The sequence below is a fragment of the Ranitomeya variabilis genome, chromosome 1, assembly GCF_051348905.1.
Source record: "Ranitomeya variabilis isolate aRanVar5 chromosome 1, aRanVar5.hap1, whole genome shotgun sequence".
Taxonomy (NCBI): Eukaryota; Metazoa; Chordata; class Amphibia; order Anura; family Dendrobatidae; genus Ranitomeya; species Ranitomeya variabilis.
In genome coordinates this window covers 228,053,004-228,125,092 of record NC_135232.1, presented here as the reverse complement: position 1 = coordinate 228,125,092, position 72,089 = coordinate 228,053,004, and the positions used below count along the sequence as shown (strand labels likewise).

General features: G+C 45.2%; 1 protein-coding gene across 2 annotated transcripts; it reads right to left on the bottom strand.

The window, feature by feature from the left end:
* Positions 1–12,457: 12,457 nt before the first annotated feature.
* Positions 12,458–69,613, bottom strand: TCTN2 (tectonic family member 2). Of its 2 annotated transcripts, none has more exons than XM_077293226.1 (18): positions 69,440–69,613; positions 69,007–69,111; positions 68,794–68,882; positions 66,779–66,974; positions 65,049–65,149; positions 61,024–61,223; positions 56,574–56,706; positions 45,201–45,345; positions 44,910–44,966; positions 40,238–40,369; positions 39,018–39,092; positions 33,474–33,554; positions 19,312–19,420; positions 17,954–18,060; positions 16,124–16,277; positions 14,819–14,929; positions 13,654–13,742; positions 12,458–13,230 (listed from the first exon to the last, which is right to left on the bottom strand). In XM_077293226.1, exons 1-18 carry the CDS (start codon positions 69,558–69,560, stop codon positions 13,109–13,111), a joined length of 2,127 nt encoding a protein of 708 aa, XP_077149341.1. In that variant the 5' UTR covers positions 69,561–69,613; the 3' UTR covers positions 12,458–13,108. The 2 variants fall into 2 exon arrangements, with proteins under 2 accessions (XP_077149341.1, XP_077149342.1); XM_077293227.1 differs by lacking the exon at positions 69,440–69,613 and adding an exon at positions 69,230–69,354.
* Positions 69,614–72,089: the final 2,476 nt, after the last annotated feature.

Sequence of the window (72,089 nt, the reverse complement as noted above, 5' to 3'; positions counted from 1 at the left end):
GGTGGTACTCAGCCCCTGCCTCCACAATGTTCACCCAGTGTGCCGTCAGAAAAAAGTAGCATCCCTGGCCACAAGAGCTTGTCCAAGTGTCGGTCCTTAAGTGTACAATCTCTAACTGCGTGGGTAAGGCCACGAGTGATGTTCCTAGACACGTGCTGGTATAAGGCAGGGACACCACACTGGGAATAGTGTTGGCAGGGGACCGAGTACCAATAGACGGCTACTGCAATGAGTTGGCGGAAATCCTCTGTGTTTACAAGCCTAAATATAAACATTTCCACAGCAAGCAGCCTGGAAGTGTGCCCGTTTAGCATTTGAACCAGTGGATGATTGGCTGGGAACTTTCTTTTTTGTTCCAAGGCCTTGGGTAGTGTGATATATGTGATGCAGTAACCCCTGTGACAGGTAGGGGGCGCTGCATGATCTCCCCAGTATGCTCTTGGAGGCGTGATGGTGTAGAGAGAAAGTTTGGCAGAATTGTAAATGGCCAATATGTGTGTTGCAGAGGAGGTTACTCTGCACTGTCAATCTGAATGTAAGTTGGTCTGCTGGGACCTGTAGTCCCTCAAGAGTTTGTGTTATGTGTATAGTTCTCATGGGAGATTGGCAGGGCTAGTCATGAGAGATGGGAGGGTCAGACTAGCCACACACACACTCCCACCCAGGGGAGTGGTTACCAGTATGTAACGTGACCAGGGTGTGGGTCAGTGTTGGTTGTGAGCTCCCTGTGTGTGGAGCTGAGAGGTGTGTCCGGTAGGTCCTGTGTGGTTCCTGTGTATGGACCTGACCGGTGAAGGTGCTGGATTGTCCTAGGAATGACTAGGGTCCTGCAAGCACCTGAGATGGTCGGTGCTGGATTGTCCTAGGAATGACTAGGGTCCTGCAAGCACCTGAGACCGTGAGACTTGGCTTCGGGTGGCCTGGGTATTGGACGTTCCCGGCTGGGGAAGGACGTCCTGAAGAGTACCCGGACTAGGCCACCAGGCGGGGTCCCGGCTACCTGGGTGTTGGGAGGTCCTGCGAGGTGGACCGGATCCCTGAATAGCACGATGTGAGGACCGGGATCTGCGGAGCCAGGGACAGTTACTGTGTGGGGAAGCTGGAGTCCTTCGGTGAGGTCTGGACTGACTACTGTGTGCCGGACAGGCAAGTTGGGGATCCCCGTTAGGCAGCTTACCCAGAAGAGTGTTAACGGAGTGTGGGGAAGCTGGAGTCCTTCGGTGAGGTCTGGACTGACTACTGTGTATTGACCAGGCAAGTTGGTGATCCCCGTTAGGCAGCTTACCCAGAAGACTGTTAAAGGAGTCGGCAGGTGGAGCAGGAGCTCCCGTCAGGTACCAAAGAGACTGTTGGTGCCTGTTGTGTTTTATGTAATATAAGTAATGAACTTTGCATAACCCGGTTTATGGCATTTTTAATAAACCGCATGGACTGTTTTGTTTGAAAGTTGTGCCTGGCTACAATTAATCCCGCGCCAAGCGAGTGTCCCCCAATACACTCAGTAAGAGAAATCTTACATGTGGTGGAGAATTTTGGCATCGATCCAGGTGACACACGTGGAGTTAATTGCTGTGGCAGAGCCACGAAGGTGACAAGCGTCTAGCTGTAACTCGGCGGGGTTACGAAGGTGACAAGCGTCTGCTGTGACTCGGCGGGGTCACGAAGGTGACAAGCGGCAGCGGTGGAACCGTGCAGAGCTATGTGGAGAGTAGCCGCGGTTGCAGCGAGAGGTTCCGTAGCAACCAGAGCGGCAGTGGCAGCAGCGGTGACTTGTGGTTTGCTGCCGGTTATGTGTGACTGCAGCGTGAGCTGTGGCAGTGCCAGCAGGTGCTGGTGAGGAGTCGGAAAAAAAAAAAAAGGGACATTTTTTTTTCTGTTTGCAGACTCTTAAAGGGCCAGAGTCACATTAGTGTACTGTGTGAACTGGGATCTGAGTATCGTGGGGAAGTCCACGGGGTGTATCCCAGGGAAGGGACTATCCCAAATTGTGAGCGGTGTCCCAAACGGAGATGGTTGTCCAAAAAGGGGCGGAGTCCCAAAAAGGGGCGGTAACCCGAATAGGGGTAGTAGCCCAAAAAGGGGTGGAATCTCAAGAGGGGGCTATATCCCGAACAGGGGTGGTGTCAAAAAGCAGAGCACTTGTCCAAAAAGGGGGCGGAGCCAAAAAAGGGGCGGCAATCAGTGAAGAGTCACGACTGTGTCCTTTTTGGCTGAATGGAGAGCGTGTGCAGGGGTTGTTAGACCCGGGGAGAGAAGCGTCTTTGCTGAGAACCCTTCCAGGAAGTTCTGTATCACCTGGGGACACTAAATGTCTTCAGGCAGCCACTCTCTCCGTTACCGCAGCTGATGTTTCCACATACCATGAGGTGGTTGTAGTCCCGAGCTTGCCGTGTCCTATGGTAATAGGACAAGATTTGGTAACACTGTGGGACTGGTGGAAAAAGGGTGAAGTGTTTGTGGATGTTATGTGGATGGGTGGTAGTATTAGTGAGAATGCGCCCCCTAGAGTTGACAGTCCTAAGGTGGGCGTGACCAGAGAAAATGATAAACGTGCCCAACTTACGGACATGCCACCTGAAGTGTGCCACAGTGTGACTGGTAGTGGTCTGGTGGATAAAATAAGTGGAGCTGACACCCAGACAGAGAGGGACGGCTGGTTCCTGGATGACAGATCGGGTGGTGGTGACTCCCATTCAGACGGTGACGAAGGCGGAAAAGAGCGCAGTAAGACTGACTCTGGTATAAGTAGCAAAACTTCCTCCCGTCGCCGAAGACATAAAAAAGGCAAAGGGGCTGAACCAGTTGCACCTTGTGAAGATTTGATAGGAGATACGGAAGACCTGGAGTGTGTGAAGTACTCTGAAGTCCCTGTGAATCAGGACGAGGCTAAGGTTGTCACCACTGAAGCCCTAGAGAGGGTTGAACCTCTTAGTGAGGAGATAGGAAGATCTCTGAAGAGGCAGAGTGTGGGTGAGCAAACTGGCCCATCTGAAATAGAGCTGATTAAAGAGACAGTGAAAGAACATGTCGAACGAGAAAGGGTCCTGAGACAAGAGGCTGAGCACAGGGTGAATGAGCTGGAGAAGGAAGTCTCGGAGCTCAGAGGTCACCTGTTAACCTGGCAAGGTGTGAACAAAGCTTTAAGGGAAGATGTGAAAGGGCTCAGAGAAGCATTAAGTGGTCTTCTACAAGAGAAGAAGATGCTGGTCGAAGACTCACATCTGCTAATGCCCATCTTGACCAGGGGTCTGGAAGAGGGTAAAGCTGAAGAAGAGTGGGCGTTAAGAGCCGAACAAGATAGTCACCCGGTTGTGGCAGATGTCTTGTTGGAAAGGTCGATGGCAAAACAGGGGCCATCCGTTCCTGAAGAAAGTGAGAATCCACTCTTCAAGTGTGTGATAGATGTACCCGAAGAGGCGCAAGATGCATGTACCGGTGAGGGTGTGCATGAAGCCTTTAAAAAGGCAGTAGAAGCGTGTAGTGTGCATTGGGCACTAGAGACGAAACAGTTGGTGATACTGTTGACTAAGGAAGTCACAGTGAAGCGGGTAGCTGTCCTGAAGGATATGCATCTACAGTGCCTCCGCACAAAACAGATGATCCTGTTGAGGAATAATGAAGCCACTCGACGTTTGGAGCAAGCCAGGAAAGGTCAAAGTCGTCTGGGCTTGGTGGAAGACACAGTGCGAGTACCCAGAAATCTGGTGGGGAAGATCATTGGTAGATTTGGGAAAGTGATGCAGGAGATGGTGAATATATCCGGTGTAAAGAGGCTGAGGATTCCGGCTGATGATGAGGCCCAGATGGCTGAAGATGGGATGGTTCCATTCCTTGTTGTCGGGTCCAAGGAGAGTCTAAGGAATATCAGGATGCTCCTAGGGTATCGCGTGACATACCTGAAAGAAATAGAGCAGCTAAGACTGTACAGACAGCGGGTCAATAAACAGCTGCAAAACACAGGATGGCGGCCGCCTTCTTCCCAAGGAAAAGGGAACAAAAGGGAACCTCCAAATAGTGGAATGGCTGATCGCCAAGGAAGAGTTGGAGGCAGTAACTCCTCAGTTAACTCAGTATTGAGTGACCTAGGTGGGAGACCTGGTAGGGAAAATGTGGTGACTAAAGGTTTGGTGACACAGACAGACTGTGACTCAAGGGCCAAAGCTCAAGGCCTACGTGTTGACCGCTGGGGGCGGGGTAAACCCAACAAGGGTGTGATTGTGAGTGTTGCTCAAAACCGACTGAGACGGTCTTCTCGACTGGTAGGGCAAGGTAGTGTGCGTGACCTGTCTCGAGATTCCAGGTGTTCAACCCCACAGGTGTGAACAGGGGGGGGGGATATGTGATATATGTGATGCAGTAACCCCTGTGACAGGTAGGGGGCGCTGCATGATCTCCCCAGTATGCGCTTGGAGGCGTGATGGTGTAGAGAGAAAGTTTGGCAGAATTGTAAATGGCCAATATGTGTGTTGCAGAGGAGGTTACTCTGCACTGTCAATCTGAATGTAAGTTGGTCTGCTGGGACCTGTAGTCCCTCAAGAGTTTGTGTTATGTGTATAGTTCTCATGGGAGATTGGCAGGGCTAGTCATGAGAGATGGGAGGGTCAGACTAGCCACACACACACTCCCACCCAGGGGAGTGGTTACCAGTATGTAACGTGACCAGGGTGTGGGTCAGTGTTGGTTGTGAGCTCCCTGTGTGTGGAGCTGAGAGGTGTGTCCGGTAGGTCCTGTGTGGTTCCTGTGTATGGACCTGACCGGTGAAGGTGCTGGATCGTCCTAGGAATGACTAGGGTCCTGTGAGCACCTGGAACCGAGGAACCTGATGTATGGATGGTGCTGGATTGTCCTAGGAATGACTAGGGTCCTGCAAGCACCTGAGATGGTCGGTGCTGAATTGTCCTAGGAATGACTAGGGTCCTGCAAGCACCTGAGACCGTGAGACTTGGCTTCGGGTGGCCTGGGTATTGGACGTTCCCGGCTGGGGAAGGACGTCCTGAAGAGTACCCGGACTAGGCCACCAGGCGGGGTCCCGGCTACCTGGGTGTTGGGAGGTCCTGCGAGGTGGACCGGATCCCTGAATAGCACGAGGTGAGGACCGGGATCTGCGGAGCCAGGGACAGTTACTGTGTGGGGAAGCTGGAGTCCTTCGGTGAGGTCTGGACTGACTACTGTGTGCCGGACAGGCAAGTTGGGGATCCCCGTTAGGCAGCTTACCCAGAAGAGTGTTAACGGAGTGTGGGGAAGCTGGAGTCCTTCGGTGAGGTCTGGACTCACTACTGTGTATTGACCAGGCAAGTTGGTGATCCCAGTTAGGCAGCTTACCCAGAAGACTGTTAAAGGAGTCGGCAGGTGGAGCAGGAGCTCCCGTCAGGTACCAAAGAGACTGTTGGTGCCTGTTGTGTTTTATGTAATATAAGTAATGAACTTTGCATAACCCGGTTTATGGCATTTTTAATAAACCGCATGGACTGTTTTGTTTGAAAGTTGTGCCTGGCTACAATTAATCCCGCGCCAAGCGAGTGTCCCCCAATACACTCAGTAAGAGAAATCTTACAGTAGGAACAGATGAAGACTGTGCTGAGACAAGTTTTTGGAATCGCCTGATGATGGCGCCTGATGAATGTGCAAGGACAGGTACAGGGCGGAAGGCATCTGCACTAGTCTCATGAACAGGGGATTGGGAAGCACCTAGCACAGGGGAAGAGGCAGTGGTGTCACTCGCTGTCATTAATCATGGACACAGGCGTTCAGCCCACCGAGTGACATGTGACTGATCATGCTGGTGGTGGCTATACTCTTAGTGGTCAGGACCCTGCTGACCTGGGCATGGCACAGGTTGCAAATGACCTTTTTTTTTTTTGCCTCAGTATGCTCCTTAAAAAAGTCCCAGACTACGGAACACCTAACTCTTTCAGAGAGAAATTCAGGAGTGTCTTTGCTCTGTGGAACAATTTCCCGCCTTCTCCCTTTGGTCACCACACTGCTTATTTCTGCCTGTTTCGGTGATGTCGATCCCTCCCTCTCAGCGCTGCTGGCCTTGCTCTGCATGCAAGCTTTTCAGGTTGGGTCTGTGACTTCGTCATCCACAACCTTGTCTTCCACCACCACACCCTGATGACTTAAAAACAACCTGACTTATCTGCAACTGTAAATAACCAAAACCACAACAAAAGACAGCATAATTAAAGTAAATATCTATAAAGCTGTCACAATATCCTATAAATATATGTTATATAGGAAACGTAACGCACGTTTCGGTTATAACACCTTCTTCAGGGAGCATAGTGGGGAGCAAGAAAGCTGGCGATTTTATACCAATTCGTACCGGAAGTGACCGAGAGTAATCCGGAAGTAATTCATCGTCACTATGGTAACAAAGCAGCGCTACCCCTTCACCTTAAACCGGTGATCTTATGACTATAAACATGGCCACTGCCTTTTTTTTTTTTTTTAGTGCTACTGCGCACTTCGGTGCCCTTCTGGCGTTTGTGCTGTCTGCATGTTCACTGCCAGACTGCACAGGGCCCTCTGTGTGCCTGGGAGTTGGCGTTGTGCGGCACTTCCACCAGGTTTCATCTGGGCAATAGATTGCCATGTTTATAGTCATAAGATCACCGGTTTAAGGTGAAGGGGTAGCGCTGGTTTGTTACCATAGTGACGATGAATTACTTCCAGACTACTCTCGGTCACTTCCGGTACGAATTGGTATAAAATCACCAGCTTTCTTGCTCCCCACTATGCCCCCTGAAGAAGGTGTTATAACCGAAACATGCATCAGGGAGGGCGCACGGATCCCGGTGACACACCACCCGTCCTATTACTAAGAGGTAATTCATTTATCCTTGTTTAGATTAGCATCTTGTTATTATGGCTCTTTTCATAATGTATCTATTGCAAATGGTTATATTGGATGAGCATTAACCTCTTGCTGTTTGTACACATCTATTTGTTATAACGGGTGTATTTGTCCTGGGACCCCTGTGCCCTTAACATGCTCGCATGTCTGTGTGGTGTCTGCGCACACCATGCAGTGCTGTACCTTACCTGTTTTTTATAAATTGATATATTTAACATTTTTTGTATATTTAATTGTTTGAATAAAGAGATATGATTTTATATATGAATCTATATGGACATTTAGTAGTTTTCTTATCTGCAACTGTGTCTCATCATCATCTACCTCTTTAGAAAAAATGTGCCATTCCCCACCATCATCTTCTTGTGACCATGGCTGCTACAAGTTTTGTTCATTACTACACAGCATCTCCTCCTGTTCCTCTTGGAACAGATCAGGGTGAGGATTAAGTGATCCAGACTGTTGCCTGGAGAGACTGGACGGTGTGGAAGACTGGGTGATGCTGGAAGCACTCTACTATCCGGAGGTGTTCCATGCCTCCCTGCAAAGTGGGACAGGGCGCTGTGTGTTGTAGATGGGCGTGTTCCTTGTGCTTCAGCAACAGGCGTAGTGGCACCTGCCCATGTCCACATATATATACACCATTATCAGCACTTCGACTTCCCCACCCCTAAACACACACACACACACACCTTACGCATTTTCTAATTGCTAGCCCTCGGGATACCAAGTTTCCTTTATTAATTGAACCAAAAAAATGTAGTCAACTCTAGCAGGCCAAAAGGCTCGCTGCGGTCAAAGACGCCCGGGTCAGAGCGGTAATCTCTTCCAAGGAGAAGACATATCATTAGTGCAACTTCTGCCCCATAAAGTAAGTGGGGCAATGTCTATCCCCAAAACTGGAGGATTGTGAAGTATGATGAGCTATTGGACTGGAAAGGGCCCATATACGGATATTGCACAGGGGTCCTTTTCTGTCTATGTCCACCAGTGTCTCTTCTGGATACAAAATAGTTGCTCCTACTGCTTTCTCACTAACTGATTAGCTTTGTGCCAGTTTAGGGTGTACACTGCTGAGGAGGAGCCAATCAGTTAGTGAGAAAGCAGCATGAGCAGCAACATGTAAAGCAAAAACTCAGAATGGGATGGTGCTGTGTCCCCCAATGAAGGCCCCAAGAAAAAGATTTTACAATGGGAACCTAAAAAATTGTTTTGCACCCTGTCTGTATAAACAAAGAATAGAACAAAGACATGTGAATGAAGTATTAAAGGGGATATCCATTACTAGAACCACCCTGTCTCAATATGAATGAATGCCCCCATTAAAATAAAAACCTCTATACTCACCTCTAGTGCTGTTACAGTGTGTCGGCACTCACGTTACCGGGGCTCACGTGAGGTTGTTAAGTCACAAGAGCCCAGGAATCAAAAGAACTTGAGAGTTGCGGCTGGCCGCTCACTTCCTCTTAATAACTTATACATCCGAAGGTGGAGATAGTGACACAATTGCAGATTTGGCTCTGGGCTCACGTGACATAACAATGTGAGGTAAGCTTCGGGAATGCAAGTGCCAACACTGGAATGTCAGAACGATGCCGGAACAGGAGAGAAGTATAGATGTTTTTATTTCAATGGGGACAAACATTCAGATTGAGAAGAGGTTGTTCTAGGAGTGAAAAACCCCTATAAGTTAAGAGTACATGGAGAATTTTCCTTTGTTTTGGGGTGAAGGTTTTTCTTTTTTTGCCAAAACAAGATAACAGTGCTGGCCAGGATCTTTGACATTTTGATCCTAAGTTAGAATCCCTTGCTCCCCTTGGGCATTCACACTGTCCTCCCTCACTTCCATCTAGCTTTATGCTACTAATGATTTATACAAAAAAATATAATAAATAAAAATGAACAAATAAAAAAGGAAATAATGCAAATTAAAAATACAATATTAATAAACTGAAGTACTGAGGAAGAAATGGAACCGTACTCTAAATAAAAAATGCTAAAAATCCATTTTTCTTTATCAAACTTAAAATTTATCTTGGTACCTGTATGTGAAAATTGGCATTATAAAATAATTTCATGTGGTCAATATATATACACCCTTATATACAATTACAAGGAAACAATTAGTATTTACAATATAAATATTGCTGCAGTCATATGTGCAATAAAACATGAAGTAATGGACAAGATCGGTTCTTAGTTTGCCTTCACCCATCCATGTGAAATGTCTGTGTGCTGCCTGATTTTTTTACGGGACAATACAAGTACTCATTGAGTAAAATGGATCTATTCAGACATCCATTAAGATAATGGATCAGAGAATGAGATCCGTGAAACTCAGGACAGCTCCTATTTCTAGTACTGAAAAAATTAGAGGAGAAACCGCAATTCCATGATCCTTTTAAAACGTTTCATCTGTATTGAAAAAACATGTTAAGGCTACTTTCACACATCAGGTTTTTTGCATCAGGCACAATCCGTTTTTTTCTCATAGAGTTGTATTAGCGCCGGATTGTGCCTGATGTGCCAACGTTTCATCCGTTTTTTGCCGGATCCGGCAAAAATTGCCGGTCCAGCGGCCGGAGAAAACATCCAGAGGAACTTTTTGTGTTGCGGTGAAAAACCTGATGGCGCCTATGGGAGCCGGATGCGCCATATGACGATATCCGGCACCGGAGTCCGGCCTCCAAACTTCGCATGCCCTGTTCACTCTCTCTCTTTTTACTATTGATGCTGCCTATGTAGCATCAATAGTAAAAAGATATAATGTAAAAAATAATAAACAAAAAATCGTGATATTCTCACCTTCTGGCATCCCCCGCAGCCTTCCGGCTCTTCGCGATGCTCCCGGTTCCAGTAATGCATCGCGGCAATGACCCAAGATGACGTGCGGTTTCGCGAGACCGGGTACGTCATCACAGGTCATTTCCGCGATGCATTACTGGGACCGGGAGCATCGCGAGGAGCGGGAAGGCTACGGGGGATGCCGGAAGGTGAGAATATCACAATTTTTTATTTTTGTTTATTTTTTTTTTACATTATATCTTTATCCCGGATCCGGAAGAAAAGCTGATCCGGCGTACACTAATTGCGCCGGATCCAGCAATCCTTCCCGCCACCAGATTATGATTGACGGCGCGGGACGGATGTGTGAAAGTAGCCTAAGGCTTCTTTCACACTAGCGTCGGGCTCGGCCCGTCGCGGTGCATCGGGCCGAGGTCCCCGACGATAGCGTTGTCTCCGCCGCACAACGGGTGCAGCGGATGCATTTTTCCAGCGCATCCGCTGCCCCATTGTGAGGTGCGGGGAAGTGCAGAGAGGTGGGGGCGGAGTTCCGGCCGCGCATGCGCGGTCGGAAAAAGCGGACCGTCGGGAGCAAAAAACGTTACATGTAACGTTTTTTGGTCCCGACGGTCCGCCACAGCACGGCGCAACCGTCGCACGACGGGTGCGACGTGTGGCAATGCGTCGCAAATGCGTCGCTAATGTTAGTCAATGCTGAAAAAACGCATCCTGCAAGCACTTTTGCAGGATGCGTTTTTTCGGCAAAACGACGCATTTGCGACGTATTGCAGTTAACGCTAGTGTGAAAGTAGCCTAAGAGTTACAGTGGCTTGTGAATGTATTCACTCCCCTTGACTTTTTACCTATATTGTTACATTACAACCTGTGTTTAAATATTTTTGTAATGCGATTTGTGATTCATCAGCACTAAATAGTCGAAGTTGGTGAAGTGAAAAAAATATAGGCATAAATTAAATTTATGGGATTGCATAACTTGGCATGTGCATATGTATTCACCCCTTTTGCTATGAAGCCCCTACAAATTTCTGGGGAAAGCAATTACCTTCATCAGTCACATGTTTAGTGATAGGAAGTCCACCTGTGTGAAATCTAAGTGTCACATAATCTGTCAGTATATATACACCTTTTCTGAAAATCCACAGAAGCTACAAACACCATTAAGCAAGAGGCAGCACGAACTATATGGTACCATAAAGAGTAAGACCAAGGAGATCTCCAAACAAGTCAGGGACAAAGTTGTTGATAAGCACAAGTCAGGGTTGGGTTATAAAAAAAAAATATCCCAATCTCTGATGATCCCCTGGGAGCACCATCAAATCGATTATCATCAATGAAAAGATCACGGTACCACAACGAACCTGCCAAGAGAGGGCTGCCCACAAAAAGTCTCAGCCCGGGAAAGGAGGGCATTAATCAGAGAGGCAGCACAAGACCAAAGGTAGCCCTGAAGGAGCTGCAGAGTTCACAAGCAGAGACCGGGAGTATCTGTCCATAAGACCACAATAAGCCGTACACTCCATAGAGGTGGCCTTTATGGAAGAGTGGGCAGGAAAAGTCTTTACTTACACACAAAAATTGTAAGGTGCGTTTTGAGTTTGCCAAAACACATTTGGGACACTCCCCAAATGTATGGAGGAAGGTGCTCTGGTCAGAGGAGAGCAAAATTGAACGTTTTGGCCACCAAGTTAAACGCTATGTCTGGCACCAAATAAACACAGCTCATCACCCCAAGAACACCATCCCCACAGTGAAACTTAGTGGCAGCATATTGCTGTATAAATGTTTTTCAGCAGCAGGGACAGAGAAAATGGTCTGAGTAGAGGGGAAGATGAATGGTGTGAAATACAGGGATATTCTTGAACAAAACCTGTTTGTCTGTCAGTGACTTGAGACTGTGACGGAGGTTCACCTTCCAACATGACAATGACCCAAAGCATACTGCTATAGCAACACTTGAGTGGTTTAAGGAGAAGCGTGTAAATGTTTTGGAGTGGCCTAGTCAAAGTCAAGGCTTTAATCCAATTGATAATCTGCAGTCAGAGTTGACAATTGCTGTTCACTAGAGGAAACCATCTAACTTGAAGGAGCTGGGGCAGTTTTGTCTTGAGGAATGGGCAGAAATCCCAGTGGCCAGATGTGGAAAGCTCATAGAGACTTATCCAAAGCGACTTGCAGCAGTAATTGTTGTAAAAGGAGGCTCTACAAAGTACTGACTTTAGGGAGGTGAATAGTTATGTGCACTAAAGTTTTCAGTTATTTTGTCCTATTTGGTTTTCTTTTTATTGTGACGTAAACAACAAATGTTCAGTTGTAGGCATGTTCTTTACATGAACTGATGCAAACCCTCAAAAAAACCTGTGAAATTCCTGGTTGTGAGGTAGCAAAACATGAAAAATGCTAAGGGGGTACATACCTTAGCAAGCCACTGTACATAATAAAATCTTTCACATATTGAGTTCACTGATGTGTTTCTGGCAACAACTCGTCCTTATTCATAGTGTGCTGTATACGGACATGAACAAGGGTCTGATTTAGTGATGAGCGAGTATACTCGTTGCTCGGGTTTTCCCGAGCACGCTTGGGTAGTCTCCGAGTATTTGTAAGTGTTCGGAGATTTAGTTTTTGTCACCTCAGCTGAATGATTTACGGCTGCTAGACAGGCGGAACACATGTGGGAATTCCCTAGCAACCAGGCAACCCCCACATGAACTCAGCCTGGCTAGCAGCTGTAAATCATTCAGCCGAGGTGACAAAAACTTAATCTCCGAACACTTACAAATACTCAGAGATCACCCGAGCGTGCTCGAGAAAACCCGAGCAACGAGTATACTCGCTCATCACTAGTCCTATTCTAATTAGATGTTGAGGATCAAAATAGAACATTCCTAATGGGGAAGGGTGCTGTCCTATAAAAAAAAATGGGATAGCACATTGTCACTTCACACGGATATGTGTAAACACCCTAAGAGACATGGAATAGCTAGGTGATCTTAGCAAGTCCATTAGGCACTATAAGTTAAGATCGCAAGCTACTTTAAAGGGATTGATCCCTTCTCTATCAGCATTTTTTCCGCCATAAAATAATGACACATATTCACCTCCACTGCAGGCGTCATCCCAGCGGTGTTGGCACTAGCTCTCCTGGGGATCGCAAGACGTACAGTAACAATGAGAGTGGGTAGCCGCAGCTCTCACTTCCTCTTGATGTTAGATTTGTCTGAAGGACAGGGGACTGAAGAGAGTGCCGAATGGCCACAGGGATCACATGATGTAATAATGTTATACGATCCTCAGAAGGGTAAGTGGGACAGCGCCTGCACCATAGGTGAGTAAAAGCATTATTTTTCTGGGGATAAGAAGCTGAATGAGCAGGGGTTGTCCGAATAGTGGACAACTCCTTTAATAGTCTAATGTTAGAGCATCTTTGTCTTTTATTGTAAGCTTCTTTTAAAAGGTAGTTTCATTCCAAGCTTTACGTATAATGTTCCACGGTGTTCCAAGGACTGCAGCACTTATAAAAAAGAAGACCAGAATCAATCCTTTAGCTAAAGTGACATGTTGCGGCTCTCCTAAAAAAAACATAAAAAATAAACAATTAAAAATAAACAAAAACTAATACTTGTACAAAACGACAGAGCATAAGAGGAGCTGATCTGTGGACCTGCATTGTATGGCACAACTGGACAGTACTACTATAGAGTGCCTTCTTTAGTAAAAGGGTTAATAAGCTGAATAAAGTAAAAGGCGCGTGATGTAAAAAAGGTCTTGGCCACTCATGTTTCTCCGATGTGTAAACTGTGAGCAGCTGACAGTGGGCTGGATGCAGGAGACATGGGACAGATGCTGTGGATTTTCCACAATGGAAAAACGGGGCCAAACACAGTTCAACCGACTAATTCAAAAGTCTGAGAAATCCCTTAACCAAACAGTACAAAACCCGGACACATGGCGGCAAAGTGGTAACTGCCCTGTGGGGGATTATAGCCCCTTACCTGTGTAATACTTGGTCAGTGGATACGCAAGCTGCTGCCAGCACACGTCGTTTTTCTCACAGTCATATTCTGTGTCCGTCATCTGAAATCTAGAAACAGTAGGATGTTTAATAGTTATTCAAAATGAAGATATATAATTTATTAGACTAGAACATCCATACTAATCAGTCATAACATTAAGGCTGAGGCGACACATCGTGGAGCCTTTTTTTTTGCTTGAATTTTCTGAAGTCGCAGCACAAAAAGCTGAAAATGCTGCAAAAACAGTGAATAAATATATAAAAAGGGAAAAAAAGCATTCTTTTCTACCACATGGTGCAAGCAAAAAAGTATTATGGAATAGCCAAGCCAGACTCCTGACTTTAAAGGGAACCGGTCCCGTGAAAAAAACGCTATTATCCTGCAGATATACTGTTAATCTGCAAGTTAGTAATGTTCTGAACCTACCTGGCACCCGCACTTAGACCCCCAATGTGGGAGGAAATGAACTTTTAGGCTCCAGCTATGGGCGCAGCGTCCTTACAGTCATGAATCGGTGTATAGAGAGCAGCAGCTGTAACCGCGTCCCCGACCCTGACTGACAGCGGTTAGGCATTAGAGCTGGCTGTCAGTCAGTGCCGGGAGGAGCGGTTACAGCTGCTGCTCTCTATACACAGACTGATGACTGTAACGTCGCCACCCCGTAGCTGGAGCCTAAACGCTGCCGGGGGGAATAAAGTTGATTTCCTCCCACATTGGGGAGAACGTTATTCACCTGCAAATTAACCCCATAACTACAGGTTAATAGTGTTTTTTCACATGAAAATTCCCTTTTAACCATATGTAAATGCTATGGCATGTTATTAAGAGGGCTGCGGATCCAGAAAGAGTCATGAATTGAAACACACTTTCAATGAGGAATGGTCCAAGCTGGTCCTCAGCGTTACACAAATCCCATCATAGCTGCAGTAAAGTTTGGAGAGATATATCCTCAACATGCTCCAGAAAAGACAAGCGCAGTACAGATGTGTGCCATTAGCTCTAGTACACAACAATCAGGTAATCAGTGCAGGAATATAGGCAGGTGCACTTACGTTTTCCTGCAATTGTACAGAACATTAGGTGCTAATGTTACGGCTGATCTGTGTATGTATAGTAATTACCCCAGTTCCATAAGTGATCATACCTTGTAACGCTCAAGGGCACCTGGGCCGGGACTCTGGTGAACTGGACGGAGGCCGTGAGTGGAAGGGACAAGTTACAGGCAGACACACAATTTATATTAACCGCTGAGAAGCTGGAAAAGAAACAAAGCATGGTGACATTGTGGCAAATTAGACTTTATTAGCAAGCTAGAGTAAAACCTATTCTTTTAGAAAAGTTAGGGCGCCGTTAAGTCTGCACAATTTCCGCCAACAGTTTGAATCTGTATCATACGGCTGCTGTAAAAATCTGGACACAGATCTGTTTAACTATTGCAGAAACATAGTTGCAAATTGAAGGCTGAAACATCAATAGTTAAAAGTGGTTATCCACTGCTCAAACAAGGGCTTCTTAAAGGGGTTGTCCAGGCTTGGGGTTCAAGTCTGCAGTCACTATGTGATTGCAGACCAAATGAATCCTCAGATCGTGTAAAATGTCAGGATTTTCCGGTGCTGGCGCCACTAGAAGCACGCGAGTGACCACAAGTATGCAATACGCAGTCACATGCCAACTAGACATACAAGTGAATTGAGCTAGGCTGGACACATCTAGTTGGAATGTGGTTCAATGTAGTATGCAAATCACATACTTGCTGTTACATGACCTCTCTCTCCCAACGCCGCAGAATCCTGACAGCGCACACTGTGGGGCTTCACAAGTCTGCAGTCACATAGAGTGACTGCAAACTTGAATCCCAAGCCTGGACAACCCCTTTAAAAACTATATGCCAGAATATAAAATAAAAACATCATATACTCACCTCTAGCACAGACGCCACTACAGTGATGTCAGCACCGGGTCTCCAAGGGCTCATGTGGCAAGGTTTTGCCATGTGAGCCCTGTTGCCAAACCGTGGCCACCATTGGGCGGCCTTTCTCACACTTTCTTCAGATGAAACACGGACATCTGTAGTAAGTGAGAGCGCAGCAGCTCAAGAGCGGTTCCTAGTTGGCTGTAGGGCTCATGTGGCATAATAATCTCACGGAAACCTTGGGAGACCCAGCGAAGACATCAATGGAGAGGCGCTGATGAGGCAGGTGAGTATATAGTGTTTATTTTATATTGTGAGTATGGCATTTAAGAAGGGATTGTCCAAGTAGTGGACAACCCCTCTAAGAAGCAAAGATTTAAAAAATGCAAAAATATTAACCATTTGTTACTAATAAACTAAAATAATAGGTCTGGGCTTCCTACTATAGTTACTCTACTGCTAAGGCAAAAAGACAATGGTGGTGTTTATCAGGAGCAGGAAAGCGGATACGATCAATGAAGTATACTGGATCCTGACCTAAATTTAGCTGCCAGAATTTCTTCCTGAGGAATGCCCTCGACGGCTCCCGTTACAGCGGTTAAGATCTCAATGTTGAGGTTTGATGGCACCCTTATACACACTACATTTTCTGAGCCGCAGTTCTCTGGACACGTTGTATTGTATTCTTCATCTAGAAGAAATCACACAAAATTAAAGGAGGGATGCAGGTTAAAAGAAATAAAGCACAATCATTCTACAAGTTCCAGCTTTCTCATAAACTGTGTCTTATAGCTCAGAGGATGCTTTTTTTCCCTCTTGAAGAGGCGGTAAACCTGTACAAACCCAATACTGAGGGTTTGCTACAGGTGTGTCTATTCTAGACCATCCTCTGTGAACTAATCAGGATGGACCCTAGGCTATTAGTCCTACACTAATACATATAAAACACTATCAGGGCAGGATGGTGCAGGAGAAGCGGTCACAGAGAAGTGTGACCCGTCAGTCATTAACAAGAGGCCGGCGGTGGGCGGAATAAAGGGTCAGGGGCCGGAGAGCTGTAAGTTCCGGCCAAGCTCCTTCTCATTTGCATAAAAATTAGATAGATTTCTATAAAACTGAGAGATGAACTTATAAAACAAAGGGATAGATTTCATCAACATTTCAGGGATTTTACATAGCTGATGTTAGTTTGGGGTCCAAAAACCTGCTGACAGGTTCCCTTCTACCCCTTCATGACATGCGCCGTACATTTATGGCACAAGTCGGAAGAGGTGTTTGGAGCGGTCTCACAGGGTGAACCCACCCTGTACGCGTCAAATCATGGCTGGGTGTTACAGACAGAACCTGCCTCTAACCACGATTGTTGATCTGTTAAATGCTGCTGTCAAACTCTAACAGCGCCATTTAACAAGCGCCAGCATGGGAGTGCATCATTCCATGTGCCCATCAGCGCGCCGGTGACTTGATCGCTGGTCGCCAATGGGTTACTATGAAGACCCCCGTGCTTGTCATTGCGGAGATCCTTTGAAACCCTGCCTGTGCTTGGGCTTCAAAGGAGACAGAGAATTTTACTATATGCAGCAATACTATGGCACAAGCGACCAATCCCTCGCAGCTTCAAGTCCGCTAAGGGGACTAACAAGAACAGTGAAAAGTAAAAGAAAAAAGGTTATAAAAAAATCTGGAAAAACCCGTAAAAGTTCAAATTGCCTCCTTCTGCCCCATTAACAATAAAGATGAGAAAATTTAAAAAATACACAGATGTGGTATCGCTGGGTTCAGAAAAGTCCGATCAAAATATAAAAATAATTAACACGATCGGTAAACATCGTAAATGAAAAACAAAATCAGGAATGCCAAAATTACGTTTTTTTGGTTGCTGCAATCACACAAAAATCCTGTAACAAGAGATCAAAATGTCGATTGTATGCGGATGCCTCTGTATGCGTCGTTTTGACGCTGTGCCGAACGCAACATGCGGTCAGCACAGCGTCAAAACGACACATGCGGAGGCATCCGCATACATTCGCATGGCCTGTGTACCCAATGTTAAAGATAGGTACGCAGGACACATGCCGATGTAGGCGGAGCTAAATGGAAGAGGTGTGGCACTGGGCGGGGCTTAACGGAGGAACTACGCAGCCCTCCGCAGCTCTGCCCTACGCAAGTGTGAAACCAGCCTTACACTTCTGCTACTATGTCTTTGAGCCTTGGGTACTTGTCCTTTACTGGTAAGCTTCAGACAAGGTGCTGAGTACACAGCACGGAACAACAATATGGCACAATCCAGCAGTGGCACAAATATAGTTTCCTCTATTGTCCTACATGGAGGAGCGCTTTCATCATCACAGCTACCTACTGACTTACAGATTATTGATATCCATTCGCTTGGATCGCTGACATTTGAGTTTCCCCGCATGGATACGTGATTGACGGAAAGTAGAGAATTATTAAACCAGGAAAGTACATTTTCCCTGCAAATATAGAAGAAAATGACATATACAGTACATCACTCTTATTAATACAAGTACAGGCCTCACTGGATAAACTGATCCTTATTGTCAGACAAGTGGGAGCAGGTTTAAGGCTTAAGCTTATATGGTGAGACATGGGGCCTCTGCTGCTCCGTACTGTAGTACCATGTACTTCAGAGATGTTCTTCTCTAAGAGCAGCGCTACCAAGGAAAAACACCACCAGAATAGGTCATGGGGGGTTTTAATGTCCTTTTCTTATGGAATCCACAACTATTAGGTTAAGTTCACACTAGGCTTCTTTTTTTTTTAATGCAAATTTTCAGCTGCGTTTTAGAGAACCAGCTAGGTCTATGAGATTTCAGAAATCTCATGCACACACATTGGTTTTTTGTCATCAGTATTTTGTACTTTGCATGTGTTTTTGCACAATGGAGCATGTCACTTTCATGGTTTTTCAGTGTTTTTTCAGCATTTTTAACCCATTTTCATGAATTTGTGGTGAACAAAACGCTGAAAATCTGCAGCAAAAACGCAGGCTTCGTGTTTTGGGTTTTTGTGCCAAAACCCAATTCTGTAGAATAGCACTTTTTTTTTTTTTTTTGCACTAAACTTTATCATCATGCATAAGAGACAAATCTAGCATGCCAGAAACACAGCAAAATGCAAAGCAAAAAACGCACACAAAAAAAACAAGCAACACATGCTGGAAAACACCTAGTGTGAACTTACCCTTGGGATGCTCAGCTTGAGCCCTAGGAAAGTTGGAGAATATTTTGTTGACTTGAATGCCAGCCCAATATTATAATCTTTTATATTTAGCTTTTGCACTGGCCCCCAATACATTAGAGCTGTGCCTGTTTAGCTCAGTAGTATATAATTTGTGTAAGGCTGTATAATCTCTTCTGGTCTGAAGGCCACATTGTCAGATTGTAGAACAACAACATTTACAGGGGTATTCTCATTTGAGACATTTTGATCATGCTGACAATACCTGACACGTACGAGTGACAGGTGGGCGTTTCATTTTCGAGACTTTTCCTATTGGGGGACAAGGATTTTTCTGCAACTCCCATAAACTATTTTCATCTTTTGACAACCAAGTTTCTCTTAACAATCAAAGACAAGCATGACGTGTACTGATAGTTCGGAAACTGCATGGCAGGACACAGGTACTTCTCCTTCTCTAATGTTTATGCACCTGGTAGTGGCCATTTTTATCATTATTGTAACAACTGAAGATTATAACTCACCTAAGCTGTGTGCAGTTCTCATCAACCACTTGCAAAAGACATCCAGAAAATGAATTTTCTCCAAAAAGAATTGGTGTATGTGTCACACTAGAGCAGGAGCTATCCAAAACTGAAATAGATGATATAATAAGCTATTCTCAATTACAGCACATTAAAGGGAATCTATCAGTAGGATCAACCCTCCTAAGCCGTCTATATGGCCACACATAGGTCATAGGAGGCTGAATAAAGTAGCATATCTGCGATCCGATGTCCCTTTCCAGAGAAATCCCGTAGGAGACATGTAACTAACACATGACAGTAGAAACTGAACTTAGTCCCTTATAAAGACATATGCTGCAGCTCTCACAGCTCTGCTGTACTGCCAAAATATTGCAACACAGTCTGCCTGTGAGATGGAAGCTGAAATGAACCTGCAGATGTGTCAGATATAATCACACACAGCTCTGCAGTGAGATCAGTAGATAAACATGTAAACACAAGGAATACAAAGCAAGCAGAAGAGTTGGAAACATAAGACCATGGTGGAAAAAAACAGGTCAGCAACATATGCATAACAACCTGCTAGCTATGGATATAGTAGGACAACACCATGCTGGAACAGCAGAAAGCAATCAATAGAAAAAATGGTGCAAAACATCCAGATATAAAAAGATATAAACTTTATTAAATAGATTTTACATATAAGACAAGGAAAACTGACAGTAGTGGGTCAAAAGGCCAATGGCCACCGTAAACCGCATGGAGACACAAGACCGCTCCTCATATATAGCAATGTATAGTATGCAAAGACAGGTATTCACCCTTATAGTAATGGGATCTACTACAGCATTTAAATAAATAGATATTAGCTAAAATAACCAAATACAGCGTGTAGATACATGGTTAATAACAAAAGGGACATACCCAGGATGTAACAGAGGAGAGGAAACGGCTCCAGCTCACCCCAACGCGCATTTCGGTGATCCTTCTTCAGGGGGTGTGATCAGTAGAGTAGAGAGCGGCCATTACACATCACACTTGTTACACTGGTAACCATTACACATCACACTGGTAACCATTACAAATCACACTGGTAACACGGGTAACCATTAAACATCACACTGGTAATGTCCCTTCTATTTAAAATAATCTCTGGAGGCAGATGATCATGCAGATCAGTGTCCGTAGTATGGAACAGCTCATTTATATGTAAGAAAAAAATATAGTTCTTACCGATAACGGTATTTCTCTGAGCCCATGACGGCACCACGGAGAGAGGGGGATCCGCCCACCAAGGACAAGAAACCTACAGATAAAAAGGCGGTACCTCTCTCCTGCATCAGTTGTTTACTAGAGAACGATGGGAGACTATGAATAGAGACTTGCTTTTAACATTAGTTAAAGACTTAATTGAGATACCGCGTGACTATTTATAATATTAGCATAAAGCACTATATTAACGTGCACACCCAAGAAGTGAAGGGAGGGAATGTACGGGTGCCGTCATGGGCTCAGAGAAATACCGTTATCGGTAAGAACTATATTTTTCTCTGACGCCTATGACGGCACCACGAAGAGAATTACAGAGATTTGTACATTAGGGAGGGACCACAGCTTCCAGAACCCTTTTACCAAAGGTAAGGTCCGAAGAGGAGATAAGGTCAAATCTATAGTGCCTATAGAAAGTGGATGGTGAAGACCAGGTAGCAGCTTTACATATCTGCTCAATCGAAGCTCCGGCCTTCTCCGCCCAAGAGGTTGCCACTGCTCTTGTTGAGTGCGCCTTGATATTTCCCGGGACGGGTACGCCACTCGATGAGTATGACAGGGTGATGGCTTCTGTAATCCATCTTGCCAGGGTGCCCTTAGATTGTTTCTTCCCCTTCCGGGGACCCTGAAAACATACAAAGAGAGAGGCATCCTCCCTACTCTCCCTAGTGGCTTCTATGTAATGCATCAGGCATCTCCTCACATCTAATGTATGTAATGACTCTTCCTCTTTGTTTTTGGGATTAGGACAGAAGGAGGGCAGAGATATTTCTTGTGTCCTATGGAAATGGGATGCCACTTTTGGGAGATATGCCGGGTCAGTTTTTAGGACGACCCTATCATCGAGGATTTGCGTGAAAGGGGGGTTAGCGGATAGGGCCTGGATATCACTGACCCTACGTGCAGAAGTGAGAGCAACGAGCAAGGAAGTCTTAAGGGATAAAATTTTAATTGGAGCATCCGCTAAGGGTTCCAAGGGAGGTTTAGATAATGCTCTAAGGACTAAATTTAAATCCCACTGAGGGGTAATTTTCACAGGTAGAGGCCTTGATCTACCGGCAACTTTGATGAATCTAGAAATTCATCGATTCCCTGCTAAATCATAGTTGAATAAAGCTCCTAGAGCCGCTACATGGACTTTCAAGGTGCTTGTGGCCAGACCCAACTCTAACCCATTCTGCAGAAACTCAAGTATGGCTTTAAGAGGGACGCCCTCAACCATTTTAGCAATTGAAGATGAAAGGAATTTTTTCCATACTTTCCCATATTGTTTGGTTGTAATGGGTTTTCTACTTTGTAGCAGTGTAGATACCAGCCCCGGAGAAAACCCCCCGTTTTCTAGTAACTCCCTTTCAAATGCCAAGCTGTCAAGTGCAAACTTGCCACCTGTGGATGATGAACTGGGCCTTGGGAGAGGAGGTTTGGGAGATCCGGTAGTACCCATGGATCGGAGATGGACATCCTCATCATCCAGGAAAACCAAGGCCTCTTTGGCCAGAACAGGGCTATCAAGATTATGTGAGCCCCGTCCTCCCAAAGAATCTTCCTCAGCACTGCCGGAATCAGAGCAATAGGGGGAAAAGCATATGCTAGTTGATGGTTCCAGGAGATCAGGAACGCATCTAGAGAAACAGGGCTCCCCAACGGTGTTATTGAGCAAAAGGTGTCCACTTTTTTGTTTAGATGGTTTGCAAAAAGGTCTTTGTTTGGTGTGCCCCATTTTACAGAGATCTGAGTGAACACTGACTGATTCAGCTCCCATTCCCCCTGTTTCAAGCGAGAGCGACTTAGGTAATCTGCCCTGTAGTTGTCCACCCCCTTTATATGAAGGCCCGATAGGGATTGAAGGTTGGTTTCGGCTATGTGGAAGATTGATCTGGTTATCTCCATCAGACTCCGAGAACGGCTACCCCCCTGGTGATTTAGATACGCTATCACCACTTTGTTGTCCGACATAATTCCGACATGGTGAGACCGAAGGGCACTCAGGAACTCTAATAGTGCAAACTTGACTGCCAGTAGTTCCTTCATATTGGAGGACACTTTTTTCAGATATGGTGGCCAAGCCCCCTGAGCTAACAGGTCGTTCAGGTGTGCCCCCCACCCGCTGGGACTCGCATCTGTTGTTACTATCTGTGAGACTGGAGTTACCCACGGGATTCCTTGAGAAAGATTGTCTTGCGATGTCCACCAACTTAGTGACTGAATTGTGTTTGGAGATAAATTGAGCCGACTTTCTAAATTCCCTTTTAGAGAGACGACTTCTGACAAGATTTGCCATTGAAGCTCTCTTGAGTGTAACTGAGCCCATTGGACTGCAGGGATGCAGGCCGTCATGGATCCCAAGAGGGACATTGCTTGGCGGAGGGTTATGGAGGGGGTGTCTCGCCTTCTGGATACCAGTCTTATGTTTTGAATTTTTTCCCCTGGAAGACGGCATTCTTGTTTTACAGAGTCCAGAGTAAGGCCCAGGTACTCCTGGATTTGGCATGGTAACAATCTGGATTTTTTTAAGTTCACTAACCAGTCCAGTATTTCCAGTGAATGTCTGATTGTCTTCAGCTGTTCCTTGCAGTGTTGTGGAGAGGAACCGATTATCAAAAAGTCGTCGAGGTATGGCACTATCAGGGTATCTTGCTCCCTCAGGTGAGCCATTACCTCTGCAACTAATTTTGTGAAGACCCGTGGGGCTATAGACAGCCCGAAGGGGAGGGCTAAGAATTGAAAATGGTATATCACCCCCCTGATGTAGACTGCTATTCTGAGGAATTTTTGGTGATCTTTGTGGATAGGGACGTGATAGTAAGCGTCCTTCAGATCCAGGACTACCATGAAACACAGTGGAAACAACATTTTTATCGAGGTTTTTATTGTTTCCATTTTGAATGACTGAATTTCTAGGAATTTGTTTAGACTCTTCAGATTTATGATAGTCCTGAAAGATCCGTCCGGCTTCTTCCTCAGGAACAGAGGGGAGTAATACCCTTGTCCTCTTTCTTGTAGGGGAACATCCATGAGAACCCCTTTGCTCACTAGTCCCATGACTTCTTTTTCTTTTTTTTTCCAAACTGTTTTTATTAAACATTTTCAATTAAACATTTTCAACATTAACATATCAATATGCAAACATAGGTACACGGGATTATTTCCCTCTTTCCGGTATTACAGAAGCCCATTATTAAAGACGGTAACTAATTTAGCGTTCCAGTTTGCAAATTAAAGGCAAAATACCTCTCAATCAAGATAAAGCATAGAATTCAACATGGAAATACAATACGAGTGGACTACCATTCTGTAACTAGATAACCCTAAATGGTGAAAGAGGGGAAGTTATAGCCAAAGAGAAAATGAAGAACAACAAAAAAAAAAAAAAAGGGGGGAGGGGTCAGACAGACAGACTAGGGAAAGTCGAAGGGAGGGGAGGGGAGGGGGGGGGGGGGGGAAACACATGGCTCCGCACTTCGCCCAATGTGTTATTTAAGAGACAACACCACTCACAAGGGTGCCCGGCCCGCTACCGTCTGTTCCAGGAACCATGTAGTTGTGCAGAAGCATTGTTTGAGCCTCTGTTGTATATGCGTCGGAAGAATGGGTATAAGTGGCTGCCATAGTTCAAAAAAATTTTGGGTTTTTAGTTCTTTCTGAAGGGATGCTTCCACCCAATCCATCCTAAATAGGAAGGAGAGTTTGTCCAGGAAGATCCTCAGGGTGGGCACATTAGGTGCCAGCCAGGTTTGTAAAATCGTTTTCCGGGCCGAGGCCGAAATCATGTACAAGAATTTTCTACCATAAGTGGGGATCACAGCCCCTTCATTAGTAATGTACCCGAAAAGAGCCCAGGCTGGAGTGAGAGCCACCCTATATGGTGTATGCGTATGAGTAAATACAAGTATGCGTTGCCAAAATTGTTGGATTTGTGGGCAAGCCCACAAGCAGTGGAACATGTCTGCCTCGACCTCTCCACACCTGGAACAGATCGGACTCGGTATATTACCCATAAGAAAGTTGCGCCTTGGCGAGATATAGGATTTATGCATAATCTTCAACGTCATTTCCCAATAAGATGTAAACGGTGTAAATTTAAGCGTATTCCTCAACATTTGTAGAATCAGAGTAGGTGTTAATGACGGGTCACTAAGCTGCCACTTCATTATTCCTGTGGAATGTTCTTCCCTCTCGGTCTCAGATCTTAGGAATGTATAGTAGTCTGACACAAGCCTTTTCGTCAGCTTGCATGTGGTAAGTTTGGTTATCAGCCTATCCTGCCAGTCATTATCACTGAAACCACAAGTAACACTCGTCACATAACTCTGTAATTGCATGAAGTGGAAAGGGTGTATACTGATGAAATCAAATAAGAGTGTCGCCTGGTTGAAGGTAAGGACCTTTTTGGAATGTACATCTACTATGTCTCCCACCCTGCCCAGGCCTAATGTTTGCCAACCATGAAAAATGTGGTGTGCCTTCCCTGCCTGAAACCTAGAATTAGTACAAAACGTCTGTGCCAGTGACACCCGTGGTGATAGCTTTAATCTACGACGTATGACCGCCCAAGACCGCCAGATTGTTATAAACAGAGGATTGGATCTCAGCTCCTGGGGCACCAATGTGTAAGGCTCATGTAGTAAGTTTACCAGTGACCTGCCTCCCACTAATGATGTTTCAACTGCTAGAGCTGAGTATGTAGAGGTACCCTTCAACCAGTCTCGGAGAATTCGCATGTTTGCTGCAAGGTTATACAGCTTAATGTCTGGGAAATTCACTCCGCCACTGGTTCGGGTTTGTGTGAGGGTGTGGAATCCTATTCTGGGCCTCTTCCCCTGCCAAACAAATCTGCGAAACAGACGGTTAATATTATGTTCATCCACTGGTCTCAGATAAAATGGCAGGACATTGAATAGGTATAATAATCGGGGAAATGAGATCATTTTTATCAAATTTGCCCGGCCTATGAAGGACAAGGTAAACTTTTCCCATGCTGTCAACTCGTCCTGCAATGAGGTGATGTACGTTTGCAGGTTAGTTTTGTAAAGTTTTGCCGGGTCTCTCGTGATCTGAACCCCCAGGTAAGTCAAGGAGTGAGTCTTCCAACGTAAAGAGTGTTCCTGTGTCCAGCGTGGTTCGGGAGGCCCAGAGAGCATCATTGCCTCAGATTTACCAACATTTATGGTGAAACCCACCAACGCCCCCTTCTGTTCTATTATTCTAAGGAGCGGGCCCAGAGACTCCCGTGGATTTGACAGGAAGATCAGTAAATCATCGGCGAAGGCCACAGTCTTAATTTCTGTCGCCCCACATCGTATGCCCTCAAGACCTGCCCAGCCATGGAGATACTGTAAAAGAGGGTCCAAAGCCAGGTTGAACAATAAGGGCGATATCGGGCATCCCTGTCTCGCCCCTTTCCAAATTAATCTGAGGGGACATCAAGTTGTTCACCCAGAGTCTAGTAGCCGCGCCACGCTGAATATTCTGCAAGAATCCCAGGAAAGTCTCTCCAAAACCCCTGTAGCGCAGTACTGTATTTAAAAATTTCCATGAGATAGAATCAAACGCTTTCTCCGCGTCAAGGCTGAGAAGCATTGTCCGGGGATAGTTTTGTTGTTTGGCCATAACCGTAGCCGCCACCGCCAATCGGACCCCTAAGGTCGAGTGTCGCCCCCTCGTAAACCCCAACTGTGAGGGTGTCAATACCTGTGGCAGAAATACCTGCATTCTATTCGCCAATATCTTAGTTAAAAGTTTGTAGTCTACATTCATTAGTGAAATAGGGCGAAAGGAACCCACATCAAGGGGATCTTTATTTGGCTTGGGTATAAGAATTGTGTGGGCCTCATGAAAGCCCTCCAGCACCTCCCCCTTAAGATAAATATCATTAAGTATATCCACTAGAATAGGGGTATTATACGGTTGCAAAAGCTTATAATATTCTATGGTCAGTCCATCAGGTCCCGGAGACTTATCATTGTGGAAAGATTTAATCGTCGATTGCACCTCCTCAATGGTTATCGGGGCAGACAAAAAATCTCTCTGCTCTGCTGTCAGCTTTGTGGGCTCCACCGAGGAAATTAAGTCCCGTGCACCCTGGGCGTCATACGGTCTCTCTTTATAAAGTGTGGTATAATATGTTATAAACGCTTGCTGTATCTCAAGTGGCGAGGTGACCAGTCGGTTACTTTTGGGTTGTTGAATCTGCAGGATTGTGCGCTTGGAGGTATGCGGCTTAGTCAGGCGGGCCAGTAAACTACCCGTCTTCCCCCCCCATCTATGGTAATGATTTTTCGTGAACTCTATATTCCTGGTTGCTTGGGCAATAGTAAAAGCATCTAGCAGTTGTTTGGCGGAGAAGTAGTTTTGTTTATTAATGTCTGTAGGGTCTCTCAAGTACGCCTGGTGTGTGGCTAGCAGGTCAGTATGAAGAAGATTATACCTAGTTCTCCTTTCCTTTTTTTGGTGTATCATGTATGAAATGACATGGCCTCTCATGACGGCCTTAGATGTGCGCCACATCAGTGAGGTATCCGAAGATGAGGACATGTTATCGTCCAAAAAGTTGTTCCAGTGGACCTGGAGGAACTGTTTGAAATCCTCCGAGTTAACCAAATAGGATGGAAACCTCCAGGGCGCCGAAGAGCCCCTCGGAGGCTCCATCCCCAGTTGCAGTCTAATTGGTGCGTGGTCCGATATCATGATAGACTCTATTGTGGTTTCTGATATCCTTTCGAATAGAGTTTCTGTTACTAGGAAGTAGTCTATCCTAGAATGGGTATCATGGACCCTCGAGTAGAATGTGTAGTCCCTTTCCGTGGTATGAAGCACCCGCCACGGATCACACAACCCAGTGTGCTGCATAATCTTTAAAATGACTGAAGTAGCACGTTTGTCATGGGAAGCCACGGAAGATCTATCCAGGTGTGGATCAAGGACAGCATTAAAGTCGCCGCCCACAATTAAATTATCTGTGCGCTTTGTCAGAATAAATTGATATAACTCTGAAAAGAAAGTAGTATTGGGATAATTTGAAGCATAGATATTCAATAGTGTGTATACTGGGTTTCCAATTTGGATCGCAAGATATAAAAACCGTCCCTCAGTGTCTGAGTATTCATCAAGCAAGGTGTAAGGCAGAGAATTCCCCAGCAAAATCGCCACTCCGCGCGACTTGGAAACAAACGGCGCTGAAAAGCAATGCTGAATCCAAGGTGCTCTCAAAGTGTTATCATCCCCTTGCCTCCAGTGAGTCTCCTGCAAGAAGACCACATCAGGCTTCAGCCTCTTTAGGTGCGTAAGGACCCGTTTACGTTTAATCGGGGAATTCAGGCCCGCCACATTCCAAGATACAAAAGTGTATGGCTGTGTGTTAAGTGGTGTGTTACTCATCCTACCCCAGTCCTGGGCGTCTCAAAATGCTGAAAATCCTGCATCTGGATCCTGTGGTCCCTGTCCCAGCGAGCAGGACCCTCCAGGAAGTCGGTAAGGCGTACAGAGTCGTGTGTTGGTGGAGAGGGGAAGGGGAGTCCACACAAGGGTAAAAACAACATAAGAACAAACCTATGATAGAAAAACATCAGTTATAACACATTAAAACATTAATCTGAAGCCGTGAGCATACAGGGTAGAACATTGCAATAATCTCAAGCTAGGTGTTTAACACCCTATAACTTCTCCTAGCCAGTGTCCTCTTGAGGAATGAGCCTAACCCTAGCCTCATCAGGATCTGTGTACACCGTAAAACGTCCATTTTCCCGCACTCTGAGTTTAGCAGGATATTGCAACTGGAATCTAATGTTGTGTTCCGCCAGATAGGAGCACACAGGCGTAAATAATTTTCTCTTGTCTGAGACCTGTTTTGAAAAGTCCTGAAAAATTAAGATCTTGAGGCCACGGACTGAGACATTACGCTTTTGTCGATATGCTCTAAGGATTGCTTCCTTGGACACGTAGTGCAGGAATCTGGCTATTGCAGGTCTCGGTTTCTTGTTGTCTGCTGGCATGGTGTCCCCTATACGGTGAGCCCTTTCAAGCAGTGGGGGGTATTGTGGGAAGGAAAGTTCCAGAGCCGCAGGCAAGTCTTTGGTCAGGAAAAGAGTAAGGTCCTCTCCTCTGATGGTTTCTGGGATACCCACAAATCGTAGATTATTTCTTCGGCTGCGGTTTTCCAGATCATCATTGTGCTCCCTCAATTGCTTAATTTCCTCCTGTTGCTGTGCAAGCATCTGATGAAGCTCTGCGGTTGATGTTTCACATGTCTGGGTACGAGCCTCCAGGTTCCCCACTGTGTGTGATAGAGTCGTGACCTGCGCCAGCACTGCTGTAATTGAGTCCCGTAATTATGACTTCTTTTTCTAATGCTAGTTGCTCTTCCTCCGAAGACCTTAGCGAAGTCGTCATGAACGAGGGACGAGGGGGCTTTTGAAATTTCAGTTTCAGTCCGGATCTTATTATGTTCAAAACCCAAGGACTGCTGGTAATTTTCTCCCAGGCTGAGAGGAACAGGGACAGTCTTCCCCCCACCTGGGGCAAGCATTCATTGGGCGGGTTTTTTGTTGTCGTTAGGGTTTTTGTTGAATATGAAACCCTTGTTTTTGTTCCGCTTGTCTTCCCACCTATCTTGGTTTTTTCCTGGCTTCCTTCGGAAGAACCTCTTGCTCCAAAAGGGCCTCCTGTATGAAGGGAAACCCAGGGAGGGAAATGATTTATTTTTATTTTTATCACCCGCTTTCTCTAATATATCATCTAGAGTGGGCCCGAATAGGAACTCTCCTTCACAGGGGATGGTACACAATTTAGACTTTGTCTGGAGCTCTCCCGGCCAACATTTCAGCCAAAGGGCCAGTCTTGCGGCATTAGAAAAAACTGCTGACTGCGGATAGTTTGATTGAATCGGCCGAAGCATCTGCTAAGAAAACAGCAGCTCCACGCATAACAGGTAACATATTTAAAATTGAGTCTCGGGATAACCTGTTTTTGAGCTGGCTTTCTAATTGGTCTAACCATATCATCAGGGAGCGAGATGTACAGATGTACATGCGGCAGCGACTGCCGGTTTAAGGCCTCCACCAGCCGCTTCCCATGAACCTCTGAGGAAGCCATCTGCCTTCTTGTCCATTGGGTCTTTTAAGACCCCCATGTCTTCAAACGGAAGGGCATATTTTTTGGATGCCTTAGCGATTGCCACATCCAGTTTAGGCGCCTTATCCCAGAAGGAACAGGATTGGTCATCGAACGGATATTTCCTTTTCGGAGTAAGTAGTGACTTTCTTATAGGCTTTTTCCATTCTTTTTTAATTAAAGCCTGGACTTTCTCATTAAGGGGAAAGGCCCTTCTCTTTTTTTGGTCAAGCCCCCTGAACATTATGTCTTGAACAGATCTTTTTGGGTGAGGGTCTGCCAGCCCCATAGTGCTCCTAACGGCCTTAACAAGACTGTCAGTTTCCTCTATAGGGAAGCAACTACGGCCTCCCGAGGAAGAAGAAGATGATGAGGAAGAATTAGATGTGTCTGAATCCATATCTTCCCCTGAATCACCAGACTCAGGAGACGGAGATCTGTGCTTAGTCTCCCTTCGCTTTTTCCCCCCTTTGAGGGATTTATAGGTCTCTTCTACCTGGACTTTAATCAGGTTTTTAAGGTCCGCTGCGAACCCTGGGAGGCCTTCTGACACTGTCTGCTGAATACAAACACTGCAAAGTCTTTTTTCCGATGAAGATGGAAGATCTTCCTTACATAAGGCACATATGTTATGTTTAGTTTTGCTTGCGCTTTTCTCCCCTATAGTAAGAAAACACAAAGATAGGCCCTCACTATCACTAACTTTCACGAAGATCACTTACCACCTTATGGACCCATAAATACCGGTTGGGGACGATCCATGTTTATCGACTTATCCCTTGAGCCGGACGTTACGCTGGACTCCTTGCTGCACAGTGATCCAGAACGCCCTTTCCCGGTAGAGTCCTGGTGTTCTTTCTGGGTTCGTCGCTGTGGAGATGCCCTGGGCAGGGGAGATACTTGCTCTACATCGCTCATGGCTGGTGAGCACTGGCCGGTCTCCATTGGAAGCGTTTGCCCCCAGGTGTAACTTGCTAAAATATCGGTGGATGGCGCCATTTTTTTTTTCTTCTTCTTCTTCCCCCGCGCATGCACAGTTGCAGCATCTCACGCGAAATCCTGCGCCTGTGCAGTTCCCAGAGGCTGCGCACGCGCACAGAGGTGAGGATCGCAGTGCCCACGCGCGGTACCCTTCCAGCCGCGCGTGCGCAAAGCCCCCGCTGCTTGAAATCTCGCTCGATCTCGCGCGTGCGCAGACGGGGGAAAGATGGCGCCGCGCATCACCGCATGCTGGACTCCTCGGAACCCCTGGGAACTACAGCCCGCAGACTGATGCTAGGGAGAAAGACACTGGCCGAGGTCCTGCCACCTCTCTCCGCGCACCCTAAAGGCCTACTAGCCCCAGTGGTGGCGCTTCGGGTCACCACACCAGCCAAGGCAGGGGGGCCCCCGCTGCCTGAATCGAGCTGATTGGCCCCGGAATTCCCACGATGAATCTTTTCCTCTGACGGAGGTGAATCTGTAGGTCTCCCATTAAGGATAGGAAACCAACTGATGCAGGAGAGAGGTACCGCCTTTTTATCTGTAGGTTTCCGGTCCTTGGTGGGCGGATCCCCTTCTCTCCGTGGTGCCGTCATGGGCGTCAGAGAAATATGGATTTCTCTGGAATAAGGTATCAGATCACGGATATTAAGGTATCATTTTATTCAGCTTCCTATGAATTACAGGCCTATATAGATTGCTTAAAGGGAACCTGTCACCCCCAAAATCGAAGATGAGCTAAGCCCACCGGCATCAGGGGCTTATGTACAGCATTTTGGAATGCTGTAGATAAGCCCCCGATGTATCCTGAAAGATGAGAAAAAGAAGCAAGAACTGGGTCATTACTGGCCAGTCAAGGGGTGTATATTGCAGAGGAGGAGTTAATTCTTTATGTGTTTACTTAGTGTCCTCCTAGTGGCAAGCAGCATAACACCCATGGTTCTGTGTCCCCCAATGAGGCGTAGGAGAAAGAGGTTAGATTATACTCACCCAGGGACGGTCCGGGGCCTCCCTTCTTCTTACGATGACGTCCTCTTCTTGTCTTCACGCTGTGGCTCCGGCGCAGGCGTACTTTGTCTGCCCTGTTGAGGGCAGAGTAAAGTACTGCAGTGCGCAGGCGCCGGGCCTCTCTGACCTTTCCGGGCACCTGCGCACTGCAGTACTTTGCTCTGTCCTCAACAGGGCAGACAAAGTACGCCTGCGCCGGAGCCGCAGCATGAAGACAAGAAGAGGACATCATCCTATGAAGATAGGAGACCCTGGACCGGAACGCGACGCCCATCGGACCAGACCGCCCCCCCCCCCCCCCAGGTGAGTATAATATAACCTCTTTTTCTCATCTTTCAGGATACATCGGGGGCTATTCTACAGCATTACAGAATGCTGTAGGTAAGCCCCTGATGCTGGTGGGCTTAGCTCATCTTCGATTTTGGGGGTGACAGGTTCCCTTTAAGAGGGTTGATCCTACTGACACAATTCCCTTTAAATAATACCAAATTATTTACCATACTTCACTACAAATATTAGAATATATATACCGTATATTTTGGACTATAAGACGCACTTTATTCCTCCAACAATGTGGAGGAAAATGGGGAGTGCGTGTAATAGTCTGGATTTACCGGCTCCCATGGGCGTGGAATGCAGTGAATATTCATTTCCTTTAGTAGCGGGAACAAGTAAACGCTGGCAACTGCAGGAAGCCAGCAGCTGACACCGTGAGAGCTACTAAAGAGCTCTGTCCCGGTGTGGAGAGCAGTGAGCATTCCGGCAGCTGCCCTTCAGCTTGTAATCAGCGCATGACGTTCCTGCCATGCGCTACTTACAAGAATAAAGCAGCTACTGGCACCAGAACAAGACACTGCGAGGGAGCGGAGGAAGGTACGTGTAATGGTTTGGGTTTTTTAATGTTTTTCTGATGGGGCCAATCATACCAGGATGAAGATTGGGGCCAATCATACCAGGATAAGGATGGGGCCATGCATACTAGGACAGAGATGGGGAAAACGCATACCATGGCCATGCCAACCAGGATAGGGATGAGTGGGACATGTCTACCAGGCTAGAGATAAGGGGGACATGACTACCAGGCTAGAGATTAGGAGGCCATGCATACCAGGGTAGGGATGAGGAGGCCATGCAAACCAGAATAGGGATAAGGGGGGCATGCACACCAGTATAGGGATGAGGGAGCCATGCATACCAGGATAAAGATGAGGGGGCCCAGGCATACCAGGATAAAGATGAGGGGGCACATGCACACCAGTATGGGGATGAGGAGGCCATTCATACCAGGATGAGGATGAAGGGGCCATGAATACCAGGATAGGGATGAGAGGGGCCATGCATACCAGGGTAGGAATAAGGGGGCCATGCATACCAGGATGGGATGAGAGGGGCCATGCATACCAGGATGGGGATGAGGATACCATGCATACCAGGATAGGGATGAGAGGGGCCATGCATTCCAGGATAGGGATGACAGGGGCCATGCATACCAGGATAGGGATGAGAGGGGCCATGCATACCAGGATAGGGATGAGAGGGGCCATGCATACCAGGATAGGAATGAGGGGGGCCATGCATACCAGGATAGGGATGAGAGGGGCCATGCATACCAGGATAGGGATGAGAGGGGCCATGCATACCAGGATAGGGATGAGAGGGCCATAAATACCATAATGTGGATGAGGGGACCATATATACAAGGATTTTTTGCCTCAATTTTTTTTTCTAATTTCCTCCTCTAAAACCGATACATCTACTCCGAAAAATACGGTATATATATTTATTATACCAGAACTATAAAAAAACAATTTTACCTGGTTTAAATACATTGAGAGTGGTCTTTGTAAATGGTGCACTTCCATTTGCAGCTATCACAGGTTTTCCAATTTGGTAGCCTGCACATAAAACAAATAAAAAAAAAAAAAAGAAACTCTTCATTAAGATTATTAGAACAGAGAACTATTGGTGTATGGTTCTACATTTCTTTATACCGAAGCTGGGAGCAGATTATAGAAAAAAAAGAAGATGCCTCAGAACCATTTAGGATCCATATCTTACTTTTTGCTTCAAAAACTGTATCAGAAAACCACAATGTGAGGACACGCCTATATTTCTGGGTGGATTCAGAATGGACCAAAAACTATCTCATATGGAGAAGATCGAACACAACAAGTAAAGTCGAGGCTCAAACAACCAATAATATTGTCCTATGGATGTTCAAAAATGTTTCTGAAATATGAAGATGCAGTTTAACCCCTTTATCCCTGAGGGTGGTTTGCACTTTAATGACCAGGCCAATTTTTACAATTCTGAACTCTTAAATAACTCTTAAACTCTTTAATAACTCTTAAATCACCGGAACGCTTTAACAGATCCCGGTATTCTGAGATTGTTTTTCGTGATATATTGTACTAAATGATAATGATAAAATTTCTTTGATATGACTTGCGTTTATCTGTGAAATTTTCAAAATTTTTCATTTTGAAAATTTCGCAAATTTCCAACTTTGAATTTTCATGCCCTTAAATCACAGAGATAAGTCACACAAAATACTTAATAAGTAACATTTCCCGCATGTCTACTTTACATCAGCACAATTTTGGAACCAACATTTTTTTTTTTGTTAGGACATTATAAGGATTAAAAGTTGACCAGCAATTCTCATTTTTACAAAAAAATTTACAAAACGATTTTTTTTTTTCTAGGAACCACATCACATTTGAAGTAACTTTGAGGGGTCTATATGATAGAAGATACCCAAAAGTGACACCATTCTAAAAACTGCACCTCCAAGGTGCTCAAAAAGTTTATTAACCCTTCAAGTGCTTCACAGTAATTTCTGGAATGTAGAAAAAAAAATGAAAATTTACATTTTTTTCACAATTTTTTTTACTTCAGATCCAATTTGTTTTTATTTTGACAAGGGTAACAGGCGCACATGGACCTCAAAATTAGTTGTGTAATTTCTGCTGAGTACGTCGTTACCCCATATGAGGGAGAAAACTTTTGGAAACTAGACCCCTCATGGAATGTATTTAGATGCGTGGTAAATACCCTGAACCTCCAGGTGCTTTACAGAAGTTTACAACGTTGAGCCGTGAAAATAATAAAATCACATTTTCCCCACAAAAATGTTATTTTGGCCTCAAATTTTGCATTTTCATAAGGGTAACAGGAAAATTTTCACCATACAATTTGTGGTGCAATTTCTCCTGAGTACGATATCCCATATCTGGGGGAATACTACTTTTGAGGATCATGGTGAAGCTCAGAATATAGGAGGCGTCATATTGGAGATCAGATTTTGCTGGAATGGTTTGAGGGTCACATGTCACATTGGCAGAGCCCCCGAGGTGCCAGAACAACAGAAACCCCCTATATGTGAACTCATTTTACAAACTACGTTCCCCAATGAATTCATCTAGGGGTACAGTGACCATATTGACACCACATGTGCCTCACAGAATTTTATACCACTGGGCGGTGAAGAAAGAATAAATTACATTTTTACCACTAAAATGTTGTTTTAGTATTATAGATACATTTGCGCAAGATGAGACTTAGGCTTCTTTCACACTTCAGTTGTTTGGCGTCAGTCACTTCCGACATAGTGACGGATCGACGGATCCGTCACAATTGTTGAGAAAACGGTTCTAACGGATCCGTTTTTTTGACGGATCCTTTACTTGGGGGTTGTCTGGGAAAAGTATCTACTTTTTGGAGCATGCGCAATTGAAAAAGCGGATTGGGGCGACGGATCCGCCGAAATGATGGTCGCGACGGATCCGTCGCCCATAGGCGGCCATTCTATGGAATGGCGGACGCGACGGATCCGCCGCGAACCGTCATTTCAGCGTTGACAAAAACCGTTTCAATGTCCGTCTATGTCTAGACAACGTCCGCCACAATCCGTCGCTAATGCAAGTCTATGGGAAAATAGCTGATCCGTCAAAAAAAAATGACGGATCCGTTATTTGAGGTAAATGGCGGTTTTAGACTGACGCCAAACAACTGAAGTGTGAAAGAGGCCTTAGGGGACAAAACATACATTTGCTGGAGGTAATATGTAGAGCATGAACAAATTAAAAATAAAAAACCATATATTGCACTTTGCCCATGGAGATGCACCTTTCTGAGCTGCATGGGAAACAACAATATTGCACAGTCCTCTGTAAATGACTGCCACCTGGAAAGAATAGCAATACATTCAATGCAAGGTCATGATTAAACATAAACAAGTTGGTAATGAGAACCTTAGGCTACTTTCACACTAGCGTCGGGAACAACCCGTTGCTGTGCGTCGGGCCGCCGTTCCCGACACTAGCGTGGTCTCCGCCGCACAACGGGGGCAGCGGATGCATTTTTCCCACGCATCCGCTGCCCCATTGTGAGGTGCGGGGAAGTGCGGGGAGGTGGGGGCGGAGTTCCGGCCGCGCATGCGCGGTCGGAAAAAGCGGACCGTCGGGAGCAAAAAACGTTACATGTAACGTTTTTTTTTCCCGACGGTCCGCTACCACACGCCCAAGCGTCGCGAAACGGACGCAACGTTTTGCAATGCGTCGCAAATGCGTCGCTAATGTTAGTCTATGACGAAAAAACGTATCCAGCAAGAACTTTTGCTGGATGCGTATTTTCGGCAAAACTACGCATTTGCGACGTATTGCAGTTAACGCTAGTGTGAAAGTAGCCTTAGATTGCACTTTGCCCGTGAACTGGTTGTACTTTGTTCTGGTTATGTAATTGCAATTAGCCCAGCTGTAAAGAAAGCTGTACAACCCGATTGAAATGATGGCCATCTAGAAGCAGTATCAATAGATACAATATAAGGTGGTTATGTGCACCATACATGTAAAACAATAGAAAAAGGGATTCAGTAAGATAGTGAGTCTTTACAATAGTCATCCAGTAAATGTATGTTTTGTCCCCTAAGGCTACTTTCACACTAGCGTCGTTTTGAATACGTCGCAATGCGTCGTTTAGGAGAAAAAACGCATCCTGCAAAGTTGTCTGCAGGACGCGTTTTTTCCCCATAGACTTACATTAGTGACGTATTGCCACACGTCGTATCCGTCGTGCGACGGTTGCGTCGTTTTTTGGCGGACCGCCGGCACAAAAAACGTTACATGTAACGTTTTTTTTGTGCGTTGAGTCTGCCATTTTCGACCGCGCATGCGCGGCCGAAACTCCGTCTCCTCCTCCCCACTCATCTCACTGGGCAGCGGATGCATAGTAAGACTGCATCCGCTGCCCACGTTGTGATTATTAGCACACTGTCCGTCGGTACATCGGTTTGCGACGGCCCCGTACCGACGGACTAGTGTGAAAGTAGCCTAAGTCTCATCTTGTGCAAATTTATCTAGAATACTATATTCACACTTTGACAAAACAGTGGTAATTGTCTAAATTTGCAGCACTACGAGACTATTTATACTAAGCGCCGCTGCAATACATAAATCATTTTCAAAATGTTGTTTTAGCCCCAAGTTTTTGATTTTTCTAAGGGTAATAGGACATTTTTTTTTTCAATAAATTGAGGTCCATTTTTTCCTCAGTGTGCCAATACCCTACATGTAATCTGGAAATATTTTTCAGGTACACTGCAAACCTGAGAAGGCAAGGAGCGCCAGATTTTACTGTTATGGTTTGCAGGTGCCATGACCCACTGCGAAAGCCCATGAGGTGCCAGAACAGCAGAACCCCCCATAAGTGACCACATTTTACAAACTACACCTCTCTATGAATTCATCGAGGGGTGCAGTGATCATATTGACAATACGGGTGTGTCACAGTATTTTATACCATTGAGCAGTAATGAAAAAATAACTACATTTTTACCAACAAAATTTTGTTTTAGCCCCAGATTTTACATTCTCACACATAAAGTGGGTAAAAAATGCACCAAAATGTGTCCCACAATTTCTAATGAACGTGGCAATACCCCATATGTGGCTGTACAGTACTACTTAGCCATACGGAGAGACTCCGGAGCAATGGCACTGCAGATTTTACTAGAAAAGTTTGCGGACTCCATATGCAGAGGCCCTAATTGCTAGAAGAGAAAAATCCCCCCTCAAGTGACCTCATTTTGGAAACTATATCCCTTGGGGAATTTATCTACAGGTGTAGTGACAATTGTGACTTCATGGGTATTTTCCAGAAACAAGCAGGAATGATTGTTGCCAAGTGAAAATTGCCAACTGCCATTGTAGTGACCAGTACGCTGTAGTTACCAGTACGTTATGTCCAGCCCATGCTTCTGGAGGTTCAATTTTTTCTGAAAAGTAGGGTAGAGAAATATCACCTTACACAATTAGGTCTTTAAGAATTGGTATGTATAGAGAAAAAAATGCTTTAAAGAAGGGACCTCAAAACACTGTCCCTAGGGCCTCCTGTGAATCTGGACTCAGAGATTCCATCTTCAGGACAGATACGCATGTTAGCCTATGGTCCAACATCCATCCCCGGCAGCTCCTGTGTAGCGCAGGCCAACTTCACTCCAGGGGATTGCTCCAAATTTCTGTCCTTCATTCCTTCATTGTGCGGCGGCACTCCTTCCTCTCCTGGCTTCCAGCACAAACCATTGTATTTCTGGTCCTCCAGCAGGTTCAGGACTAATCTAGCCCCAGACTTCTATTGCAGCCTACCTGACTCTGGCAAAATGCACCTTCTCTCCTACTCCAGCCTACCAGGCTTGTGCACTTTGTCTGTCCCCCACATCCATCTAGCCCATCATGTTTGTGTAGTCACTTGCGCATGAGTTGGCTCTATTCGCTCCTCTATATCTGCCGGACAGCGCCATTTTCTCACCCCAACGCAGAGGAATATCTCCCTCCTGGACACTGCAGGAAAGTTCTTAGCCCCCAAGAAAACCTCTTGTCCTAGTACCTCTTTTTCTATCTGTATATTTCATCAAGCATCCCCAATTCCAGAAAAGATTGCACACACCAGCCTGGGAAGCCTCCCCAAGTCACTGGTTTTGCATGCGCCTCTTACAAATGAAAATTTGCCTAAGGGCAACCTGACGCTAACTGCGATTGCAGCCCCCACAGCCCGTGATGAGAGGTTATTCCCTCCCCCAAAATGGGCCATACCCCTCTCACAGTCTGTGGATGGACTAACCAAGGTATCTCATACCTTGGCTTCTGTCATGGAACGTCTATTTAACTCTTCTACTGCGCCGGTACTCTGACCACTACCCAAGGCGAGTCAGACCTACTAGATACTCCAATATGACAGATCAGATAGGAGATCCAAGTGGTGATACAACCATAAGCGGTTCGGAACCCACCACTCCAGAGAAAAACGATAGCTGACAAGACCCAAATGTTAAGCATATCTATTAGTTCCATTTTTAATACCTGGATTTCCAGAGAGGACATCTGTTGTACTGTTGTTGGTGAGGAATGTAGCTGTAAATCTTTGAGACAGTTTTGCTGTGAAAAGAATCCAATATTATTAATTATTTGCAAATTATTAAAGGGAATCTGTCACCCCAAAATTCGCCTATAAGCTAAGGCCACCGGCATCAGGGGCTTATCTACAGCATTCTATAATGCTGTAGATAATCCCCGGATGTAATCTGAAAGATAAGAAAAACAGGTTATATTATACTCACCCAGGGGCGGTCCCAGTTCGGTCCGGTCCGATGGGCGTCGTGGTGCGGGGCCTCCCATCTTCATACGATTACATCCTCTTCTTTGCTTCCTGTCGCGGCTCCGGCGCAGGCGTACTTTGTCTGCCCTGTTGAGGGCAGAGCAAAGTACTGCAGTGCGCAGGAGCCGTGACAGGAAGCAAAGAAGAGGGAGGCGCTGGACCCGGACCGCGACGCCCATCGGACCAGACTGCAGCGGGACCGCCCCTGGATGAGTATAATCCAACTTGTTTTTCTTCTCTTTTAGGTTACATTGGGGGCTTATCTACAAAATTACAGAATGCTGTAGATAAGCCCTTGATGCCGGTGGTCTTAGCTTATAGGCGAATTTTGGGGTGACAGATTCCCTTTAAATGCAAAAACCCATAAGAACAAGCAAATAGTAACTTTCACAACATTAAGAAAATATAATTACACACATGAGTTTTATGTGGATATAAACGAATGGATTTTAACATCGTGAAAGCGGGGTTTAACATAATCTCAGAATACGTTAAGACCCTTGAACACATTACAACAATGTCAACTGAACCTGATGATTGTGCCGTTATCGGCCAACCATTTAATATGTATGGGGCCTTCCCAACTCTTCCCCAGCAGATGATGTCTGGAGGAAAGAAGGATCAGACATGCTACATTTTAATGTCACATACTTTTAGCCCAGAGGTGTTGCAGAAGCTTAACCTACTTTTACGACTGAAAATAAAACCCGCATATATAAGCAATTGTGCATGTATATGAGTAGATCAGGAGAGACAGTTGCCTGCCAAACAAGCTTATGGGCACCTTTGGTCTATACATACAAAAGGTGTGACCCACAAATATCAGACATTTATGGTGTATGCCATGAATAGAGGAGAATAACCCTTCTAATGACTTAGATTAGTAAACATGAACTGACAGTCAAAGTAATAACATTTATATTACCCTGATGAGTAAGAGTGATGTTAGCAGTCTCAATGGTGACCTGTATTTCCTTTATTTTATTGGCTTCCCAAACAAATATGTAGTCTGCTGACACATGCACTTCACACAGTAAGACTTCTGGTAGGGTGGGTCCTATAGAGAATAGCAGTGTTACAAAACCGTACCATACCATATTACATGTGGTTCATAATAAGTTTTATTGAAGATTATTGAAGATTACATAACTTAGCAAAGTTACATCATAGAACAAAAGAACAAACAGCATTTCTCATCAATGCTGTCTGGCAATGTTAACCTTTCCCTTAACATACCACTGGTCTAAAATCTTAACCAAATCCATAAGACACCCATGTCAGGCACCAAATATCACATTTTTATCAAGAGAGAATACTCCTCATCACCTCCTGGAGGCTAATGGGAGTCAAAGGGGAATCAAACCAAGGCTTCCATACCTTATCAAATTTTTCAGGACAGTGTCTATTATATACCACCCTCTCATAGGAAGCTGTATTATTTTCTATACTGATCAAGTGTGATCTTCTATCCTTCCATCTCCTGGCGATAGTCTTGTGACCCAAAAACAAAATTTCCCAAAGAATGCAAGGGTAGTGAGGCCAGGTCTTCTCACCAAGGATTCCTAATAAACACACCTTAGGACAGAGCAGTACAGGGCGATTGTATGATCTCGATGGGGATAGATATGACCTCTTCCCAAAAGTCTGCAATAGGAGGTCAATACCACATCAGGTGTATAAAATCTGCAGCCTCTTCCCCACACCTATAGCAATCTGCACTGGTGGATATTTTATATAACCTGCTAGGTGTCAGGTAGAATTGATGGACTATGGATATCTATGCATTCGGACCAGCTTGTTATTAATTGCCGGTTAAACATATTGTGGCATGGTCAAGGCCCCGCTCCAACCTCCTCAGGGAAGGTATTACTGTCCTCCATTTGGTATCAACCAACAATGGCAATGAGGAGCATCTCCTGCTTAGTAACTGGGTATATAAACAGGGGCTCAAACCCTTGGATCCCTGGCTCCTTAGAATCCCAATCGGGGGTATGAGGATATGAAAATATTTCTAATATCTGGGAACTTGGTATTTATTGCATGTCTTAGTTGCAGATACCTAAAGAAAGTGTGTCTGGGGACTTGATAGAGCTGTTGACATTGACAGAAGGGAAAAAGAAAACCCTGGATATATACCCTCCTGGATGCATCTGTCATAATCACCTATGCGGCATCACGGGGGTCGAGGCAGCCACAGGGATGACACCTACACATCCGCAGCGTTGATGGAAATATCCCCTTAGTGACTGAGCCAATTTGGTACTTAATGGCAAAAACCAATTTTTATAATTCTGACCACTGGCACTTTATGAGGTTATAGCTCTGGAACGCTTCAACGAATTCCACTGATTCATGTTAGTGGTAAAATTTCTTTAATATGACTTGCGTTCATTTATGAAAAAAAAAAAAAAGAAATTTGGCAAAAAAATTTAAAATTTAGCAATTTTCAAACTTTACATTTTTGTGCCCTTAAATCAGAGAGTCATGTCACACCAAAATAGTTAATAAATAACATTTCCCACATGTCAACTTTACATCAGCACAATTTTGGAAACAATTTTTTTTTTGTTAGGACGTTATAAGGGTTAAAAGTTGACCAACGATTTCACATTTTTCCAGCAAAATTTACAAAAACCTTTTTTCAGGGACCACATAACATTTGAAGTGAGCTTGGGGGGGACAATATGACAGAAAATACCCAAAAGTGACACCCCTCAAGGTGCTCAAATAATGAGAAAATGGACCACAAATTTTGTTGTGCAATTTATCCTGAGTACACAGATACCCCGTATGTGGGAAAAAGGCACTGTTTGGGTGCATGGCAGTGCTCAGAAGGGAGGGAGCATCACAGTTTGACATTTTGAACTCAAAATTGGCTAGAATCAATGGTGGCGTAATGTCGTGTTTGGAGACAACCTGATGTACCTAAACAGTGGAACCCCCCAATTCTAACTCCAACCCTAACACAGCCTTAACTCCAACACACACCTAACCCTAATCCCAACCATAACCCTATCTACAACCCTAACCCCAACACACCCCTAACACAAATCCCAACCTTAAACCCAACCCTAAACCCAACCCCACCCTAACCCAACACCAAAACCCTAACCCCAACACCAAAACTCTAACCCCAAACACAACCCTAACCTCAACACAACTGTAACACAAATCCCAACCCTAGCCCCAGCTCTAACCCTAGCCCCAACCCTAACTCTAGCCAAACCCTAACCCTAGCTCTAACACCAATCTTAACGGAAAAAAAATATATTTTTACCTAACTAAGGAGGAGATAAAGGGGGTTTGATTTACTATTTTTTTTTATCACTGTGATAGGGTCTATCACAGTGATCTAAATGAACCAATAGGAAAAATCTCCTATTTTTGCCAGGTGCCACACAGCAGATCTTGGTGGGGGTACTGCACATGCGCCCACCATTTTCTTCCCGGTTGAAAACGCCGAGAGCCAGGGGATAGAGCCGGAGGGTCCAGGGATACCGGAGGTACCGGGGGAGGCTTGGGGGACTCCATTTCTCTCTGCTCTGGTATGTTAGATCATATCAGAGAAAAGATAAATAACTGGGAAACTGACTTATTTTTTAACCCCTTAATGACCGCCAATACGTCTTTTAACTGACCTGAGACATAAGAGAATAGCATCCCCATACAGGGGACCATCCAGCAGCTGTCGGCTATACACGATAGCTGAAAACTTGCTGCATCAGCCACAATCAGTGTTGGTACCGTCCAAATCTGTTTAACCCCTTAGATGCTGCTGTCAGTGACAACATCATTATAAATGGTTAATGGAGTGTGGGGGCTTCCTATTTATCCCAATTGGTGCCCTCAGATCATAATTTTGTGGTCCTGATATTTGGCTTGGCAATTCATGACCAAATAGCGGTTTTAGAGTCTGACGGCTGTTTTAACCTGTTCAGAAGTTAGCGACATTTAGGTGGTAAAAATACACATTGTAATTTCTGTCATGCCACTTTTAATTAATCCCTGAAAAACACCTGAAGGGTTAATAAACTACCTGACTGCAGTTTTCAATATGTCAGTGGGTGCTGTTTTTAAAATGGTATAACTTTTGGGGGTTTCCCAATATATAGGACCCCTAAAGACACTTCAAACATGGATAGGTCCCTAAAAAAGTAAGTTTTGTAAATTTCCTTGAAGAAATGAAAAATTGATGCTACATTTTTAAACCTCCTAAAATGCTAACAAAATAAAAACATTTTACAAATGGTGCTGATGTAAAGCAGACATGTGGGAAATATTATTTATTAATGTTTTTCTGTGGTATGACTATCTGGATTAAAGGGACAATCATTCAAAGTTTGAAAATTGCAAATTTTTTACATTTTTCTAAGGGGTAACGTTTCTCCTTATGGAGAGTGACATACCATCTCTGGCTTGTCAAGGTAAGGAGGCTTATTCGCCATGCAATGCTCCTCTGGGAATTTAAATATGCAAATTGCCTCTTCTGAGGAAAAGAGGACTTAACTCTATAGCGCCACCTGTTGGAAGTAGCGATCCTACAAGTCACAATCAACCCTTTAACGAGTCGTGCAATATGACTTAGGATTAAAGCCAAATCAGTATCTCAATTCGCAGACACGGTGTTTCGGGCTGTTGGCCCTCGTCAGTGCGAAGCATGTGGCGCTATAGAGTTTAAGTCCTCTTTTCCTCAGAAGAGGCAATTTGCATATTTAAATTCCCAGAGGAGCATTGCACGGCGAATAAGCCTCCTTACCTTGACAAGCCAGAGATGGTATGTCACTCTCCATAAGGAGAAACGTTACCCCTTAGACCCCAGTCCAGAGCCTCTCACCTAGCCAAATCAGTTCTCATGCTTTGCACTGACGAGGGCCAACAGCCCGAAACACCGTGTCTGCGAATTGAGATACTGATTTGGCTTTAATCCTAAGTCATATTGCACGACTCGTTAAAGGGTTGATTGTGACTTAAGTCCTCTTTTCCTCAGAAGAGGCAATTTACATTTTTCTGACATTTCTGATATTTGTTATAAATAAACACAAAACATATCTACCTAAATTTACCATTATCATAAAGCATAATGTGTCACGAAAAAACATTCTCAAAATCACTGGGATTTGTTGAAGTGTTCCAGAGTTATTACCACATAAAGTGACACTGGTCAGATTTCAAAAATTTGGCTCCGTCACTAAGGGGTTAATGAATAATGACGATCGCAACAAGTAAACACCAACCCAAATCATGTTCTCCGGGGTTTCAGCTACCCCTGGTAGCCGAGACCCCGTAGATTTTCTGACACTGGGAGGTGCTATACCCTTATTACTCAGTGCCGTTAAAAAGCGGCGCTGAGGAATAAGTACCCTTAACTGCTGCCGCTAAATGGCGCATCCGCGGTCGTTAAGGGGATATACCTCTGCCAGAGTCTTGACCCCAAAGTAGCAATTCAGGAAGAGCATGCCATAAGGAGAACTCCGCTAATGGAATATATATATATATATATATATATATATATATATATATATATATATATATATATATATATATATATATATATATATATATATATATATTTATTTATTATCAGACAAATGCCATACCTGTAGGGACAATATCCAGTGTAATACTTTTCAGCTGGATATTAAGAGGAATGGTACCTGAAATAAAATAAAAATAAGCATTAATGTCTAAAGAATTTGGTGGATACTTTCTGAATTTACTCCAACCCGAGTTGATGTTCCCTTATTTCTTAAACATTCTTGTGTGGGTAACAAAATCAGGTAAGAAATCAGACATGACTTTATTATGTGTTCGACATCAAACCGTTGGAGCAAGATTTTTTCTGACTCTGCCTAAAATTATTTTTTAGAAAAAAAAAATTAAGTACTGACCCCCGCTGCCATCCTTAACATTCACGTCATCCAACTGAAATGTCCATGCATCAGTGCACACAGATATATCAGTGACACACGTAGTGCTGAAATCTTGAAGGTAAGCCACTGGTGCATATCTCACGCACGTCCCAATAGAAGTTTGCTGGGGGGAAAAGAACGGAATACAAATATCAACTTTCTGCAAGTAATTGCCAGACCACTGAGCGACTGCATTTATACACAGCAATTAATGTCTGGTAACATTGCTGAAGATCTTAAATAATGATTATAGAAAGTGGCAGCTTAAAGGGAAGAAATCATCAGACAATTAGGTTTTGCTTAAATCAGGTTTTTGTGTTAAACGTATTTTTAAGTATTTTTAGAAATGCCTTTATTTCCATAATCACAATGTGTATCAGCGTCTACGTGCACCCTGACTTATCTGTATGTCACAGTCAGGATGCGCGAGTATGGAGCCGAGCGCGCTCATTGCCATGATCTGATTACCTCTGCTGACAGGTAGGGTAATCTCAGTGTATTATAGGGACAGACACCTCCCTAGGTATCTTCTATAAGTGTCTATATGATACTTTGGTGGTGGTATGCATGTGTTTATTTTACTTCAATAGCATTTTTTATTTAAGTAAATACAGTGTTATTTTAATGTTTCTTTAAGTTGGGCTTTTTTTGGTGAATCACCATTGCTATGATCTGCCTGTAACAGCAGCAATCAGAGCTAATAGAGCATGTCACTTCTTTCAGAACTTTTCCAGTGTTTTCCACCCATTGACTGAAATGGATGAAGAAAAAACGCTGCAAATACGCAGGTTGACTTTTCTTGCAGCGTATTTGCTGCAGAAAAGTCAAGGACAGTCGGATGTGACATCACACTCGGCTCTACTACATCTAGATGGCAGGCTCAATGATGCGTCCATGCAGCCTGTCATCCAGCAGAGCAGACCCGAACCCTTGAATGGACGGCCCGACAATACAGTGTTTGACACGCTGTCATATGCATGACAGTGCAATAAACACCGTTCTGATCAGCGGGGAAATCATCCCTGCCGGTAAGATAGCCGCGGTTCCCACGCTGTCAGAAGACAGCGGGAGCGCTCAGCTGTGATCGGAGGTATAAACCTCACCTCTGGTCACTGGTGTCAGCTGATGGGACTACTGATCCCATCATCTGACACCTACAGCCGCTAATTACAGTGAGAGCAGGAGCGGCAGATGGGAGTTTTCATCTGCCGCTCCTGCGCTATAAATAAATAATTAAAAAAAAAACAACCCTGTTGATTCCCCCTATTATTGATAACCAGCGAGACAAAACTCACAGCTGGGAGCTGCTGTCAGCTTCAGCAAGGCTAGTTATCAAGAATAGAGGGGTCCTCACGCTTTTTTTTTTTTTTAATTAGTTAACTAAATAATTAAACTACCCCACCCCCCATTTTTTACAACCAGCCTTGCTAAAGCTCACAGCCCCTGCCATTGATATAGGCGCCCCAGCCTAAAAATAGCAGCCCGCAGCTGCCCAGAAGAGGCACATCTATTAGACGCTCTAATTCTGGCGCTTTGCCTGACTCTTCCCACTAGCCCTGTAGTGGTGGCAAGCGGGGTAATGAGGGGGTTAATGTCACCTCCTTATTGTAAGGTGACATTAAGCCGGCTTAGTAATGGAGAGGTGTTAATAAGACACCTATGCATTACTAATCCTATAGTGGTTAAAGGGTTAAATAAACACACACACAGAAAGAAAAAAAAAAAGTATTATAATGAAATAAAACACCACACAGTTTTGTCATCTTTATTGTTCTGCCATTCCAAGCGAAGCCCTCAATCTCCTGAAATAAAAATAAACCAACACAAATACTCCCTGATCCGTCGTGGTTCCATATAACGAGTGTCCCACGCAGTATCTGGGGGAGATGAAGCTTACAACTGGGAACGCTGGTAATGCGACTGCTCCCGGCTGTAAGCTACTGGGGAATGAATGATACGCAGCGGGCGCAGGCTCAGTAACTAGCGGTGACGTCACCGAGCCTGCGCTCCCTTACAGCCTGACCTGAGGTAACCTCTGCACCATGGGAAAATGCCAGTGAAGAGGTCACCACAGGTAATCTATCTATTCTATCAATCTATCTATTCATTCTATCTACAGGAGTTTTTTATTCCTCTGTGTGCACTCTTTATTACTTTATTGGCATGCACAAAGAGAAAAAAAACGCGGCAAAAACGCAGCAAAAAACGCACCTAAACCTGCATTTTTGGCGCAGCTTCTTTCCTACCAAGAAGATCAGGTTTTGCTGCAGAAAAAAAAAAAGCACAGCAAAAATGCCCTGTGTGAACTTAACCTTAACCTGCAGATATGGGGTTAACCTGCAGGTTAACATTGTTCTAACAGCATGCGGCAGCCTCAATGAAAGCCACGCTGCCAGGAGGAAATTAACTTTATTGTCATGGGTTTACCACGGCAGAGAAAAGCCAGAAGACCGCAGCATCTGATTTCACATACTCATGCACTGATTAGAAGCACTTCATCTTCATATTAAACAGCGCAGGTTTCTTTTAGCAGTGCAGGGGTTAATCTGCTCAGTTGAAAGTACTTGGAAGCTTGCCTGCATTAAGGCTATCAGCTGTTCACCGTTAGCCACTCCCATCTCCTATATAATCTGAACCCTGGCAAGCACTCATTGTCAGAGTAGCCTCATTGTTGCATGGTTAAGAGATGGTGGTTGTTGTTTGAGAAGGCGTTTGGTGAATTTATCTGAGACTGTTGCTAGGTTTTGGGTGTGTGCTAATCCCCCCTCCTTCTCCTACATTGGTTTTACCCCATCCTCCAGTGTTTACCTCTGTTGTTTGAGTATATTTGTATGATTTGTACTTTTCTTTATCACTGTTTGTATTACCTTGTTAGTCTGGTTGGTGCATTACGGTACATTACTACTCCCCTCTTCCCTGGGTGGGGGAAGGGTACAGACTGAGGGCGGATTCAGGAGCTAAGGCAAAGTACGTGGCCCCGGCATCTTCACCATCTGAAGTAATCTGGGGAATAGGGCAAGCTAGGGCGCCCCTAGCGTTAGCGACAGGGAAGGAGTCCCTGGTCCCGAGACACCCGACAGCAAAGTCATGACCTTTATTTTTCTCAGCAGGCTCACCCATTCGGTCATAGGGGTGGGCTGGAACGGTTTCAGTCAGGAGGTAGACCACCTATAATGACAGCAGAGGTGGCCGGCAACCTGGGTATTAAGTAGTAAACAATAAAATGAAAAATTCTCCCATATAAAAGAAAAGAGGATTTTTTAATTATTTCTACAAGCATTTTCCAATTTTAACTATTTATAATGTGGAGAATATCCCTTTAAGTCTGTCCAATTTCTACCCCAATAACTGACAACTGCAGGTACTGCTGACAACTGGAAATCTAATGCTCAATTTCAAAATGATGTTTTTGGGATATTCAGCTTTGGTGGTCTTTCTTTTATGGGAATATAACACATTTTCTAGCTAACTGGAAGTAGTTTTTTTAACCACTGTTACTTCTTTGCAGCTCATAAAAACTGTATTAGAAAACTAGTAGATTTACTGTGTATTTTTACCATAACTATAGAACACCAGTCACACTATTGATCTGCAACAACAAACATTACATATAATAGGGGTTTTCTCACCTAGACATTCCCTTCTCACAATGAATAGTAGCTGCTGGTATCCACAAATTTACACAACAGTGGCAAATAGTAATCACATTATGCAGTATATTACAAAAGTGAGTACGCCCTCACATTTTTGTAACTATTTTATTATATACTTTCATGGGACAACACTGAAGATCTGACACTTTGATACAATGTTAAGTAGACAGTGTACAGCTTGAATAAGTGTAAATTTGGTGTGCCCCCTTAATAACTCAACACACAGCCATTAATGTCTAAACTGCTGGCAAGAAAAGTGAGTACTCCCCTAAGTAAAAATGACCAAATTTTGCCCAAAGTGTCAATATTTTGTGTGGCCACCATTTTTTCCAGCACTGCTGTACCTCTCTTGGGCATGAAGATCACTAGAGCTTCCCAGGTTGCCACTGGAATCCTCTTTCATGACGATGTCACAGAGCTGGTGGATGTTAGAGACCTTGCGCACCTCCATCTTACGCTTGAGGATGCCCCACATTTGCTCAATAGGGTTTCGGTCTGGAGACATGCTGGGCCAGTCCAGCACCTTTATCCTCAGTTTCTTTAGCAAGGCAATGGTCATCTTAGAGGGGAGTTTGAGGACGTTATCATGCTGGAATACTGCCGTGCGGCCCCGTTTCCAAAGGGAGGGGGATCATGCTCTGCTTCAGTATGTCACAGCATTTGTTGGCATTCGTGGTTCCCTCAATAAACTGTAGCTCCCCACAGCTGTCAGCACTCATGCAGCCCCAAACTCTGACACTCCCACCACCATGCTTGACTGTAGGCAAAACACACTTGTTTTTGTGTTGCTCACCTGGTTGCCGCCACACACGCTTGGCACCATCTAAACCAAATAAGTTTATCTTGGTCTCATCAGACCACAGGACATGATTCCAGTAATCTATGTCCTTAGTCTGCTTGTTTTCAGAAAAGGGTTTGCGGGTTTCTTTTGTGAATCATCTTTAAAAGAGGCTTACCTTCTGGGAAAATGCCCCTGCAGACCAATTTGATTCAGCGTATGGTCTGAGCACTGACAGGTTGATCACCCAATCCTTTAACCTCTGCAGCGATGTTGTCAGCACTCATAAGTCTATTTTGATAAGACAACCTCTGGATATGACGCATGTGCAATCAACTTCTTTTGTCAACCATAGCGAGGCCTGCTCGGAGTTGAACGTGTCATGTTAAACCGCTGTATGTTCTTCATCGTACTGCAGCTCAGTGTCAGGGTGTTGGCAATCTTTTTATAGCCTAGGCCATCTTCATATAGAGCAACAATTCTTTTTTCCACATCCTCAGAGATTTCTTTGCCATGAGGTGCCATGTTGAACTTCCAGTGATCAGTATGAAGAGAGTGATACCAAATTTAACACACCTGCTCCATATTCACACGCGAGACCTTGTAACACTAATGAGTAATGTAGCGCCCCCACCGCCGCAGGGCCGAGGGGTACCCGGTACCGGGCCTACGGGTCTCTGCTTCTGGGGTTGTCACGGCGGCTAGGCCCCGGTCCGTGACCCTGCCGTGGGGCGCACAGTGAATGATAGGTGTGGATGTTGGTAGTGGTGGTGCGGTGCAGTAAATAACGAGGACACCAGGTTGCAGTCTCTTTACCTCTTTACTGAAGATCTCTGGGTCCACAGTCCAGACTACGGTTCACCAGGCTGCGCAAGTCCGGCCGGTCCAATGGCACCTCCAGAGTTCTCTTCACAGGTGGAAATCGGTGCCTTCCTTCTAGCGCTATGTGTTGCGGTCCTTCCCTGCTGTGCTTACGGAAAGTCCCCACAACCGTTGTGTCTGTTTCTTAAGTTCCCTCACAACTCGATTAAATGATGTTCTTCTAATCCTCCGTCCCTCCCTGATGTTCTGGTTGGGACGGCACCCGTTTGACGGGTAGGCTCGAAGCTCTTCCGGGACCCTAGAGTCGCCCCTCTCCACAAGGTGCCCCCCAAGACTTCATAGGTGATTTGTGTGAGACAGCCCGCCTTAGACTGACTGTCCTGCCGCTGTTTAGAGTATTGCTTGAAGCTGAATGTTATAATACTCCCTCGGCGTTCCGGCCACCGGTAGTGCGCCTCAGTAGGGTGTTGCTCCGGTCTTACAGCACGACCCCTACTGGTATTCTCCTATTGCTTGATCTCGTTTCTCACTCAGCACAATCTATCTCGCTTCTAGTCCTTTCTTGGGCCCCGCCGCTTCCCGGAGCTGGCGCGGGCCCGTTACGTTCTTTCCAATGCCAAGCCTCTGTCAGGATCCCACCCCTGACAGAGACCTTACTGTATCTTCCCCTACAACACCCTCTGCCACAAGGTGTTGCCTGGTTCCAACCCAGTCAGCTTTCTGATCTAACTTCCTGCCTGACCCCCAGTTTACCCACTATGGTGGGGAGTGGCCTAATGAATAGCACCCTTAGCTCCCCCCGGAGGCCCAGCTGTGAAATGTATTGGTGTCTGTGATACCTGATCAGATGAACTCCTTCAGTGCCATCGGACGCACCGTAGCTCCCCATAGTGGCGGAGCCACAGTACTGCAACGACCAGGACTCTGGGGCGCTGCACTCCCCCCTGGTTAAACACAGTACTCCGGGACTGGGAAGAAAACAACAATACAAGTTAGCAAAAAGACATACAATTTTGTTGAGTGCAATAACAATAAGCATATTTGAACAGAGCTTCCCTTTATGGGAGGTGAGGACACTTGAACGTTACAAACATGGTAAAATATCATAGCAACATGCTATAATTAACTTTTCTTACCCAACCGGGTATTCTACTAAGTGCAAAATTGTTGGACAATAATTTAACATCGCCTTTAAGGACATACACTCTTAGTCCACTAAAGACCTTCCTATAATCACATTATAAGGTATTTTAACTTTTTCATTCTCCTTCTTTAAATCTGCAGGACCGCCTGTCCTATCGGCACCAGACCTACTGCCTCTCCTTTCAGTTACAGGACCGCCCCGTTCAGCCAGGGCCTACTGCCTTTTCAACTACTATACACAGTATAGAACATAACATTACTTTCAGTTTTAAGAGCACTAAGTCATCTCTACATGACTCCTATGAGGACTCAGGGTTTACCTTCTATCCTAACTATCTATCAGCATTATCAAAAACATTTTCTATCGAACATTAAACCTTCTCATTATCTTTCTTTCTATCATGCATGCTGGACACCACGTCTATCCCTACGGGTCCACTGCATCCTTCTTCTATCTTTCACCTTTTACTTCTCAGAGCACATCATCAGTTTTTCTTCACATTTAACTAATTAAACACATATAACTTTCTCATGTAAACATTATCATCATTTCCTTTGGTCAAGACATTATTGCTTCCTGTCTTAAAGCAATATCACAGTTTAAGCGTAACAAATGAACATTCCCTTTAAGAGGGGACCAAGTCTCTATGAGGTAGCGTATCTTCTCAAGCTACCAGTCCATACTCAGCAAAGGTTCCAGTGCGGTATCTTCACAAAGAGTCCTTTTTAAAGTAAAACCAGTAGGGAGCGCCTTTAATAAGGTGCAAACTATTTACAAGAAGTTCGGATCATGCACTGTTCATGATTTCAGCAGTTCTAAAACTTGTGCAAAAACTTTGGAAAGACAAACAAAACAAAACACTAGGGATCCCGGGTCAACAAAAGGATCCCTTTAAAAGTTTACCCTGGACGGGTTTAGCAGAACACAGGAAAACAGCAACTATTTACAGACTCATGGTATCGAGGTTTATTCTTCTAAGTCTGGGGGCGGTCTTTGTCCCCCAGCCAACGTGGCACCCGTACTGGTAGTTGGTCTCTCAGATGCCATCAGATCAGCCGGTGCCTGGATTTGAAGGCTAATCCTGCTTGCGAGTTTGGTAGCCGCTACAAGACGTACCGTGGTGATAGGAACGAGGTCCGGCAAATCGGGATCAGTCATGATCGGGACAACAGGGGGCGCTCTCTCAGGCTCACACCGTCGAACGTTCCGGGCACACCATCCTTGTGCACTCCGATGGCGGGTGTAAGTCACCTGATCCCCTCTTTGTAACGGATCACCATTTCGACTGCAGCAGGGGGTCTTCACATTATAGCTAGTGACAAAGACATCAGTTGGTAGCCCCGGTTCCTGTATGGAGCCCCATCCCCTCTTCGGGTGGTAGGCCAGTACAGTTCCCCGCTTTACCACGTCTTTCCTGCCGGGAGCAGACTTCTTACGTTGCGTGTCAGGTGGTTCGGTCTCGTCCCGATCTTTCCAGTGTTGGATCAGACATTGCTTATACTGCTCCCAGGTAAGTACCGCAAGGGTGAGGCCATCCTCCCGGGTCCCATCCGGCCCTGTCCAGGGGGTGTCCCACCGAAGGATCACCCCGTCTAGGCCCAACACCTATGGGTTCTCCCATCTTGGTTGGTAGCGGAGGCACTAGCTTCCCCATCGCGTTGGAGGTGAGGATAACCCGCTCCACCAAGACGGAACGATCATTGCCAGGGTGGGGAGCGGTCACGGGAGTGGGATCGATCAGGAGAGCCGGATCGGTCGGGAGAGCAGAATCGGCCAGGGGAGTAGGGATGTCGTCCATACCTGCGCCTGATGTGATTCCACCGATGTCGCTCCGGTCCGTTGACAAGGACACTGGAATCGGCTGCAGCCCGGACCGCGGCTCCTCCGGAGTCATCTCTTGACGTAACTCCGCCCTCCATGATTCCGTGACTAGGATAGGCAGGCTCGGCTCCTCCACTGGTGTCTCCAAGGAGTCCAGGTCCCTCACCGGCGGTGGACGCGAGTCCTCTTCTGATGGGTGAGGACAAACCGGGATCACCTCGCCGTTGTTCGGGCACCTGCTGTTCATCGTCGCTGTCCGGCATTCGGCGGCAATGCATGCATCTGACTCTGCCATTTCTCCAAGGTCGAGCTCCTCCTTCACCTCGTTCCCGCCATCGCAAGTCAGGGGGCGGTTCTCTGCTTTGAGGCAGGTCATCGCTTTGCAACAAGAGGCGCAGGGGGCGATCACCGCTTCTGGCGCCACTTTGGTAGCCCCCTCCCATGGCACGCCCTCCTGCTTCTCTGGCGTAGCAATGGCGGCGGTTTTTGGCGGGAACTTTTGGCGGTAAATGGCGCAGCACAGTCTTTGCATAAAGTACAGTCCAAGCACAACAAATTACAGTTCCAAGGCACACATGACCTGATTCTTCAGGCTTAAGTAGATCCTGTTCGTGACGCCAAGTTGTAGCGCCCCCACCGCCGCAGGGCCGAGGGGTACCCGGTACCGGGCCTACGGGTCTCTGCTTCTGGGGTTGTCACGGCGGCTAGGCCCCGGTCCGTGACCCTGCCGTGGGGCGCACAGTGAATGATAGGTGTGGATGTTGGTAGTGGTGGTGCGGTGCAGTAAATAACGAGGACACCAGGTTGCAGTCTCTTTACCTCTTTACTGAAGATCTCTGGGTCCACAGTCCAGACTACGGTTCACCAGGCTGCGCAAGTCCGGCCGGTCCAATGGCACCTCCAGAGTTCTCTTCACAGGTGGAAATCGGTGCCTTCCTTCTAGCGCTATGTGTTGCGGTCCTTCCCTGCTGTGCTTACGGAAAGTCCCCACAACCGTTGTGTCTGTTTCTTAAGTTCCCTCACAACTCGATTAAATGATGTTCTTCTAATCCTCCGTCCCTCCCTGATGTTCTGGTTGGGACGGCACCCGTTTGACGGGTAGGCTCGGAGCTCTTCCGGGACCCTAGAGTCGCCCCTCTCCACAAGGTGCCCCCCAAGACTTCATAGGTGATTTGTGTGAGACAGCCCGCCTTAGACTGACTGTCCTGCCGCTGTTTAGAGTATTGCTTGAAGCTGAATGTTATAATACTCCCTCGGCGTTCCGGCCACCGGTAGTGCGCCTCAGTAGGGTGTTGCTCCGGTCTTACAGCACGACCCCTACTGGTATTCTCCTATTGCTTGATCTCGTTTCTCACTCAGCACAATCTATCTCGCTTCTAGTCCTTTCTTGGGCCCCGCCGCTTCCCGGAGCTGGCGCGGGCCCGTTACGTTCTTTCCAATGCCAAGCCTCTGTCAGGATCCCACCCCTGACAGAGACCTTACTGTATCTTCCCCTACAACACCCTCTGCCACAAGGTGTTGCCTGGTTCCAACCCAGTCAGCTTTCTGATCTAACTTCCTGCCTGACCCCCAGTTTACCCACTATGGTGGGGAGTGGCCTAATGAATAGCACCCTTAGCTCCCCCCGGAGGCCCAGCTGTGAAATGTATTGGTGTCTGTGATACCTGATCAGATGAACTCCTTCAGTGCCATCGGACGCACCGTAGCTCCCCATAGTGGCGGAGCCACAGTACTGCAACGACCAGGACTCTGGGGCGCTGCAAGTAACATGACATGGCAATTTGGGCACAGTTTGGTCATATACACTTAGCGATGTTCTCACTTTTGTTGCCAGCGATTTAAACATTTATTGCTGTGTGCTGAGTTATCTAGGGGGCACATCAAATTTATACTGTTATATAACCTGCACACGGACTACTTTACATGGTATCAAAGTGTCATATCTTCAGTGTTGTCCCATGAAAAGATTTAATAAAATATTTACAAAAATGTGTCCTTCGAAATGTGGTGCTGGAGAAGGAGGTTATCAATACCAAAGATGGCAAGAAGAACAAACAAATCAATTTTGGAACAAATCACACCAGACAGGTTACTCGATGCAAAGATCACCAAGTACCAACTTGCCTACTTTGGACACATCAAAGAAAGCAATCATTGGAGAAGGACATCATGGTCGAAAGAATAGAAAGAACAAGGTGAAGAGGAAGACTAGCAACCTGATGGCTTGATACAATTAAGATAACAGCAGAGAAGACCATGGTAGACCTATCTAGGCTTCCACGAGGTTGAAATTCAGAGTGTTGATCCATCAAGTTGCCATGGCTCAAGATTGAGCTGAAGGCCATTAAATAATAATAATAATAATAATAATAATAATAATAATAATATTTGGCCACCACCAAACACTCAGAATAACTCTTTGATGGTCTTAGTGGAGTTTTCCATGTAATTACTTTTTTCCCCAGTGGATATGACCACAGCATATCGGTTGCAAAATCATCCTTTTGCTACATACGGATTTTAATGCCGATTTGCTGCCTAATGATATTATCGTTTGGTTTGCAAAACCAGTCTGTAGTACAACCATATCGAAATATTCATGTACAATAACACATTTCTTAGTCCAAATTCACAACAAAGCAATAAACAAACACTGCTGCCGCAAAAGAATGTACCCTTATTCATTACACTAACCTATTATACTAATTGTTTAAATACCTGAAATAGTGGCATGGTACAGACTTTGCACCCGTAATGTTGTTTTCACTACAGTTTTATAAAATAGTGGCATTTGAAACAAAACACGTAACATACTCACCCTGTGAACTTACCCCAAAAGATGCAGTTAAAGGGTTAATCCCATCTCATAACTCAGTACAGTTCTGACAATTGACTGGTGAAGCTACGAAAACAGATGAGCGCAACTGAGCTACCCTGTTTCCGTAACTCCTCTTCATTTCTATGGAAGTTACGGAAACACCGAGGCTCGCCGGCTCTATCCTGAGCTCCACAGTCAGTAGTTGAAAGTAGATGGGCTTATTCCAGTCTCGGCCATGAAAGGCTGACATATGGACAATTTTTTAAAGCTCTAGAATATTTTAATTGCACACACAAATCTATGTACCAAGCAGTACCTGAGGAATTGTAAGATAGTCACTGAATCCACTCTGATCTATTAAAATTGCATCTCCTTGTTTATAACCATTGAGAACTATTTCATAAATGGACTGGAAGTTCAGAGTAAAAGATGGCGCCTGGGAGGGAGATCTGTGCAAAATCAGAGAAGGAAATATCTTATTATTCAGAAACAATTACCATAGTTCTGACATTATTAGAAATTTATAAAAAATGAAAGAGTGGCGCAAAGTGTAAAAAAAAAAGCCCAATATTCTGCTGGGAATCCAACAATTTACCACAAAAGATTGTATTAAAAATAGAAACGTATATAATTAGGATAAAAATTTGGTAAATATATATATCTTTCTCTAATTAGTTATTGGATGTGGCTGCATCCAGACTGATCTTGCACTCCTCCCATTGACCTTGCAGGTGGCGGTAATCAACTCTACCTGCCCATAAATTGTAGGTTTAGCCCAGAGTGACATGTTTTGTCCATAGTTGTAGGCTGGTGGCCCAAAAGTGGCATGTATGGTAGAGTAGGACCCATCAGAGGGAGATCACCTTGCCGTGGTTGATGGACACACATGAATTGGCCAATTTATGCACTAAGAATCTTCATTTCATCTATTACTGTAAGTTTTATTCATATTGAATTATTGTCTGTGTTTTCACATGGCCTAGATTCATGTACATGTGCTGCTGTGTTCTTTTTTATCTATATGATGCAGTTTGCAGCTTTGGACGTGTTCACATTAGGAGTGCTGATCTCTCCCTCTCCCCTCTCCCCCCTCCCCCTCTCCCTCTCTCTCCACACACACACACACACACACACACACACACACACACACACACACACACACGGAACTTCCCTGAGGAAGGAGACAGAAGTCTCCGAAACGCGTTGGTTATTGGTCCTTACCACGATCCGTGCACACCCTTCGGTCACATTAGCGGTCACGTGAGTCACTACGTCACGAAGGTCCTGCAGACGAGCCACCTTCACCGCTTGCACCGTACGCGGCGTCTGCTCAATTGGATCCCGCTTTTTACCCGAAGTAGTCAGGAATGGCTGCCACCAGCCAGGGCGGATGTTCGTTGTGATCTGAACTACTCTGTATATCTCTATCAATCTCATCGCCGAGCGTCAGGAAACCTTGTTCTTCTATCGTTCCAGCATCAGGAGTAAGAACGGATCCATTTTCTAACCGCATGCCACGTACATTCACAACTTGTGCGCCACATTCAAACATTTGAAAATTTGGTGGGCCATTTTTTATTGGCAGATTACTGTACCCCTACTATTAATAGCACTAATGTCCTCTTTTGTGGATGGTCCAAATAACTAAAGCAATTGTTACCATCCACCTCTCGTGTCTCCCCTTTTCCTCATAGGTTGTAAGCTTGCGAGCAGGGCCCTCATTCCTCCTGGTATCTGTTTTGAACTGTGATTTCTGTTATGCTGTAATGGCTATTGTCTGTACAAGTCCCCTCTATAAGTTGTAAAGCGCTGCGGAATATGTTGGCGCTATATAAATAAAATTATTATTATTAATTATTATTATTATACTCCATTGGCCGTTTTCAGCGGAAATCTGTATATATATATTAATATAAATTTACCACATTTTTATCCTAATTATTCGGATATAGTTCACCTCTGGTTGACAACACATCAGAAGCTGCGCTAGTGATCAAATAATAGCTCAGGACAGCAGGGATAGGAGAAGACAGCCACACATACAGTGCAGTCTGATAATACAAGTCTGAAAGATTAACCCTTGTCATCATATGTTTTTATTTAGTTTTTTTGTTACCAAGAAAGCAATAGTAGTATTTTGAGTCCCTGCTTACAGACAAATTATGCATCAATTAAATAAAGAGGCGAGGTCCTGAAGAGATGCACTTTACAGGAAGAACCAAATATAGAGATCCCCCATCTAATTATATATCTAGTGTAAAGTTGCAGCTGGATAAGTCCTAGATGGAATTTATATATCACCGAGGTGTCTAACCTTGGTGATGTGAAACTCAGAGATCGGGTTCCAGCACAGATAGTGCTGAGAGGTTTTTTTTAATGGGTCCAGGTTTTAAGGACGGCCACTAGAGCTGGGAGGGACTGGCCGTTCCCAGACTTCCACTTCTAGGCCATGGAATGGCCTATTCAAGGCAGTCCAGTTGTTTCATTCAGGGTCTGTGTGTGAGAGAGAGGTGAAATGACCTTTTGATGTGGTTCAGACTGTGAGGGAAGAAGCTGTTGTGTATCTGCAAGGACGAGCCCGTAACGCTTTATGGGCTATTTTAGTTTTGTTATATCTTTTATGGGGAGGAGAGGCTATTTCGCCTTGTGAGCAGTGATGAACGAATATACTAGTTCGGGTTTTCCTGAGCACGCTCGGGTGGTCTCCGAGGATTTGTGAGTGCTCGGAAATTTAGTTTTTGTAGCCGCAGCTGAATGATTTACAGCTACTAGACAGTTTGAATACATGTGGGGATTCCCTAGCAACCAGGCAATCCTCACATGTACTCACATGTACTCAGCCTGGCTAGCAGCTGTAAATCATGCAGCTGCATCAACAAAAACTAAATCTCCGAGCACTTACAAATACTCGGAGACCACCCGAGCAAAGAGTACACTCGCTCATCACTAGTTGTGAGCTGTGAACAGTTTATGGACATTTAATAAACTGCTCACTGTTTGGTACAAGAACTTTGTGCCAGTGTAAACGCTACCAGCTGCCAAAGAGAATAAATGCCTAATTATATTATATACACTGCTCAAAAAAATAAAGGGAACACATAAACAACAGAATATAACTCCAAGTAAATCAAACTTCTGTGAAATCAAACTGTCCACTTAGGAAGCAACACTGTTTGACAATCAATTTCCCATGCTGTTGTGCAAATGGCATAGACAACAGATGGAAATTATTGGCAATCATCAAGACACACTCAATAAAGGAGTGGTTCTGCAGGTGGAGACCACAGACCACATCTCACCAATGCTTTCTGGCTGATGTTTTAGTCACTTTTGAATGTTGGTTGTGCTTTCACACTCGTGGTAGTATGAGATGGACTCTACAACCCACACAAGTGGCTCAGGTAGTGCAGCTCATCCATGATGCGAGCTATGGCAAGAAGGTTTGCTGTCCCAGATGTGTTCAATCGGATCCAGGTCTGGGGAACGGGCGGGCCAGTCCATAGCTTCAATGCCTTCATCTTGCAGGAACTGCTGACACACTCCAGCCACATGAGGTCTGGCATTATCCTGCATTAGGGGGAACCCAGGGCCAACCACACCTGCATATGGTCTCACAAGGGGTCTGAGGATCTCATCTCGGTACCTAATGGCAGTCATGCTACCTCTGGTGAGCACATGGAGGGCTGTGAGGCCCTCCAAAGAAATGCCACCCCACACCATTACTGACCCACTGCCAAACCGGTCATGCTGAAGGATGTTGCAGGCAGCAGATCGCTCTCCATGGCATCTCCAGACTCTGTCACATGTGCTCAGTGTGAACCTGCTTTTATCTGTAAAGAGCACAGGGCGCCAGTGGCAAATTTTCCAATCCTGGTGTTCTGTGGAAAATGCCAAGCATCCTGCATGGTGTTGGGCTGTGAGCACAACCCCCATCTGAGGACGTCGGGCACTCAGACCATCCTCATGGAGTCGGTTTCTAACCATTTGTGCAGACACATGCACATTTGTGGCCTGCTGGAGGTCATTTTGCAGGGCTCTGGCAGTGCTCCTCCTGTTCCTCCTCACACAAAAGCTGAGGTAGCGGTCCTGCTGCTGGGTTCTTGCCCTCCTATAGCCCCATCCATGTCTCCTGGTGTACTGGCCTGTCTCCTGGTAGCGCCTCCAGCCTCTGGACACTACGCTGACATACACAGCAAACCTTCTTACCACAGCTCGCATTGATGTGCCATCCTGGATGAGCTGCACTACCTGAGCCATTTGTGTGAATACGAATACCTTGAATACGAGACTGTAAGACTGGTTACTACTAAACAAAATGTAGAACAGAGAGGAAAAACATTAGCCCTTCTAAATCATTGACAAAAACGCAGGTGACGGTGAAAAGCACGTCGTGGTGTTCTCTCTGACCATTTACGCACTACTATGACCAAAGGTAACTGTTATTCAACAAACATGTGACTGGTTTGCTTTCATCTATAATGTCATATTGCTATTCATATGCTATTTATCGTTTATTGAATTTCTGACCCTTTACTCAGGCCACTTATTATCAGGACATTTAGTTTCATGATACACTTCTGAGCTCACTCCAGATCTACGTATCCATTGTCCTCTTGATCCTATGTGTTTGTATGTTATATATACATTTTTATAAATGGTCAATAAACTTTGATATATTTATATTACCAATTGATCATTCACACTCTTTATATCGTTGTAGGTTTAGTAACGTCTTGAAGTGTACAAATAAGCAAACAGAAACTTACCCAGTGTATCCCTGGTAGAAATAACCAAGAAACGGGGAATTGTCTGTGGGAGACTGGACACATAGAAACGGAAACCAATCAGGAGCATAGTTCTTCTCCTGAACACTACAAAGCTGATCAAAAGGAGGAGAGACATTTCCACCAAAGACACCAGAGTAACAGGATCCATTAAAGAGCCCTTTCATGCTTTCGTTGCAGTCCTAGCAAGCAAGGAAAGAGGCCAATTGTAAATTTATAAAATTGCTACAAATTATTTAAAGGGAATGTCAGCAGGATTTCACCTCCCCAAACTATTTATATGTAGTGCTTTCAAAGGTAAGTTGAGCAACAGCTTTCCATGGCCAGTCCATTCCTCCATTCCTAATAAATTAGGAATTGATATGCAAATGAGGCTGAAGAACTATTTGTAGATCTGAAGCATCTGTCACTCCAGCTCTGTTCCCCACCAAACGCTGCCTCCTTTTGCTTGACTGAAGGTGCCTATACCTAGAGTCGCACAGCATTGAGGATGTCAGTCAAGCAGGAGGTGGCGGCTAAGAGCTGGAGTGACAGAGGCTTCACATCTACCATAGCTATTTAGCCTCATTTACACATCAATTTCTGAGTAGCAGAGGAATGCACTGGCCATGTAAAGATATTGCAGGACTTGTCTTACAAAGAGCTTCTTGCCGATATAAATAGTCTTGGGGTGAGACCCTGCTAACAGAATTTCCCTAAGAAACCTCTTCACCCTTTTTATATAACTGATATAACTTATATAACCAATCTGGCTTCCACACTTTCTCTCCTGTGACACCCCCACCCTTATCATGGGTGATTTCAACATCCCCATTGCTTCTCCCCTCTCCCCATCTGCTTCTCACCTTTTATCTCTAACCTCCTCTTTCAGCCTCTCGCAGCATACTAACTCTCCAACGCATGAAGATGGAAACTCCCTTGACTTGGTCTTCTCCCGGCTTTGCTCAGTGGACGAGTTCACAAACTCCCCTCTCCCGCTCTCTGACCACAACCTTCTTTCATTCTCTATAAAGAACTGCCGTCCCGCTCAGGTCACCCCCACTTTCCACACTTATAGAAACATACAGGCCATTAACACCCAGAAACTTATGAAGAACTAGCAGTCCTCATTGGCCCCAATCTCCTCCATCTCACGTCCTGATTCTGCTCTGAAGCATTACAATGAAACCCTGCAAAGTGCCCTGGATGAAGCTGCACCTCCTATACATAGAGCAACTCAGCACAGACGGCGACAACCGTGGCACACGCTGCAAACACGTTTCCTGCAGCGGGGCTCCAGGTGCGCCGAACGTCTGTGGAGAAAATCTAATCTACCCGAAGATTTCATCCATTATAAGTTCATGCTAAAAACATACAACTCTGCCCTTCACCTCTCCAAACAAACTTATTTCAACACCCTCATCACCTCACTGTCAAATAACCCTAAACGTCTCTGACACTTTCCAGTCCCTACTCAACCCAAGAGAGCAGGCCCCAACCACGGATCTCCGCGCTGATGATCTGGCCAATTACTTCAAAGAAAAAATTGACCACATTCGACAGGAAATCATCTCCCAATCTCTTCATACAATGCACTGTCCTCTCTCCCCCACTGCATCTAGTTCACTCTCTGACTTTGAGCCAGTTACAGAAGAAGAAGTAGTCGTGCTCCTTGCATCTTCTCGCCCGACCACTTGCACCAGTGACCCCATTCCGTCACATCTCCTCCAGTCCCTTTTCCCGGCTGTCACCTCTCACCTAACAAAAATATTCAACCTCTCACTTCCGGTATTTTTCCCTCCTCATTTAAGCATGCCATCATACATCCATTACTTAAAAAACCATCCCTCGACCAAAACTGTGCCGCTAATTATAGACCTGTCTCTAATCTTCCCTTCATCTCTAAACTCCTCGAACGCCTGGTCCACTCCCGTCTTACCCGCTATCTCTCAGATAACTCTCTTCTCGACCCACTTCAATCTGGCTTCCGCTCTTTACACTCTACTGAAACTGCCCTCACTAAAGTCTCTAATGACCTACTAACAGCTAAATCTAATGGTCACTACTCCATGCTAATTCTCTTGGATCTCTCCGCAGCATTCGACACTGTGGATCATCAGCTCCTCCTCAATATGCTCCGCTCCATCGGCATCAAGGACACTGTTCTCTCTTGGTTCTCCTCCTATCTCTCTGACCGATCCTTCACTGTATGTTTTGCTGGTTCCTCCTCCTCTCACCTTCCCCTTACTGTTGGGGTTCCTCAAGGATCAGTCCTAGGCCCCCTCCTCTTCTCTTTGTATACAGCCCCTATTGGACAAACAATCAGTAGATTTGGTTTCCAGTACCATCTCTATGCTGATGACACCCAATTATACACCTCTTCTCCTGTTATCACGCCGACCTTTTTAGAAAACACCAGTGATTGTCTTACCGCTGTCTTTAACATCATGTCCTCCCTCTATCTGAAACTGAACCTGTCAAAAACTGAACTCCTCGTGTTCTCTCCCTCTACTAACCTACCTTTGCCTGACATTGCCATCTCCGTGTGCGGTTCCATCATTACTCCAAAGCAACATGCCCGCTGCCTTGGGGTCATCCTTGATTCCGAGCTTTCATTCACCCCCCACATCCGATCACTGGCTTGCTCTTCCTATCTGCATCTCAAAAACATTTCTAGAATTCGCCCTTTTCTTACTTTCGACTCTGCAAAAACTCTTACTGTTTCACTTATTCATTCTCGTCTGGACTATTGTAACTCTCTACTAATCGGCCTCCCTCTTACCAAACTCTCCCCGCTCCAATCTGTCCTGAATGCTGCTGCCAGGATCATATTCCTCACCAACCGTTACACCGAAGCCTCTACCTTGTGCCAGTCATTACACTGGCTACCCATCCACTCCAGAATCCAGTACAAAACTACTACCCTCATCCACAAGGCACTCCATGGCTCAGCACCACCCTACATCTCCTCTCTGGTCTCAGTCTACCACCCTACCCGTGCCCTCCGCTCTGCTAATGACCTCAGGTTCGCATCCTCAATAATCAGAACCTCCCACTCCCGTCTCCAAGACTTTACACGTGCTGCGCCGATTCTTTGGAATGCACTACCTAGGTTAATACGATTAATCCCCAATCCCCACAGTTTTAAGCGTGCCCTAAAAACTCATTTGTTCAGATTGGCCTACCGCCTCAATGCATTAACCTAACGATCCCTGTGTGGCCTATCGCAAAAAAAAAAACATAATCAGGTTCCTCGTATCATGTTCTCATACATTTTATGCAGTTAATAGCCCTCTGTGTCTGTACTGCTACATACTTAGGCAGTTAACTGGTTCATGCAGCTTTACATGAACACCCGAGCCTTACACTATGGCTGGTCCAAATAACTAAAGCAATTGTTACCACCCACCTCTCGTGTCTCCCCTTTTCCTCATAGTTTGTAAGCTTGCGAGCAGGGCCCTCATTCCTCCTGGTATCTGTTTTGAACTGTGATTTCTGTTATGCTGTAGTGTCTATTGTCTGTACAAGTCCCCTCTATAAGTTGTAAAGCGCTGCGGAATATGTTGGCGCTATATAAATAAAATTATTATTAACTGATACAACATCAAAAAGATAAATGTAACTATAGAACTACAACTGCGAGGCAGTTTACTCAGAAATTGTACTGATCACATTAGGAAAGCAGAATTGGGTTCTGACAATTAATCCTAGGAAAGGCTCATATATAAAGTACGTTGCTCTCATAATTCGAGTGACTTAAGGTACTTGCTCAGTAAGAATGAGACTGCAGCTGTCTTATTAAATCAGTCATAAGGAGAACATATATTACTAAACTACATTACTCTATTGAAAAAAAATACGGCTCCTTTCACAGGTTGCGTATGACGCTGTAATAATGCATACTGATATTCTTTTCTTTTTTTAGGACATTTTACATGAAGTGTAAGAATGAACATATTTCTCACAAAAATGATAAAACTTTACATAAAATGTCAGAACATGACAACAAAAAGCAGCAAATAAGTTACCTGGTCACAGCAGCAGCGGACATCACAGGCCCCGGCTGTCAGGTTACACGGACAGGGCCCTAGGGGTTGGTACACTTGGTTTGGGATGACAGTTTTATTTTCTGTAAAATTAGGTACAAGAATTCAACCGTTCAGTAAAAATGTACTCATTTTACCATCAGCTTTATGCCATAATGGAAGGGGTGGTCCAGATAGGGCACCGTCTGTAGGGCTAGGGAAACAGGGTAACGCTGGGGCAGGGGAAGGCGTTCTGAAATCACAAGATTACGGTCTCCTCAATATCTCCATATAGGAAGCAAAGCAAAAAGTCTCCTGTAAACTGGGTCCCCATAGGGAAACACTGAGAATGCATGATGTTTACTCTACAACCTTCACTAAACCAAATGTCACCTAGAATAAATCTTAAGGGGACCTGTCAAGATGATTTTACTAATTAATCTAGTGTTATGGCTACATGGGTCTATATTACAACCAAAAAAAGATGACACTCGTTTTGTACCTATCCGATGTCAGTGCTACGAAATCAAGCTATGAGGCCACATGCAAATGAGCCTGGCAGTACATTATGGAGGAAGGTTGTGACATTCAGAGGGCACCGACACATCCCCAATGCACTTCCAAGCCTGATTGAATGTGGATTTAAAGGAAATCTGTCAAGTCAGATAACCTGCAGATATAGAGCTAATACGCAGGTTTATAGCATCAGGAAGGTGCCCGGAGGCCATACTGAAAGTGCTGCAGCTCAGAGAAAATTAACTTTATTTCTCCCAGTAGCTGCCGGCTTTTAGTCATAGAGGTGTGTTACAGTAACTGCTCGGTATATATCTCAGCACACCCCGGCACTCTGACAGCTGGCTTTGCAGCATTTGAGTGCAGAGACAGCTGTCAGTCAAAGTGGCAGGCTTGTTTACAGTCGCCACTCTCAGTGCTGTAAGAGGTGACTGAAACCGCACCGAAGTTCTGTGTGACTGAACACTGGCAGTTCCCGGAAGGAATAAGATCCATTTTCTACCGGGTACTGCACTTTCAGTTCAGCGGCCAGGCACCTTCCTAAATACTAGCCTGTAGATTAACCCTATATCTGCAGGTTAATAGCATTTCCCGACTGGACAGGTTCCTTTTAAAACATAATTTATCATATCGGATTACGACACAAGTATAATTTTTATCCTTGAAGAAAGGAGTGCCAAAAAGCGCGTTTCGGCAGACGCCATTGCAGTGACACAGAGGAGAAGATAATGGTCACACTGATTAAGTAGATGTTGGACCCAGTGGTACAAAACAGCATAAATCACAGAATACCGCGGCACTCAAATGAATTGATGTGAAATTTAATTGGAAAAAAGTGAGGAAAACATTCTGTGCAAGTAGGGAGGCCAAGGTTTCGGTGCATAGACCTTGTTCACAGCCTAAAAGAAATATGTACAAATACACTAATCAACCAAAATGTACGTCTTATACACTTGTTATTACAGACACTATTAGAAGTAGTAAAATTGTGCTGGCAGGTTTCCTTTTACAAATATGCAAGAAATGTCATAAACAAAAATAGAAAATTGGCAGCTCGTATATTGGAACCTACTTACACACTAGCACAATAAATTATTCCTCACTTATTCTAATGTCTAGTTTTAATAATTGCTGTAGTTTTCACATACAGGGTGTAAACAGCCTGGTACTGCAATAGGTCTGGACATACCCAGTATACAGACGTGTGAATAGCCCCTTACCTGAGACAGCCCCTACAAAGGTGGTGTTGGTAAAAATCCCAGCATGAAGGAGCATGCTGGCTATAGGTCGACTATTCTCACAGGCGGTGACTTGAAGGGTTTCCACAACACACTGAACCTCGGGACAGCAATTTGTTTCATTGCCTGAACATAAGGTCAGGTTCTTCCTGAAAGTTACCAGAACTTTTGATACAACCTGCAAAAGAGACACAAGATAGCAAAGTAATTCATGGATCGTTCCATGGGTCAAAACAGGCGCTGGTGGTATCCGTCATATATGAGCAGAAGCCACAATGCAATGTGAACAGAGCTTTACAAGTCATTAAGGAGAACTTTCAATTGCACCTATACGGAGACAATAAAGGGTCAGAAGGTCAGGACATAATTTAACGGGGTTATCCAGTACTATATTAATGTTTTACTGTTGGCCTAAGAACTAACTACCTGTGTTCTGCCCAGCACAGATCTCTGCTGGCACAAAGCGGTCACTGACTGCTCCTGCAACTTTCATTGATGGCATGTTTGCATAAGTGGGGCTTCCCTTCCGCTCTGTTGACCCGGTGAGACTGGCGAAATCATGCTGACTGAAAGCCGGCTCCCTGCTGCATAACTACATAACTGCCGGATGTCAATCAGCATTACGTCAACAAGCCACACCTCGTCAAAAGAGCAACCCAGAAGAAGAAGAGCTGCTCTATCGACGTGGAGCGGGTGAATCACCGGCAGGAGTGGTCGGAACATAGAACAGGCAGGTAGTTGTCAAGTAGTTAATTTTAATTACTTATTTTCTCATCTCCTAGGGTCCTACCCTCCATTTTCTACAGTGTCTTCCACTTCTATCATCCACAGTTATCACTAATAGAGTTGAGCAAATTTGTTTGGGTTCCCTCTTATTCGGCAAGCTATAGCGTTTACCGAATAAGCTGCAGAGGGAACGTGGTTTCCTGGATCGCTCCTGCTGATCAGCTGTTCAGCTCTGCAGCTGTGTGTTACGGCTGTGTGACAGTCACAGAACATGCACGGAGCCGATCAGCCAGCGCGATCCAGAAACCCGGGTTCCCTCTGTAGCTGATTCGGTAAGCTCTACAGCTTGCCAATAAGAGGGAACCCAAACAAATTCGCTCATCTCTAATCACTAACTGCACCTCCCAGGCTTTGGGAGGAGATTCCCCTACTGAAATCGCACCCACACTACCTGGAGAATATCACATGATACAACTCTACTTATTCCAACCAACGCTCAAAACTACACAGAAACTGAACCAAAGACATTTAGTCACGTGCCTCAGCAGACAGGTAAGAGCACACATCAAAAATTAAGGCATGGACTAACTGTAAGACCCTATAGCGGCTGCAGTCCTCATAATTACCCCCATCCCAGACTGATATGAAGGCTAGAACTAACATTTTATAGGTTCAAGACTGTGAACACCAATTACTTTACCAAAGAAAAGGAGACATGCCGTTCTTTTTGGTGACAGTAGTAAAAGTGTAATACCTGTCGAAACTCTTGAAGACTATTTTCCACAAGATTTTTTTGCCTGTATTTGATCTTTAAAGCACTACTCCAGCAATTTTTTCTTTTATTTTATCACTGGAGCAATACCACTATGGTAAGTTCCCTGCCCCTAGTCTCATACTTACCACTGTCTTCGGCGCCACTCTGGTCAGTCCCCAGCAGTTTGTGACCTGCCGGATCGCTCCAGTGCTAGCTGAGTGAGCGGGAAATCACAACTCATTGTAAGTCTATGAGAGCCAGTACAAGGCTTTCAGACTTAGATTGAGAGCTGGTGACCGTCCCCTCTGGCATCCGGTTAGTCAGAAGTTGCAGTCACAAGATGATGGAGCGGAACCGGAGAGGCGCTGGGAACAGCAGAAGAGGATGGATGGTGAGTATAATACTAGGGGCAAGGACCTTACGCTAGTGGCACCACTCGAGCACTGAGATAGGAAAAAACGCTATCGTGATGCTTTACCAATATATTACTTTCCCTTAATATTTTAATCTCACTCACCAGTTGTGCACCAGCAACAAACGATTCCAGACTTGATGACCAGCTCTCTGTGGTAGCCTCTCCGTTACAGCTTGGTGATGGTATAGACGCTAGGAAAAATAACTATATTAACACACACTACACTTATAAACACTAAAAAAAAAAAAATCAGGTGCAAATAAAATCACAAATTGGGCCCATAGTGACAAAAAGGAGAAAAATCACTGAACTTACTTGTATCGGCGATGACCACAAGCGATAACTGATCAGAGGAGACATTAGAAACAAGAAACGTTGTCATTTGTGGTCCAGACAAAAAGACTGTGGCAGGATAGAAACCTAAATGCAAAAGTACAAAAAAAACTCTAATTAAATTCTATCATTAACTATTGCTAACAGCCTGGTCAACCTAAAGGCTGAAAGGGGGATGTTAAGCAAGAATAAAAACATATCGTACTTTCATCATCAAAGCTCAACTGATGTCCCGCTCTCAGCAGATGGAGGGGGCTGGCTCAATTCAAGATCACACAGGAGCAGGAGCATTGCCCTACTGGAGTGGGGCCCCATCCCCCCTACTTCTCATGTGGCTTCACTGCAGATTCGCCTGCAAGCAGCTTCCAGTCAGTGAGGACCAGGGCTCACTCTTCATGGTTTCCCCTATACTCACCTATCACCGCCTGCGCCCCGGCCTGAGCTAGTAATCCGACCGCTGCCAACGTCACCAGGCGCAGCGCATCCATGGGCAGCATGGCAGCAGCCCGTTCTACTACACAATACCGCGCACCCATGTTGCTAAGACGCCATGTCAGGCCTACTATGCGTTCCACGGTAACCAAGTAAAAATCGGCCAATCGAAAGGTAAAGATAAATCACGTGGGCTGCAGTGACGTTTGACAGCCAATTGGTTACTTGCAGGAAGTGTTAGAGAAAGGAAGTGTGACACTTGCGACTGGTGCTTTAGTTTCGTTGCCCCCTTTCCCCTGGGCATCGTTACAAAGGTTCCGCAGTATTTGATATGCTGTGTGCTGCACAATACTGACGTCGGGGAATTACTGAGCAGTCAGGTTACAGCACGGCTTTGGTTTTCTTAACACTAAAACTATAAGGCCACGTTCACACGCTCAGTACTTGGTCAGTATCTTACCTGAGTAAAAGTGACTTGTTTCTATTATACTTTTCCTCTGATTGTTCCTCTCCTGGTTTTGGCTTACAAATACTGAGGTAAAATACTGACCAAACACTGATAGTGTGAACACGGCCTACTGTAATGATATGTAACGCGATATCCTGCTGTAGATGCGCAGGACGCAGCATGGAAATGCAGAGATTACTGCACCAAGCCTGGGCCATTTACGCCCCTTCCTGACCAAACACGTTTTTCCTAACATGAGGTTTTAAAAGCTGCAAAATAATTTCTCAATCAAATACTCAAGTAATTGTTGCGTATTTTTTGTGACACATGGGGCTTCATTTTTATGTCGTATTCTCTTTTTTTTATGACATAGATGAAAAAATAAAGGAAATAAGTGTCTGCTTTTCCCATATTTTTTTTGTTATGACCATAAAGAATTAATAGAATACATTAAAAAATGAGCTCTTCATTCTGTAAGAATTATTTTTCTCTATCGGACACGTTTTTGTACGGGGCAGGGTTAGTATCAGCAAATTGGATTCACGGCAGAATTTTTATTTATTTTATGTTTCATGTATTTTACACATTGTGACCCCCGCACCATAAGGTCATAATAGACCTCTGGCGGGGCATTTAAATATTGAAATATTTTTATTTTCGTATTATTTTCTTTGTAAAGTAGGGCTGGCATATTAGCTCCAGATTCAAGAGAAATGCATCTCCTGCTGTCGGGGTCTCCAATAACCCAGCATCTCCTTCTGTAGGGGTCTCCTGTGACCCAGCATCTCCTTCTGTAGGGGTCTCCTATGGCCCAGCAGCTCCTGCTGTCAGGGTCTCCGATGACCCAGCATCTCCTGTCGGGGTCTCTTATGGCCCAGCAGCTCCTGCTGTCGGGGTCTCCCATGACCCAGCATCTCCTGCTGTCGGGGTCTCCTATGGCCCAGCAGCTCCTGCTGTCGGGGTCTCTTATGACCAGCAGCTCCTGCTGTCGGGGTCTCTTATGACCCAGCAGCTCCTGCTGTCGGGGTCTCCTATGACCCAGCAGCTCTTGCTGTCCGGGTCTCCCATGACCCAGCATCTCCTGCTGTCGGGGTCTCCTATGGCCCAGCAGCTCCTGCTGTCGGGGTCTCTTACGACCAGCAGCTCCTGCTGTCGGGGTCTTTTATGACCCAGCAGCTCCTGCTGTCGGGGTCTCCTATGACCCAGCAGCTGCTGCTGTTGGGGTCTCCTATGGCCCAGCAGCTCCTGCTGTCAGGGTCTCTTATGACCCAGCAGCTCCTGCTGTCGGGATCTCATATGACCCAACAGCTCCTGCTGTCAGGGTCTCCTATGACCCAGCAGCTCCTGCTGTCAGGGTCTCCTATGGCCCAGCAGCTCCTGCTGTCGGGTCTCTTATGACCCAGCAGCTCCTGCTGTCGGAGTCTCCTATGACCCAGCAACTCCTGCGGTTGGGGTCTCCTATGACCCAGCAGCTCCTGCGGTTGGGGTCTCCTATGATCCAGCAGCTTCTGATTCCTCCTTCGACACAGTGATCACATAACCGTTGTGTATGGAGGAGGAAGCGATGTCAGCTCTTCTTGTTACTGTACACATAGCGCTTTTTGATGGAGAAGGCACAGGCGGTAATAAATCATCTCTGCCTCATCAATGTGTACATATACTGGCTGGTGACCAGATCATGCAGCGTTGTTTGAATAGTTTGCATACCCTATTTATTATATTGATGGCTGGACCGTACAATACAAGCAATTTTTACCATTTACATTTCGTGTCTCCCCTATTTACTCATAGAGTGTAAGCTTGCGAGTAAGACCTCCACTCCTGTTGGTATCTGTTGATTTATGTGTTTTCTGCTATGTCTTTATTGTCCGTACAAATCCCCTCTGAAATATAAATGTAGATTGCTGCGAAATATGTTGGCGCTGTAGAAATAAAAATTATTATTATAAGTAAAAAGCAATAGTGCATGTAAATAACATTGGGCACTTAGTAAACACTGTTTTTGATCTAATGTTTTAGTCCATGCTCAACTTTCCTCCCACCTCTCATCTAACTCACTCCTTGACAACCTCCAATCTGGCTTCCGTCCCCACCACGCCACCGAAACTGCCCTGACCAAAATTACTAATGACTTACAGCCAAAGCTAACAGACAGTTCTCCATCCTTCTCTCCTTCTGTGCCTTC

Coding starts and splice junctions, on each gene's coding strand:
- TCTN2 (XM_077293226.1), bottom strand. CDS start 69,560: ATGGGTGCGCGGTATTGTGTAGTAGAACGGGCTGCTGCCATGCTGCCC. Junction 65,150..66,778: donor CTTTGTAGGGGCTGTCTCAG/GTAAGGGGCTAT, acceptor CTAATTTTACAG/AAAATAAAACTGTCATCCCA. Junction 33,555..39,017: donor TGTCCTCTCTGGAAATCCAG/GTATTAAAAATG, acceptor TTTTATGTGCAG/GCTACCAAATTGGAAAACCT.